At 44.2% G+C, this 72,089-nt stretch overlaps 2 long non-coding RNA genes across 6 annotated transcripts; one reads left to right on the forward strand and one right to left on the reverse strand.

Moving 5' to 3' along the window:
- The first annotated feature begins 3,589 nt into the window (after nt 1-3,589).
- LOC120973805 (uncharacterized) lies at nt 3,590-4,775 on the forward strand. Its single transcript, XR_005769266.3, has 2 exons — nt 3,590-3,817; nt 4,528-4,775. It is a non-coding gene; the product is annotated as an uncharacterized lncRNA (long non-coding RNA).
- Nucleotides 4,776-9,560: 4,785 nt separating this feature from the next.
- Nucleotides 9,561-40,168, reverse strand: LOC120973804 (uncharacterized). 5 transcript variants are annotated; one of them, XR_005769262.3, is made up of 8 exons: nt 38,539-39,787; nt 37,018-37,210; nt 36,694-36,910; nt 14,207-14,355; nt 12,964-13,100; nt 11,014-11,438; nt 10,808-10,908; nt 9,561-10,376 (listed from the first exon to the last, which is right to left on the reverse strand). It is a non-coding gene; the product is annotated as an uncharacterized lncRNA (long non-coding RNA). The 5 variants fall into 5 exon arrangements; XR_006670693.2 differs by having other exon boundaries at nt 14,207-36,910; nt 38,539-40,168; XR_012203432.1 differs by having other exon boundaries at nt 12,964-14,355; nt 38,539-40,103.
- Between the last annotated feature and the right edge of the window lie 31,921 nt (nt 40,169-72,089).

Below are 72,089 nucleotides of genomic sequence, written 5' to 3' on the forward strand. Positions count from 1 at the left end.
TCACACATGATAGCTCATTTCTGAGAACACTTTTTTAAAATAATTACCGTATTACAAGTTTATTATTTTTCCTGCTAACTTGGTCACATATAATGACACAATGAGAAGGTTTTCCAATTTTTTGAATTTTTTATGCCCGTTTGAAAATGCGGCCAAAACGGCGGGAATGACCGTTCCTAGCTAGTGGTTGAATCTTGGAATTTTTTTGGTGTTTCTTTGATTAAATAGATACTTTTGTACCTACAAATGAGTTTTTGAAAAAATAAATAGCAAACTATGAGGCAGCTGCAGTTCAAATTTGACCCGCTTCCAGCTGAAATGGCGAAAATTTGTCTTTTTCACCAGAGGTGGATCAAAAACTTTTTATACCCAACCATTTGGTCAATTGTGCATTAAATATGGCCTAGTATTTTATAAAAATGATTTGGCCCAATTTTGCAACAATTATTTGGTACGTTCTTCACAAAAAAACCTCATTTGGGGCACTCGAAAAATGGAAAATGATTTTTTTCGTCCAAAGAAAATGAAAATTTCCTTAGGCAACATTGTTTGCCATTCCAATATGCACCCATGTGCACAATATGAGATCATTTCAACAAACTATGCCATGAATGTGGCCATAAGATTGATCATTTGGCTTGAAAACCATTGATATCCACACATGATAGCTCGTTTCTGAGAACACTTTTTTAAATGAATTGCCGTATTACAAGTTTATTATTTTTCCTGGTAACTTGGTCACATATAATGACACAATGCGAAGGTTTTCCAATTTTTTGATTTTTTGAAGTTTTTATGCCCGTTTCAAAATGCGGTCAAAACGACGGGCTTGACCGTTCCTAGCTAGTGGTTGAATCTTGGAAAAAAATTTGGTGTTTCTCTGATTAAATAGATACTTTTGTACCTAAAAATGATTTTTGGGAAAAATAAAGAGCAAACTATGAGGTAGCTGCAGTTCAAATTTAACCCGCTTCCAACTGAATCGGTGGAAATTTGTCTTTTTCATGAGAGGTGGATCAAAAAATTTCACACTCAACCATTTGGTCAATTGTATATTAAATATGACATAATATTTTAGAAAATTGATTTGGTCGAATTTTACAACAAATATTTGATAGGTTCTTCACAAAAAAAACCAATTTTGCCACAAGAAAATGATTAAAAATATGTAGAAAGATAAAAAAATGCATGCAAGTCAGTGATCATCAATAAAATGGGGTTAAACTTGAGTGAAAAATTTAGTTGTACCATTTTGCAAAATATTTTGATAGTTGCTTCACAAAATTCCTCTAGTTTTAGTACTTAGAAACTATTTTAAATCACAAAATTTCTGAACCAATCATGGCTCTTCTCACGGTTCACTCCACTGTGGCCGATCTGGACCGTCCGCATCCGAAGGATCCAATGTCTATCATTCACCTCTCCCAACCCAACCCAAACCCTAGCAACAACCCAATCCCCCTCTCCCCGAGCACACACCCGCCGCCTATCTCTCCCCCTCTCCCCGATCCAGATCGACGAGGACGTCTCCCTCCGTCGCCGCCCCACAAACCCAATCCCCAACCCCTAGCCGCTCTCCTGAGTGCGTCGAGCCGCCGCAACTGCTGCTGCCGTGCCATGGCTTCCTGTGTCCCCGGATCCGACCTCCACCAGTCTGCCGTTGCGCCAATCAGGGTGCCACCATCGTGCGGGCCCCGACCCCACACCCCATGGCGGCCGGAGATGATGGCGAGGAAGGGCCGGGTCCCCTGACGAATCCTCCTCCCTCCATCACCTGGCGCGCATGCCTCCCCGCCCACACGCCTCGATCCCATCGAACCAACGCCCAGGCCCAGCGTGCGCCACCGCCATGGACTCCGCCGCGGGGACGGATCTGGGGAAGATCGTGGGCGTGTTCTACCAAGCCGAGGACAGGGAGCACAGCCGATGCCTCCTCGCTCTGCTCGCCACCTTCCTCGCCGTGCTCGACGCCATGCAAGGTCCGCCTCTCTCTCCTCCTCCTGGTCTCTCTCTGTTGCTTGGTTCGATTTTGCTGATGCGGTTTCCTTCCTCCCATCCCTAATGCATGCGCACAGGTGCACTGCCTAGTAGGAGACCACGGCTCCGTCTGCTTCTTCTGTTGCTGTGTGGTCGACGACGACGACTCAGCCGTGCGGTCGGTGCCCTCTGACGCTGCCCGACGCGATGGCTCCCACCAAGAAGGCGGTACGAACCCTAATCGATCCCCACCCGCCGCTCCTCCCATTTCGGCCTGATTCGTTCTCCGGTGGTTATCTCGCCGTGTCTTTCTTTCCGAGAAATCTTCTCACTATTTTTCAATTGATGGATGCGCTCTGCAGAAGAAGAGCGGGAGAGAACATCAACAACAAGTTGCAGCTGGTGATGAAGAGCGGCAAGTACACGCTCAGCTACAAGACCGTCCTCAAGAAGCTGCGCAGCTCCAAGGGTATGGATCTTTTTGTCACTCTTGATTGATTTATCGTTGTGGCTGATCTGCTAGTTCCTTTGTCTGCTGGATCGGAAGGGTAGTACTATAACATACGCTCGGGACTGTGTTAACTCCTGAGATTCGTGATTAGCTTTTGTAGAATGAGGTGGTTAATATCTGTTTTGTTGTTGTCAATTCTTTGTTGTACTTATTTGTGAGATAAGCTGAACTGTGTACATATTTGCTTCACGTGTGTAGTGATACCTGCTGAAGTTTGTAGCGTTGAAACTTTTAGTTCGTAGAATTGGGACTGATGTTTACCTCATTGGCTTGCTTTTGCCGTGCCTTAGAGATGAATACAGCGCCCTAGAACAAGCCTCCTCTTAATTAAGACTTCTGTGAGACCTCTTTAATGTCTAGTGGGCAATGGGAGGTTGAAATATTTCTGTTTGCTGATAGCAGTTTGTACTGTGTTTTTGGTTGTGTGTTAGAAGTTGTCTTGTGTAGTTTGTACCAATCAATTTAGTTTGTAGAGTGTGACACATTGTTGTTCGTACTGATCAAATTTGTTTGTAGAATGGGACTGAAGTTTACCTCACTAGCTTGCTTTGGCTGTGCCTTAGAGATGAATACAGCGCCCTAAAACAAGTCACCTCTTGAATTGATACTTCTACAAGACCTCCTCAATGTCTTGTGGACAGTGGGAGGTTGAATATTGGGCATGCTAAATGTTGTTGTTCTCTGTGTAGATAACATGCTGAATGTTGAATGTTGTTCATGCTCTGAATACGACAAAATGATTGAGCTCTGTTTGATTATGCTCTTCTGAGATTTGCAGGAGTAGTTCATTTTTGGGACATGTGTTAGATAAATAATGTGTGTTAAATCAAGCCTAGCAGAGTACAATAGACACACTAGATTGTTTCTGAACGTGTTAAATCAAAAATATGCATGTGTTACTGTATCCTAGTAATTCTGTTGTGTCACTGTATCCCAGTAAAGCAAGATGCTTGTTATACTCATGTTCCTGATGATATTGGTGTACACTCAATATGGTTGTTTCTTCTAGTTCTGCTACTAGTTGATGTGTACTCCTAGTGTTGTTGTTGCTGTGTAGTAATACAGAAATATTAATGCTCAAATATGATGATGTGGCCTGCAGCGCACTTGCTTTGACGTCAACCCGTCCGCCGTCATCGCCTTTGAGGACAACGAGGACACGGCAGGCGCCGTCGGCCTCAGCGACGGCTTCCACCACTACCACATCGTCGTCACCTACTAGTTCCATGACGGCTTCTGTGTCGTCGAGTCCTTCTGCAGCTTCTGCCGCTGTTCCTTCCACAGTTTAGGTGGGACTCGTCGGATCGGCCTCCTCATTTCCTATTTCAGGTAGTACATCCTTCTTGCTCGAATCTACTATTTGATATGCCTGCACATCTCCCGCTCTGGCGCAGAATTGATGGTTCTTCCTGGATTATGGAATCCTGCAAAAAATTGAATTTTCTAGGGGCAATCTCAGCCTACTTGCCACAAATTCTGCTTGTCCGATTGGCTCTGGCATTAATTACTAGGCCGAGATTTTAGTTTGCTGTCATCGTCGAGTCAAAATTTATATGATCTCTATGGTGAATTACTTCTATGGTGTGTGTCAAAATTTGAAGTAGATCTGAAGTCTGCAGCTCCAGTTTTCCTGGAGGCCACATTATCCTTACTTTTAATGGTCATCTTGTTCAGAGTAGAGTTGAATCCTGTAGACCACATGATACTATTGTGATAATGCAGAGTTGGTGTCCATTTCTCCATGGAGATTTGAGTTTTCTCTTTTTGTTTATTCTGTGTGGTGTTAGTCCGATGGTCTATTGCAAGATGGCTGTATGGATGACTGAACTTTGTTTATTCTGTGAGGGCTTGCTTGGTACCAATTGTTATGTGCTTCATTGTGCAGTGCTGATTTTGCAGCACTGATACGAACTTACAACAGTATTAGATTGTAGTGTTTTCTGCATGTTGTCGTATCACTAGTTCCATGCTGCCTTCACATTTGAGTCTTTTAGTTTTTTTATTTTTATCCTTGATTAGTATCAATTGTTGTATTGTAGACTTAAAATTGTGGTGGTTCCTCCTTTACATAAGCTCAAGTGTGAAGTCGTGAAGTGTGAAGCCGTGAAGTGTGAAGCCGTGAAGTCCAACTCATTGTAGCATATCTGTGTTGTAAAGATTGTAATAGATTTATTTAGTGGTATATTTGATGAATTTTATGTGTTCTTTGTTCTATTTGAACTATTGATTATGTATGTGATTTGAAAACTTGTGAAATGGAAACCTGTCTAGTGGGGCCACTTATGAAGATAATCTATCAAATTTGTACATTTCTGACATGTGGGACCAATTTGAGAGATGAACATGACAAGTTGGACCCATCTGACTAGTGGGACCAGCTTGAATATATAATGGTTGAAAATAGAAAATCAGTAGACTAAAAGGCCATGGCCTAGAAAATAAAAAGGCCGAATCAATGGCCCAAAGCCCATGTAGCTAGCAAAAATTACGAGGAAAAATAAATATTAAAAAGGCTGAATTAATGGGCTCGGCCCATGTAAAACACCGAATTGGACCGGGCTGAATCTTATCCACGTCAGCTTGCCACGCTGGATCCTACGTGGCTTGGGGAGGCTGCTAGTGACCAAAAATTTGGTCAAAGAACCAACGACCTTTTACATATTAGAAAGAAGGTCGTTAATTTCAGTTTACGACCACCAGCTTTTGACCTTCTGTTTATGGTCAAAAAAAGGTAGCAAATGAAAAACAATGACCTTTCAGTGACCAATAGTGGTGGTCACAAGTTGACATATTTCTTGTAGTGATCGGTATTATGAGTTTATGTGTTTTGATGTACCGAAGGTATTTCGGAGTCCCCGCTGAGATCACGGACATGACGAGGAGTCTCAAAATGGTCGAGACATAAAGATTGATATAATGGATGACTATATTCGGACACCGGAAAAGTTCCGAGGTGTATCGGATATTTATCGGAGTACCGGGGGGTTACCGGAACCCTCCCGGGGGGTCAGTGGGCCTTCATGGGCCTTAGTGGAAGAGAGGAGGAGGCGGCCAAGTGGTGGGGCGCGCCCCAAGCCCAATTCGAATTGGGGAGGGGGCCGGCCCCCCTTTCCTTCTCCCCCTCTTCCCTTCCTTCCCCCTCCTAGTTGGACTAGGAAAGGGGGAAACCTACTCCTAGTAGGAGTAGGAATCCCCCCTTGGGGCGCACCTCAAGAGGCCGCCCGGCCCCCTCCTCCACTCCTTTATATACTGGGAGGGGGCACCCCATAGACACACAAGTTGATCTTACCCGTGTGCGGTGCCCCCCTCCACAGATTTCCACCTCGGTCATATTGTCGTGGTGCTTAGGCGAAGCCCTACGTCGGTAACTTCATCATCACCATCAACACGCCGTCGTGCTGACAAAACTCTCCCTCGGCCTCAGCTAGATCTTGAGTTCGAGGGACGTCACCGAGCTGAACGTGTGCAGATCGCGGAGGTGCCGTGCGTTCGGTACTTGATCGGTTGGATCGTGAAGACGTTCGACTACAACAACTGCGTTACTAAATGCTTCCGCTTTCGGTCTACGAGGGTACGTGGACACACTCTCCCCGCTCGTTGCTATGCTTCTCCTAGATAGATCTTGCGTGATCATAGAATTCGAGGAGAGGAAAACAGAACCGTCAAGAAAACGGCGAACGAAAAAGAGGGGCGAATTAAACGACAAATTTTTGTGAAGTGGGGGAGAGGAAAACGAGAAGCAAATGGCAAATAATGTAAATTGCGAGGAGATGAGATTTGTGATTAGGAACCTGGTATGTGTTGAAGATCCTCCCCGGCAACGGCGCCAGAAATTCCTTTTGATGTCTGCTAGGACTACGTCTGTATTTCCCCAAAGAGGAAGGGATGATGCAGCACAGCAGCGGTAGGTATTTCCCTCAGTGATAAAACCAAGGTTATCGAACCAGTAGGAGAACCAAGCAACACAACGTAAACAACACCTGCACACAAATAACAACCACTCGCAACCCGACGTGTTAAAGGGGTTGTCAATCCCTTCCGGGTAACGGCGCCAGAAGTTGGCAAAACGGACGTGAATAAATTGTAGTAGATTGATAGATCGAACGCCAAATAAACACGGCAAGGTATTTTTTGTATTTTTTGTTTAATAGGTCTGAAAGTAAAAGCAAAGGAAAAGTAGATCGCAAAGGCAAATAATATGAGAAAGAGACCCGGGGGCCGTAGGTTTCACTAGTGGCTTCTCTCGAGAAAAATAGCAAACGGTGGGTGAACAAATTACTGTTGGGCAATTGATAGAACTTCAAATAATCATGACGATATCCAGGCAGTGATCATTACATAGGCATCACGTCCAAGATTAGTAGACCGACTCCTGCCTGCATCTACTACTATTACTCCACACATCGACCACTATCCAGCATGCATCTAGTGTATTAAGTTCATGGAGAAGTGGAGTAATGCAATAAGAACGATGACATGATGTAGACAAGATCTATCTATGTAGAGATAGACCCCATCGGTTTATCCTTAGTAGCAATGATACATATGTGTCGGTTCCCCTTCTATCACTGGGATCAAGCACCGTAAGATCGAACCCACTACAAAGCACCTCCTCCCATTGCAAGATAAATAGATCAAGTTGGCCAAACAAAACCCAAATATCAAGAAGAAATATGAGGCTATAAAAGATCATGCATATAAGAAATCAAAGAAACTCAAATAACTGTCATGGATATAAAAAGATAGATCTGATCATAAACTCAAAGTTCATCGGATCCCAACAAACACACCGCAAAAGGAGTTACATCATATGGATCTCCAAGAGACCATTGTATTGAGAATTCAGCGAGAGAGAGGAAGCCATCTAGCTACTAACTATGGACCCGAAGGTCTACAAAGAACTACTCATGGATCATCGGAGAGGCACCAATGGAAGTGGTGAACCCCTCCGTGATGGTGTCTAGATTGGATCTGGTGGTTCTGGACTCTGCGGCGGCTGGAATTGATTTTCGTTGACTCCCCTAGGGTTTCTGGAATATTGGGGTATTTATAGAGCAAAGAGGCGGTCCGGGGGGCACCCGAGGTGGGCACAACGCACCAGGACGCGCCTGGGCCTCCTAGCACGCCCTGGTGGGTTGTGCTCTCATCGGAGCACCCCCAGGCACAGCCTTGGCCCATTGGGTGTCTTCTGGTCCATAAAAATTCTCCGTGAAGTTTCGTTGCATTTGGACTCCGTTTGGTGTTGATTTCCTGCGATGTAAAAAACATGCAGAAAACAGCAACTAGCACTTGGCATTATGTCAATAGATTAGTACCAAAAAATGATATAAAATGACTATAAAATGATTATAAAACATCCAAGATTGATAATATAACAGCATTGAACAATCAAAAATTATAGATACGTTGGAGACGTATCAGCTATTGAATCGGCGCTCTCCTGTCTCCCATTCTCCCTTCAAACCTTTTGTGTCTTTCTCCAACAAAAAAATATGTTGATCTGCATATCTACTACCGCCACAGACATGTACTGAAAACATTCAGATTAAGCTCAAGTTCCACCAATCACTCCTTTTCCTAAAAGCCAAAACGATCTGCTGTTTTAGACTGCTTGCTATAGACAGAGGGGGCAAGCTTCATTTAGTTTAGGCACTTGCAGATAGAATGGGAATCTAGGTAGTGTCCCTATTTTACACTACACTTGCTTTTTTTCAGAATTTCACTACACTTGATTAGCAAGATTGCCCCTCTACACTTTCTCCATCGAGCGGGTAGCTAGATTGCTGCACAAAAGCATCAGAGGGGCAAGAATGTGCAGCGAACCAAAAGTCCTGAATCACTTAGGAAATTTCATTTTGTTATTATTCTCTAGCGCTTTGGATCAAGATCAACTTAGGTTTACTCTTCAGATAGTTCAGACAACTGCCAAGCTGATAACGTTGGGAAGTCATTCGGTTGGTGCCGGAACGTATGCACGTTCTAATTTCATCGTGCAGTCGTATTAAACGGCACCGTCACGGAAGCAGCGTTTTGGCTCCCGCGCTCAGCTGAGCTCTTTATCTGGACCATAGAGTAGTCTCGTGATTTGTGCCACTTTCTAGTTTTGAGATGAAATACGGACCGTGTACGTGGGGAAAATACGACTGTTCGCTCTCTCTCTTCAGTTACTCCGTCTTCTTTCTCATCTTTATTTCTCAAGCATTGATGTGAGAAGCTACCAGTTTCTCGATCAATTCTCTATCTTCTTAGTCCTGTCACCTGTGACTATGAGGCTCTCGTTAATCCTTGCCGCTGGCAGCGAGGGCGGCCGCATGCCATAGCCATGCAAAGCACTCGCGGTTCCGGCTAGCCCCTCCCGAGTTCACACCACAGACGTACTGTTCTATGAGCTCGGCATCCGAGACGGAGAAGACCATGGGGGTCCCCGCCTAACATGCAAGATCCCGAGACGGAGAAGACCATGAGCTCAGCATCACCGTCCAGTTTGATGCTCGGGACTGTTCGATCCCGCGTCGCCGGCGTCGGCCAACGCAAGCAACCAGGCTCAACGACGTCGCGGGCGAACGCATGCAGCAGCGTGCACGAGCAGATAGATAAGGTGCCCTTTTTGGCACCCGGCGGCCGGCGTCGAGCGTGGCGCATCGCTGTCATTAACGCACGCCCTGGTTGGCTGTGCTCTTTGTAAGCATGTGTCTGACGATTCTTTTTACTCCCTCTGTTTCATAATGTAAGACGTTTTTTGACACTACACTAGAGTCAAAAAAACGTCTTACACAGAGGGAGTAATTTCCAACGAGTAATGCTAATCATGATAAGAGCTAATGGAGGATAATCGGTTACTGCTAATTTGTGCCTTCCACTACTGCTGAGATAGTGACATCTTTAATTTGCAGTACTAAACATACAGTTTATTTTCTTAATTAGTGAACCGATGTTACATCTGACAGAAATAAAAGAGGTGCATGCCCATCAGGCTCGTGAATCAATGGGACCTACTGACTGGGTGCAGTGTTGCAGTGACGCTGTTGCTGCCAGGACATAGACTGGTGTGTGCCAGGCTTATATAGACATATTTTAGAATGTAGATTCACTCATTTTGCTTTGTATGTAGTTATTTGTTGAAATTTCTAGAAAGACAAATATTTAGGAACAGAGGGAATAGAAAAGCAAAAATACACATCATATATACACTGACGAGCACGAATCTAGAAGCATACTGGGAGCCTAGATAGAGAGCTCATCTGAGCCCGACCGCCGTTTTGCATATCCGCACGTCACCGTATACTACTGTTGGACGCCGCGTATGTTTCCCTGCTTCCTACCCCGCACTTAATACACCTACCAACGCCTGATTGTTCCATTGGTCCACCTAGCAGGAGCAAGCGAGCTCGTCCACTCTATGGCCACTCTCCAGTAAATGTTCTCTGTATGTTACCTTCAATTTTAGCAAGCTTGCAACCAACAAATAGATTTCTGACACCTGATGCGCTAGATAAAGCACACTTCACAAGTGTCAGATAGTCCAATTCCAGCTTGCCTTCTAGATCAGGAAATTGACCTGTTTTCATACAAGTAGAATCACACCAAGATGAATGAGGAAAGGCGTCGAAAAAAACGAGAGCCGGTGCATTTCTCCAGCTCCAGGCACATCATTGTTAAGCAGTGAAAGCTGGCCAAGAGCATAGACTGCGACCATGTCAGATAGCAAGTAAGCCAACGAAATCAGAAGCCTCAGCCTTAGTTAGTTCTGCACCGCCGGAGGCCACCAGAAAAGAAGATGAAAATCTGTAGCGTGAAGCCTAGGAGCACCAGTAGCTGTAGCTCCCAATCATTCCATAGTTCCATCAGCATCAGCATCTTTAGAATTAACAGTGTGCTTCCCTCGGTCCTGTATATATATGCACGTCAGTATGTATGTCAACTTAACTGAACAATGTCAGATCAGTGTGGTTTATGTTACAGCACCATGGACATTGTTTATATTCTTATTAATCTCTCTCCTATGATCATAATATGGAACCAGATAGTGTTAACATTATGCTCGACTCTGCAACCAAGCATCATACGACAAAACAGTTAAGTAAAGCTAATATGTTTTGCTAGTTTACAAGTACAAGAAGGGTCACAAGTACAAATCTCTATCAAATACCCAAAAAGTACCCAGGATTTCTGTGTATACCAGATGATATAGCGCACCAATATCGCATTAAAGATCAAACAAGAAATTCAGAAATGTAAAAGCATGTTAAGAATGGACATACGAGATTTACATATGCACTTCTATAACAAATTAGCTCACTACTAAAAATTGAGGCACACCTGCCTTAGAAGAATTGTGTTGCACCCTAGCAGATCAGTGCTCCTCTCCTCTGAGCAACAAACTTTGCAAACTTCATTTCAAAGCGTTCCTTTGAGGTCACCTGTATACATATGTATAAAGTACAGATGAAATATATAAATGCAAACAAGCATAATGCGAAGAGATGCTTAATTTCCAAGGATCATATCCATGGTGGGGAACTTACTTCCAAGCATACTCCTGATTCCTTCCTTGTACTTCTAAACAAATGGCATATGTTCCTCTGTGCAACAAAACTTAGAAAACTTCGTTCCAAATATTCCTTCAAGGTCACATGTGTGTGTGTGTGTGTGTGTGTTTGTGTGTGTGTGTGTGTGTGTGAAGTACAGAGGAAAGATATTAATGTAAACAAGTGTATATAAAGGCGAAGAGATGCTTAATTTCGAAGGATCATGTGACCAGGGGTAATCATATCAGAGCGCTGATACATGTTCATGGTTGGCCTGTTATGGATGCAGGAGCGGCGATCGCCATGATGACAAGCTCCAATCTTGAAGTAAAAAATGGACAGTTGACACTGTCTTTCTCTGTACCAAATATCGAAGCCAAGCGTTCCGCCATTGTTTGAAACTAGTCAAGCTGACCACAAGCCTGCAAAGTCAAATGTTTAGTGATGAACATCATCAAAACACATGTTAGCAGTGCTCCAGTATGCATAAGGCTCCCAGTCTTTAAAAGAGTAGTGCCTTGCGTAATCAGCCTTTAAATTAATGTCTAAGTGTTTCATAATTCCTGACCTAAAACTAATTGAACCATGATTTTTTCGAAACCTAAAAGGAGTAAAAGTAGACGTGAAACAGTGATCAAAATGTGTGGTGTTGCAAGAGCTGCTAGTTGATGCAAGAACAGAAGGGCAAACTGTATGTGCCAGATTCTAACCCATGTAATCTCACCAAAGTAAAATGCCTTGCGCACAACTAGCCTTAAACAGGTGCTATACTATTTGACAGACTCTGTGTTTCAGATGTCTTTCCAAGTGGATGAAGCTCTAATAGCATGCCCAACTTTTATTTATTACTCCCTCCGTCACAAAATAAGTGTCTCAAGCTTAATACAACTTTGTACTAAAGTTAGTACAAAGTTGAGACACTTATTTTGGGACAGAGGGAGTATCTTTAACATTACAGATGGCAACCAGTAACTTTAAGGACTTCAATTGAGCATTAAGGTTATTTTCCAAGGAGCAGCAACTAGGGCCTGCAGTACAAAGCATAACAATTTCACATTCTTCCAAGATATAACACTAATGCATACTGAGTCTTATGAACGCACCTACTCAAAACTGTTAATATTAGAACATGCAGGATACAAAATAGATCATATACAGGGTTACAATGTTTTTCCAATGAAGCCATTATCTATATCATACGGGTGTTATTTGACCTAAAATCTGCACTGCGTTCAGATAGTTACCCTGCAACTGCACAAACAAGATAATTTTTAGACTAAGATGCTTAGTGCATCTGTCCCTGCAACTGCAAAAGAGCCCACAAAACCAAAAGGCACAAACAAAGCAGATTTTTCTGTCGCACATGAATACTTCCTTCTCAGGTAGGCCATGCTTATCCATCCAAAAAGAATTCCATTTCGTCCATTTAAAAACCTAATATGCACACCATTTTAGATCATTATAAATTGGGGAAAAAGGTCCAGGAAATATACTACCATCCAGAATACTATGTATGTGGAGCACTTGATATGCATAATTACAGCAAAGCGTTGTTACGGGAGCAGAATTAGTAGGCAGACGAGTTACCGTTGCTCTACAGAATCCAAGTATATATTGGAGTTAGGACTGTACAGGTTAATAAAAGTTAGGACTACGTGTAGAAATGCATGAGCTGCGTGCATATATGGTCCAAGGCTAAGCCTACACTATATCCTTTTCCTGATTCAAATTCATTTCAACTCCAATCAGCCTTATTGATTCAAAGTCCACGTGCTGAATAAGCTCATCGCATGTGCTGCTGCAGCCAACAGCAAGGCAAAAAACAAGGCTTATTACCCATTGACCATATTTGCTGTTGAGCTTCTCTGTATCAGGATATCAGCACCATGAATCCATGATCAAGTAACATGCCAAATTTCGGGAGGGGAGTCGAGAGACAGGACTTACATTCTGAGATTGTGCAGTTTCCATCGTTGTTACTGTCGTGGTCAGACCTCCGTCGGTTGCCGCCGACCTGCCACCGGAGTCGGAAGAGGCGGGGCGGCACGGGCGTGGCAGCGATGGCGTACGTTCAGTAGTTTGTACTAGCGGCAAAATGTTAAGAAATGAACGAACTGAATTATCTGAATCAAGAAAAGAAATGTTGAACCAGTAGTTTCTACTAGCTTCAGAGTTCAGACCATCTTTTACCAGGACAATGACACCTACTACAGACTAATAAATCCAGATGACAATGACACCTACTACAGACTAATAAATCCAGATGACAATGGCACCTACTACTGTTCCCATTCAACACTTTTTACTTTTGTATTTACAGGACTACAACAGTTTCAGACAAGCCCCAGGCTAACAAAACCTATCATGATATCCCTTTTCCAAGCATGATCAGATTAGCACTCCATTAAAGTAAGACTCCAAATATCATGTTCATGTAGTAAGCACTATGGACACCAACATCTGTGCATTGTGCAAAACAGATTAAAGACCACCAGTACATTTCGTGACAAAGAGATCTGTAGGAAGCAGATCAACAATCTAAATCTCAGACTTTTCCAACATAAAAATAACAAGACCAATAATACAGGTCATGTACAAAACCTGAAAACAATACAGCTCACATGCAGAAACTAGATTAATTTAAAATTGTAGGAACCTGAATTTTGTTCACAGGCTAAACCAAACAGAAATCACAATTTTCACAGGTGAGGTTTGAAAGAGATTAATCAACTGATTCGTATATTTAAGTTCCATAGTTTTAACTAGCTTTGAACACACACAAAAAGGTACTGGTGTCCAATTGCACCAAGTAGAGGTACTGAACTATCTGAATCAAGTTTTAGTGTAAAATGTTACTTATAAAATTTGTCCCCACAGTAACCAAAACCAAACAAAAAAGATCATGGTCAAGCAGCAAAGAGTATCTACACAAAAATCTGTACGAACCTGAATTTTCTTCACAGGTTTAATCAAACAAATATCACAATCTTCTATGTTAAGGTTGAAAAGAGATTAATCAACTGCTTTTTTTTAGTTAAGTTGCATAATATTTGCTAGCTTTGAACACATTTTTTTTTTACTGAAGGCAACTGGCACCAAATAGAGGAACTGAATTATCTAAACCAAATAGGACAGTAGTATGAACTAACACTTCTCATATCAAGGTTGAGTGAAAAATGTTACTCCTTACCTGTGAAATTTGTTCACCCAATAACCAACTGGTCCACACCAAAACCGAACCAAAAAGATGATGGCCATGCAGCAAATAATATAATCTCAATTTCTGGAGAACCACCAACAATCCAAGTAAGAATAATCATGGACTAAATTGTACTCCCTCTGTAAACAATATAAGAGCATTTAGATCACTACTTTAGTATTCTAAACGCTCTTATATTAGTTTACAGAGGGAGTACTGTGCAAATGAAGAAGCTGAATCGAGAAGGGATTATATCATCCAAACAATCACGAAGTTCTAGGTTGATGAGTAGTTCAACACCACTTCGAGAAGATCTGACCAGATGATAATAACAGTTGACCATAACGAATCAAATCAGCCATGAACAGAAACCAAACCTCTCCAGCCTTGATTCATCTCTGCAGAACTACTACCCTCCTGCTTCTACTGCAACTAAAGGAGAACATACACACATACCAAAAGCAAGATCAACTGCTACAATAAGAATTAATCAGGACACTGAATCCACCTCCTATTAAATGATGAATGATGAAACTCATGAACTCAAATCAGACCTTCCTCAAACCCCCTTCGACATGATCTCCACATACCAGATTCAGTCCTGCGCAACCAACACATGGAGGCCAACACAAATGAATCGAACAAACCACCGAAAAGGCACTGACCTGACTCAGTTAAAGAGCAAAGGTTTGCCCACGAGACCAAACCTCCTAAATATATCGTGCAATCGACAGGCACAGAAGACCAACACATGGATCAAGGGTACATATAATGGACCGAACCTAGAGAGATATATCGCAAACCATACGATTTAAACAGATTCCAACTCACTACCAGAGTACCAGTGATGGTGCAGAAAACCGTCAGTGACCCAGTTAGGGTGCAGACCGTAGTCAGAAGTAAAGGGAGTTCGCACGGGGGTTTTACCCAGGTTCGGGGCCTCATGATCGAGGTAATACCCTACTCCTGCTTTGTTTTGGGTTGATGTGGGAGCACTCGTGCGAGGGGGTTACAAGTGGAGGATGATGAATGCTATCAGGGTCTGAGCAATGGAACAGATGCCTCGAACTACCCCTAGCCTCGCCTTATAAAGGGGAGAGAGCTAGGGTTGATAGGGGTCCTAACTGACCTCAGTGTGAGAGCTTCTTGGCTTGCACACCAAGGATAAATTTTATCTCCAAGCCTAGACCCCTGGACCAATCGCTGGGTAAGGATGCCGCTAGGCCTCTTGGGCCCTGAAGCCAGCCAAGTCTCGAGCTTCCCGGCGGACGGGCCACCCTCGGTATATTGTACCGTCAGTAGCGGCCGAGCTTGTCTGGAGTTGTGGAGCCTTGCTGCCTTGAGAACGAAATCTAGGCAGGCTCTTTTTCAGTGATGGAGACAGTCTAGCTCTCGGTAGCCCGACCTCAAAATCTATGTACTTGGCTATCGCGCGGCCCCCAGCGACGCATCTCTGTTGCTTCGTAGCTCCTGATTTTGTGGTGCCGCGATCTAGCAGCTTTGCATCTTTCACCTTCACGGCTTCGCAGCCCGCGTCTTTGCAATGATGCGGCTTCACGGCTGGATGGCCTCCAGCGTCGCGTCTTCGCAGCTTCATGGCTGCACGGCCTCCGGTGGCAAGTCTTCTTCAAATCATTTATTGCTAGCCATAGGAACCTAGGCGTCGCTGCCACTGGCTTTGTCACATCCCGTCATCACTGTCAAAAGATAGGGAGATGGCCAGTCGGTTCCGCTTTGACCGCTGCATCATGATGATAATGGCTGGATCTCCGCGCCCACATCCTGCGTAGTGGGAAACCACGAAGGAAATGGGGCACATGTCGACCTACCGAAGCCGTTGCTTGGCTTTCCCGGTGGGATATAAAGAGGGGGGAGAGAGACATTTCCCCACTTCCTCTGTTCCTCTCGCAGATCCCGCTACTACTTCTCCCTCCCCTGTCGGAACCGCCATTGTCGCAAGCTCTTGCTCCTCGAGCCCTCCCTTTCTTTCCTTCTCCACCCAAGCCAGCCGCTGATGGTGCGAGGCGAGGGAGAGCGCGGTCGAGGTCGTGGCCGGACCGTTCCCAAGGCCACCACCGCTGACGAGCGGAAGGACAACGCTTCCGCCAACGAGGACGCGGGCGAGACCACAGGCAAGTGGTTCTCCACTGCGTTGGTTCAAGACGACTTTCTGCTGCCTTGGGAGGTACTTCAATGGAGGACGGCGGGGCCGTGGCCATCCTGGCACCAGCCGGCACAAGCGAGTGTTGCACCAGCAGTTCTTTTGTCGAGGTTTGGCTTTCCCGTTGGACAGCTTTGTGTGCGGGCTTTTGTTCTCCTACGCGTGTCAGTTGCATCATTTGACACCCAACGCCATTCTCCACATCGCCAACTTCATCACCCTTTGCGAATGCTTCCTTGGGACGAACCCGAACTTCGAGTTGTTTTGATACTACTTCATGGTGAAGGTCCAGAAGAATGGCGATGATATCCGCGACCTTGAAGGCGCCAACCTCCAGCTCCGGCTTGAATCGGACTACTTCAAGATTGCTTTGGCGAAGTCAGTCTGCAACTGGCATAAGGGTTGGTTCTATGCTTCGGGGCTCGCAAGAGATCTGCCACCCTTCATCAATGAGCCACCCAAGCGTCTGAGAGATCTTGGAAGCCGATGAAGAAGACATCCAGCAACGCCCGGGGGCTGATCGATCGCGGGCTGACCGGGGAGCAAGTCTTGAAGACGTGGACTCGCGCGGCGAGTCCAGCCACTCGGGCTCACCCCATGTATCTTTACATGGGGCCTTAAGATCCGACTCAAGCAACGACACGAGAGCTCAGCAACGACGAGCTGCGAGCCCGCATCGACACCCTAAGAGATCTAGGGCCAAACAAAATTCCGCTCACTGTCATAATGGAGCCTTTTAGTGCTGCCAGCCCTCAAGTGAGGTAAGGAGCCCGGGGCCGTGTGGCCTTAAGATTCATAGTGGCTTTTCTTTCTCTTCTTCGTCCTGCCTTGACTTGTTGATGTTTGTAGTAGTTCGTGGCTTTCGCCGCCTTGCTATCCGTACCTTTGCTGCTCGGGCAAGCTCTGAGCCCAGCGATGGCAGCACTGCTCGAGCTGGAGCCAGTGAAGGTGACTGCGGCTAGCCGCGCTCCTCCTACAAAGGGGAAGACCGCCGCACCGCCTGAAGAGGAGGAAAATGACGATGGCGGCAACGAGGAGGAAGATGAATCTTTAGAAGGTGAAGAATATGATGATGCCCTTGAAGAACCTTATCTCTATGCATATCTGAGAGTACCCAACCCTACATATGCAAGGGATACATACAAGGTGAAAGCTGAGAACAAATTAAATAAAGATAGTTCATCCAAAATAGATTAACAAATAAGTTGCTCCCGCCAAGCCATATTTAGAACCACCAATAATCCAAGTAAGAATCATAAGGGACTAAATTATACTATGCAAACAAGAAGTAATCAAAAGGGATTATATAATCCAAATAATTAAACTCCAATTCAACACCAAAACATCATCCAAGAAGATCTGACCAAATAAAAGAACCGTTGAACCATAATAAATCAAAATAGCCATTAACAAAAGCAAAACCACTCCAGCCATTGATTCATCTCTACGAAACTACTACCGTCCGTTTCTGTGGCATCCAAAGATGACATACATACATACCAAAATGAGATCATCGAAGTCAAATTAGCCATTAACAAAAACAAAACCTCTCTAACCATTGATTCATCTCTACGTGACTACTACCCTCCGTTTCTCTGGCATCCAAAGAAAACATACATACATATATACCAAAACGAGATCATCGAAGTCTACCAACCCTATAATTCCAATTTTCAAAGAACACCAACAAATCAAAATCAGAATTCATGACAAAGTTAAACCCTGAAGAAAAGAAAAGAAATAGGATAACTATAATCCTAACTCATCATGAAGACACTCCCGTTAAGACGTATAATCCAAGTTTCTAGGCAAAAGGACACAAATGCAAACCAGAATTGTTGAAAACGTAGACGAAGAAGAAATTAAATAGGAGAGATCATACAAACAAAGATTAATAGCAGATAAGTCGCTAATGCTTAAACATATGTGATAATCCAAGTTTCTAGAGAACCTCAAATAATCCAAGTGAGAATCGTCAAGGACTAAAATTTGATAAAAAAAAACAAAGAAGTAATCAAGAGGGGATTAACATCCAAACAGTTAGGAGGTTCGAAGAGTGATCCAAACAACAGTTCAACTAAATAAGACGCAAACAAGAAATCTTTTTTGCAATTTTTGGGTTTTGCAACTTAAAACACAAAGGTGAAAGAAACAATAAAAAGAAACAACAAAGAACAGCCAAAAAGAACAACCCAAAGAAAACAAAAGAACAACGAGAGAGGAATATTTTTTGATTTTCAGAAATATAAAAGGCAAACTCAAGGAAACACAACAGAAATATTTTCGGAATTTTTGTTTTTTTCTCAAAGAAGGCAAACAAGAACACAGAGAGAAGCAAAGATAAAAGATTTTCAAAGTTTCAATGAAGAGTCAATCAATTAAACTTTCAAAGAAAAAGAGCGAGATTTTTTCCTTTTCTTAGAGAACTTCAAAAGAACAAAAGGACAAAGAAATCTTTTGGGGTTTCTTTTAGAAAGCAAACAACAAACAAAAGAAAAATAGGAAGAAAAAAAATCAAAAAGAACACTTCAAGCACTTAACGCTCAATAAGACGCAAACAAGAATTCTTTTTGGAATTTATGGGTTTTGCAACTTAAACACAAAGACGAAAACACGACAAAAAGAAAACAAAGAAAAGCCAAATGGAACAACCAAAAGAAAACAAAAAAACAACGGAAGAGAAATATTTTTGGATTTTCGAAAACATAGAAGGAAAAAAACTTTAAAAACACAATAGAATTTTTTTTTGGAATTTTGGTTTTTTCTCAAAGGCAAACAAGAACGTAAAGCGAAGCAAAGATAAAATATTTTCAAAGTTTCAACAAAGAGGCAATGAAATAAACTTCCAAAGAAAAAGCAAAACGAACGAGGAAATATTTTTGTTGTTTTCTCAAAGAACTTCGAAAGAACAAAAGGACAAAGAAATATTTTAGGGTTTATTTTAAAAGAAAACAACAAAACAAACAAATAAAAGAAAAAATAGGAAGAAAAATAAATCAAAAAGAACACTTTAAACAATTGACACTCAATAAGACACAAACGAGAAATCTTTTGGAGTTTTTGGGTTTTGCAGCTTAAACACAGAAACGAAATAAACGACAAAAAGAAAACAGCAAAGAATGCCAAAAAGAACAACCAAAAGAAAACAAAAGAACATCAAAAGAGAAATATTTTTGGGAATTTTGGAAACATAAAAGGCCAAAAAGAACTTAAAGAAACACAACAGAAATATTTTTGGAACTTTTGTTTTTTCTCAAAGAAGGCAAACAAGAGCGTAAAGAGAAACAAAGATAAAATATTTTCAAAGTTTCAGCAAATAGGCAATCAAATAAACTTTCAAAGAAAAAGCAAAACAAACGAGAAAATATTCATTTTGTTCTCAAAGAACTTCGAAAGAACAAAAGGACAAATAAATCTTTTGGGGTTACTATTAAAAGCAAACAACAAACATCCAAAAGAAAAATAGGAAGAAAAAAACAAAAGAACACCTCAAATAGTTGACACTCAATAAGAGCAAAAGAGAAATCTTTTTGGAATATTTGGGTTTTGCAACTTAAACACAAAGACAAAAGAAATGATGAAAAGAAAACAGCAAAGAAAAGCCAAAAAGAACAACCAAAAGAAAACAAGGAAAACAAACGAACAACGAAAGAGAAATGTTTTTGGATTTTCGTAAAGATAAAAGGCAAAGAAGAACTTAAAGAAACGCAACAAAAATATTTTTAGAATTTTTGTTTTTCTCGAAGAAGGCAAACAAGAATGTAAAGACAAGCAAAGATAAAAAACATTTTTAAAGTTTCAACAAAGAGGCAATAAAATACACTTCCAAAGAAAAAGCAAAACGAACGAGGAAATATCTTTGTTGTTTTCTCAAAGAACATCAAAAGAACAAAAGCACAATGAAATCTTTTGGGGTTTCTAGAAAACAAGAAAGAAACATACAAAAGAAAAAATAGGAAGAAAAAAGAACAAAAAGAACACTTTGAACATTCGAGACTCAATAAGATGCAAACAAGAAATCTTTTTGGAATTTTTGGGTTTTGCAACTTAAACACAAAGACGAAAGAAACAACAAAAAGAAACAGCAAGAAAAGCCAATAAGAACAACCAAAAGCAAACGAAGGAAAACAAAAGAAAAATGAAAGAGAAATATTTTTGGATTTTTTGAAATATAAAAGGCAAAGAACTTAGAGAAACACTACTGAAGTATTTTTGGAATTTTTGGTTTTCTCAAAGAAGGCAAACAATAACGCAAAGAGACAAGCAAAGATACAAGATTTCCAAAGTTTTAACACAGAGGCAATTGGATAAACTTCCAAAGAAAAAGCAGAAAGAATGAAGAAATGTTTTTGTTGTTTTCTCAAAGAACTTCAAAAGAAAAAAGGGAGAAAGAAATGTTTTGTGGTTTCTTGTAAAAGCAAACAAATAAACAAAAGAAACAATAAGAAGGAAAAGAACCATAAAGAACACAAAAGAACGAGATCAAAAACCAAATGAAGCCAAACAAGAAGAACCAGAAATACATTTGGGTTTTCGATCTTTAACAAAACACCTACTTCCTACTACTAGTTTCATTGCCCAGTACTCCTTTGTCAACCTCTTCAGTTGAGACCCTGACTACACCGAAGGTTAGGCGACGTAAGTATCTACTAGCGGCTTCTTTTGGTTCAACATTAACAGGTTTTGCTACTAATTTTTCTTGTACCGAGTGACCACCTTTTACACAACCAGGTACATCTCCATGGATCCTTGGTACTGGATGTATTTTCATATAACTTACGATTCTTCCAGTTTGTCAGCCATTCGACCTCCAGATTCTCATGTTCATGTTCTGATTAGAATCCTCACACTGATGCTCTACTTGGTGTTGGCCCTCGACGTTGTAATTCCCAGGTCCTCTTGGTGCTTATCTGGCTTATCCTTCCCTTTGCTGCCACCGCCGCCAGTCTCTCTGCCTCGGTTACTTTGTTTACCGGCTCTTTTGGAATCATCTTGGTCACTTGTGTGGCTCTAGTCTCTCATCCTTAGTTCGACATGGTCTTCTTGGATCTGTCTCTGGCGGTGTGTCTTTAGGTTGTCAGTTTGTCGGCTTAGCAAACAGGTTAAGTTACATTATCCTCATAGCGAGATTGTGTATCATCGTCCTTCTGATCTTGTTCACTTCGATGTTTGGGGTCCAGGTCCCTTTGCCTCAAAAGGAGGACATCGCTACTATATTATCTTTATAGATGATTTCTCTCGACACACATGGATATATTTTATGCTTTTCTTCTATTGAGGTCTTATCTATCAGTAAGAAGTTTGCCGCCATGCTTCATACCCGGTTTTCCACTCCTATCTATGTCTTCCATGCAAATTTTGCTTGCGAGTTTATCAATCATTTATTGCGCGGATTCCTTGCTGAGCAGGGCGCACTTTCTCAGTTCTCTTGCCGTGGTCCTGATGCTCAGAATTGTTTGCTAAGCATCGTCACCTTCTTGAGGCAGCTTGTGCATTGAAGATCAACGCATCTCTTCCACCTTATTTTTGGGTGGAGGTTGTTTCTGCATCCACCTACCTGATCAACAGTCATCCTTCCTTGCTTTGCAGGGTGATATTCCTCTCGAGTGTCTTTTCGAGTCTTCCTTACTTTTGATGAGCCTCGTCCTTTCTATCCACGTCAATTCTGTCCTTCAGCCTCTGTCATTGAGGATATTTCTTTCCTGGCTTTTGCCGATACTGTATTGCCCTTGTCCATCCATTCCAATGTGTCTTCCTGTACAACTATTGTAGACCCCACGTCATCGTCACCTGGGGCTTCCCAACCTCGTTCGTCCCCTAAGGCTTCCCAGGCGATTCATCCTCATCCTCTTCTTTACTAAACTAGTTGTCCACATCTTGTGAATTCTTCTGATGCGTCATCTTTCGATGAGCTATCTCCCTCGACTACTATGTCTCCTTCTGTTGACAACGCACCTCCTCCAGCTCAACCTACTTATGGCTTCTACGCTCGCCCGCTTCCACTTATTGATTGCTATGGGCATTCTAGCGTTGCTCTTCTCAATACGACTTAACGTGACGCCATGTTCATCCCGAACATCGACATGTGATGGCAGAGGAGATTGCTGCTATTGAACACACCGACGCGTGCGATCTCATTTTCCTTCCTCCCATGCTCATCCCATCACCTGTATATTGTAAGTAGGTCTACAAGATTTAGACTCTAATGATTATCTTGCGTTAGAAAGCTCGTCTTGTGACATGTGGCTTTCAACATGAAGATGGCTATGACTACGATGAGACATTTGCTCATATGGCTCACATGACCACTCTTCGTGCACTTCTCCTGTGATATTTGTTCGCCACTAGTCTGTCTCTCAGCTTGATGTCAAGAATGTCTTTCTTAATGGTGAGTTGCATGAGAAGGTATACATGTAGCCACCACCTAGATATTTTTTCCTGATGGCACGATCTGTCGTCTTTGTCGCTCTCTCTATGCCTTTAGCCTCTCGTGTCCGGTTTGAGTGTTTGTCTCAGCGATGACTGCAACTAGTTTTTGCCAAATGCTTATGATTTGCACTTTATAGCATCTTTCAGCTCAGGGTCAAACTTTGCTTCTATATGTTGATGACATGATCATCACTGCCAACAACTCTGAGTGCATTGCCTTTTTTGAAGGTTTGTCTTAGTGAATAGTTTTTATGTCTAATATTGGTCCTCTTTGTTACTTCCTTGGAATTGAGGTTTATTCTACCTCTGATGGCTTTTTAATTTCCTAAGAGAATTCATTCAGTATCTTCTTGCTCGTGCCGCTCTTAGTGATAGTCAGTATTGACGCTGCCATGGAGCTCAACGTCCACCTTTGTGCTTCTGACAATGAGCCTTTGTTTGATCTGACGCGCTACCGTCATCTTGTTGGGAGTCTTGTATTTAGATGTCACTCGTCCAGACATATCACGTTCTCATTCTAAGTCAGTTTGTCACTACTCCCACTTTAATCCACTTTGAGTCACCCCCCTGCGGTTCTACAATATCTTTGTAGAACTACCTCTCACCGTCTCTCTCTTATTCCTATGCACAAGTTCGCTCGTCCCTTTGTACTTACTGTGTTTTCTTGATGGTTTTCTCATTGCCCGAAAGACAAAGAAACAGACTACGCTTTACAATTTGAGTGCAAAGGCTGAGTTGCAAGCTATACCTCTATTGACAACAGAGGTGACTTGGTTACGATGGTTCCTTGAGGATTTTGATGTTTTTGTCACTAGGCCTACTCCTCCCTTGTCAGACAGTACAAATGCTATCAATATTGCGCACGACCCTGAAAAGCATGAACTCACCGACCATATTGGTGTTGATGTGTCCTATCACTCACGTATTGCCCTCTTCCATTCCAATGTGTCTTCTTGTACTATTGCCGTAGACCCCATGTCATCGTCACCTGCGGCTTCCCCACCTTGTTCATTGCCTAAGACTTCCCCGATGATTCCCCCCAATCCTCTTCTTTACTGCACTAGGGTCCGCATCTTGCAGATTCTTCTAATGTGTCATCTTTCGATGAGCCATCTCCCTCGACTATTATATCTCCTTCTGTTGGCAATGCACCGCCTCTAGCTCAACCTACTTATGGCTTCTGCGCTCGCCCGCTTCCGCATATTGATCGCTATGGGTATTCTAGCGCTGCTCTTCTCAATACGACATACCGTGACGCCATGCTCATCCTGAACGGCGACATGCGATGGCAGAGGAGATTGCTACTCTTGAATGCACCGGCACGTGGGATCTCATTTCCCTTCCTCCCTATGCTCATCCCATCACTTTTGTATCTTGTAGGTGGGTTTACAAGATTTAGACTCTGATGGTTCTCTTGCGTAAGAAAGCTCGTCTTGTGACCCATGGCTTTCAACAGGATCATGGCTATGACTAAGATGAAACATTTGCTCATATGGCCTACATGACCACTCTTCTCACACTTCTCGCTGTGATATTTGCTCGCCACTGATCTGTCTCTCAGCTTGATGTCAAGAATGTCTTTCTTAATCGTGAGTTGCATGAGAAGGTCTACATGTAGCCACCACCTAGATATCTTTTTCCTGATGGCACGATCTGGCGTCTTCGTCGCTATCTCTATGCCTTTAGCCTGTATCGTCCGAATTGAGTTTTCTGTTTCAGCAATGACTGCGACTAGTTTTTGCCAAATGCTCATGATCTACACTGTATATCCATCTTTCAGCTCAAGGTCGAACATTGCTTCTATATGTCGATGACATGACCATCACTGCCAACAACTCTAAGTGCATTTGCCTTTTTTAAGGCTCGTCTTAGTGAATAGTTTTTATGTTTGATATTGGTCCTCTTTGCTACTTCCTTGGAATTCAGGTTTCTTTTGCCTCTGATGGCTTCTTTATTTCCCAAAGATAAGTACATTCAGTATCTTCTTACTTGTGATGCTCTTAGTGATAAGGTCACTGTTGACACCTCCCACTCTCATCCACTTGAGTCACCTCCCCCTGTTCTATGATATCTTTGTGGAACTACCTCTCCCCGTCTCTCTTAATCCTATGCTCAAGTTCACTCGTCCCTTTCTACTTACTGTGTTTTTCTTGATGGTTTTCTCATTCCCCGAAACACAAAGAAACAGACTACACTTTTCCCTTTTGAGTGCAGAGGTTGAGTTGCAAGCTATAACTCTGCTGACAACCAAGGTGACTTGGTTACGACGGTTGCTTGAGGATTTTGGTGTTTTTGTCACTAGACCTACGCCTTCCTTGTCAGGCAGTACAAATGCTATCAGTGTTGCGCATGACCCTGTGAAGCATGAACTCGCCAAGCATATTTGTGTTGATGCGTCCTTCGTGTGCTCCAATGTGCAAGATCAGATAATTGCTCTTTAGTATGTGCCTTTCGATTTACACTTGGTCCGTTTCTTCACAAAGACTCAGACAGAGCATAGCTCACGGCTTCCCTCTCTCTCCAAACCCGGTGTCGTTCATTAACGACCTTGAGGATTTTGGTGTTTCTATCACTACATTACTCTTCTCTTATCACACCATACAGTATATGTGCTATCAGGATTGCACCTCACCATATGAAGCATGAGCTCACCAAGCATATTAATGTTGATGCCTCGTTCGTGCATTCGTGCACTCCAGAGTGCAAAATCATATTTTTACTCTTCAATATGTGCCTTTTGATTTACACTTGGTTCGTTTCTTCATGAAGGCTTAACCGGAGCACAACACGGACTCTCCAAACCCACCCACACGGCCCAATAGTTGTGACACCTCACTCAAGAAGCATGTCATGTCATCCCGAGTAGTAGATCCACGTGCAAAACCCGGATCTGCCCACAACCGCCCGCCGTCGCGGCTAATGCACAAGCGTAGGGTGGATGATGCATTTCTCCTCTCGGTGCCCTCTTCCGGCCTTCCTCGCTCCCCCCATCGTCATCCCCTCACCGCTCAACTCCAGGTCCAAAAGCTAAATGGCGGCGGCGGTCCGCTCCCGACGGCTTTTTCACCCCTCCACCACACCCCCCGTGCATGCTCCGCTCCCTGTCAGTCCGGTTGAGCATCCTTTGTCTAGCTACAAGTTGCTCTGTCGCTGTATCGATCCCACAAACCCGTGTTCCCGCGCCATAGCCGAATGCTCAAGCACCACCTATCGGCGAAGCAAGAGCAGGGGCAGTCGGCACCACAATGTCTAACCAACTGTTCAAGAATTCACCCGATTAATCAGGTAATTGGCCAGTTCATCGCTACTCATCGGGGCCGACTCGAATAACACATATTCATCGAGTTAACTTGCTAGGTCGATTAGACCAACTAATTTGTTGTCAAGCTGATTAATCGCTGCTGGCCTGTTAACTTGTGGGCAAACAAAGCCTAATTATTTGGCCCATAAACCCTCCCACTCCTAAATAGCTAGGGTTTAGAACCCCTCCTGCTCCTCTCATCCCCTCCCGACCTAGATGGCGACTAACCAGGTCCTCGCCGGCGTGCTGCCACTTCCCCTCCTCCCCTGTGTGTCGCCGCTTCCTCTTCTCCCTCTACGCGCCACTACTTCCCCTCCTTCATGACCTACCACCTCCGGCAACCGGCCTGTTCAGATGCCCAGCGCGGAGGCCGTCACCTTCCCTCTGTCTGTCGTCATCGTGTGGCCACCATCTCTCAGAGTTGCAACACAGGCAGAAATTAGCAAAAAATGTTGTTGTATACATGTTTGTTGATGACTTTTGATGCCCACATGGATGATTGTTGTTGTATACATGTTTGTTGATGACTTTTGATGCCCACATGGATGATTGTTGTTGTATACATGTTTGTGATCTATTGAGAAAAGAAAATGGTGCCATTTGCCTCCTATTTGCAATGTAGATTTTCCCTCCATGCAAAATTTGCTTCTATTGAGTTGAAAATTCCACCAATTAGTGGTTGACCGATTAATCCAGTTAATAAACCGATTCAATGATTAATCACTACTCCCAAGCTAAGCGAGAAGTTACCAGTTAACGATTTCCTCAACATTAGTCTAACCCACAGTACGTGTGCACAACGCTACCTGCCACCGGGGCCAAGGGCCACCAAAGGGAACATGGGATGCAACATCAAGTCCGTGGCACAAAACCTGCAACCAGGGGAAGGACGCCAAACCGGATCGAGGAGGAACAGATATTACACAACTTCGACACCTACTTATTTTAGTTTTTATTCATAGCCTTGTGCTTCTTTGTCAACCTCTTCAGTTGAGCCCCTCACTACACTCGAGATTACGCGACTTCAGTGTCTAGTAGCTACTTCTTTTGGTTCTCCGGTTTTGCAGGTTTTACTATTGGACAATTTGTACAAAAGAGAAGACGAGGGAAATATTTTTGGTCTTTTCATTAGTTCAACAATAAAGCACATAAGAGCCAATCAGAAATTCGTTCACTTCAACACTTAAAACGAGAAAATCTTTTTGGAATTTTTAACTTTTGCAACTTAAATAAACGCAAAGACGAAAGAAACAACAAAGAGAAAACAACAGAAAAAGCCAAAAAGAACAGCCAAAAAAACAAAGGAAAACAAAAGAACAACGAAAGAGAAATATTTTTGAATTTTCTGAAATATAAAAGGCAAAGAACTCAGAGAAACACAACAGAAATAATTTTGGATTTTTTGTTTTTTCTCAAATAAGGCAAACAAGAATGCAAAGAGAAGCAAACATAAAAGATTTCCAAAGTTTCAACAAATAGGAAATCAAATAAACATCCAAAGGAAAAGCAAAAAAGAACAAAGAAATATATTATTATTTTCTCAAAGAACTTCAAAAGAACAAAACTACAAAAGGACAAAGCAATCTTTTCGGGTTTCTTTTAAAAGCAAAGAACAAAAAACAAAAGAATCAATAGGAAGCAAAAAAAACACTACAAACACTTAAGACTCAAACGAGAAATCTTTGTGGAATAACAATAGGAAGAAAAAAAACACTACAAACACTTAAGACTCAAACGAGAAATCTTTGTGGAATTTTTGGGTTTTGCAATGTTTTTTTGAACGCCTGCAACTTAACACAAAAACGGAAGAAACACCAAAAAAGAAAACACCAAAAAAATGCCAAGAAGAACAGTCAAAAGAAAACAAAGAAAAAACAAAAGATAAACGAAAGAGAAATATTTTTGGATTTTCTAAAAAATAAAAGGTAAAGAAGAAGTAAGAGAAACACACAGAAATGATTTTGGAATTTTTGGGTTTTTCTCAAAGCAGGCAAAGAGAAGCAAAGGAAAAGGATTTTCAAAGTTTCAACAAAGAGCCAATCAAATAAACATCCAAAGAAAAAGCAAAAAGAACGAGAAAGTATTTTGTGGTTTCCTCAAATAACATCAAAAGGATAATAAGATAAAGAAATCATTTTGGATTTCTTTTAAAAGCAAACAACAAACAAACAAAAGAAAAAAATAGGAAGCAAAAAAACATTTCAAACAACTAAGAATCAATAAGACGCAAACAAGAATCTTTCTAGAATGTTTGGATTTTACAACTTAAACACATAGACGAAAGAAATGAAAAAAGAAACCAGCAAAGAAAAGCCAAAAATAATAACCAACGGAAAACAATGACAACATTTAAGACTAAGACACAAACGAGAAATCTTTTTGGAATGTTTGGGTTTTGCAACTTAAACACAAAGACGAAAGAAACGGCAAAAAGAAAACAGCAGAGAAAAGCCAAAAAGAGCAACCAAAAGAAAACAATGGAAAACAGAAGAACAACAAAAGAGAAATATTTTTGGATTTTCTAAAACATAAAAGGCAAAAAAGATCTCAAAGAAACACTTCAAAAATATTTTTGGATTTTTTTCTTTTCTCAAAGAAGGCAAACAAGAACGCAAAAACAAGCACAGATGAAAGATTTCCGAAGATTCAGCTAAGACGAAATCAAATAAACTTTCAAAGAAAAAGCAAAAGGAACGAAGAAATATCTTTGTTGTTTTCTCAAAGTACTTCAAAAGAACGAAATGAAAAAAGAAATCTTTTTGGGTTTCTTCCAAAAGCAAACAACACACAAACAAAAGAAACAACAGGAAGTAAAAAAAACACTACAAACACTTGAGACTCAATAAGATGCAAATGAAAAATCTTTTTGGAAATTTTGGGTTTTGCAATTTAAACACAAAGACGAAAGAAACAACAAAAAGAAAACAACAAAGAAAAGTCAAAAAGAACAACCAAAAGAAAACAAAAGAACAACGAAAGAGAAATATTTTTGAATTTTTTGAAACATAAAATGCAAATAACTCAGAGAAACACAACATAAATAATTTAGAATATTTGGTTTTTCTCAAAGGCAAGAAAGAACGCAAAGATAAAAGATTTCCAAAGTTTTAACGAAGAGGCAACAAATAAACTTCCAAAGAAAAAGCAAAGAGAACGAAGAAATAAAGAACTTCAAAACACCAAAAGAACAAAAGGAGGGTTTCTTTTAAAAGCAAACAACAAACAAACAAAAAACAATAGGAAGCAAAAAAAACCAAAGGAACACAAAAGAAAGCGATCAAAAACCAAATTAAACTAAACAAAGAAGAACGAGAAATATTTTGGGGTGTTTGATCTTTAACAGAACACCTACTTGCTACTTCTAGTTTCATCGCACAATACTTCTTCGGCAACCTCTTCAGTTGAGACAATGACTACACTAGAGATTAGGCGACTTCCATGTCTACTAGCTGATTCTTTGGGTTCTCCATCAATAGGTTTTGCTACTGATTTTTCTAGTACCGAGTGACCACTTTTACACAACCAAGTACACCTCTATGAATCCTTGGTACTGGACGTATTTTCAAATAGTTTATGATTCTTCGAGTTTGTCAGCTATTCGACCTTCAGATTCTCATGTTCATGTTCTTACTGCTGATGGAACTTCCCTCCAAGTCGACAATCGAGGCACTCTTATTACTTTGTCTTTTCATGTTATTCTTTTGCTCATATTCCTTGGCCCATGCAGCTCATTTCAGGTGGTCGGATTGTCGACTTTGGTTGTACAGTCATTCTTTAGTTTAACTCTTGTTCTTATTAGGATCCTCAGATGGATGCTTTACTTAGTGTTGGCCATCGTCGTTGTAACTCCTAGGCCCTCTAGGAGCTTGACTTGTTTAACCTTCCCTTTGCTGCCACTGTTGCCAGTCCCTCCGCCTCGGTTACTTCGTTTACTGTCTCTTTGTGGCATCATCGTCTTTGTCACTTATGTGGTTATTGTTTCTCATCCTTAGTTCGAAGTGGTCTTCTTGGATCTATCTCTAGCGATGTGTCTTTAGACTGCCAGGTTTGTCAGCTTGGCAAACAGGTTTAATTACTTTATCTTCATAGCGAGACTATGTCTCATCCTTTCTATCTTGTTCATTTTGATGTTTGTGGTCGAGCTCCCTTTGCCTCAAAAGGAGACCATCGCCACTATATTATCTTTATACTACCTACGTCCGAAAATACTTGTCGCAGAAATGGATAAAAATAGATGTATCTAGAACTAAAATATATCTAGATACATCCATTTTCGAACGGAGGGAGCATATGTTTTCTCTCGACACACATGGATATATTGTATGCTTTTCTTGTAGTAAGGTCTTATCCATCAGTAAGAAGTTTGCCCCCATGCTTCATGTCGGGTTTTCCACTCCTAATTGTGTCTTCCATGAAGATTTTGCTTGCGAGTTCATCTATCATTTGTTGTGCGGATTCCTTGCTGAGCAGGGCACACTTTCTCAGTTCTCATGTCGTGGTCCAAATGCTCGGAATGGTTTGCTGATCGTAAGCATCGTCAACTTCTTGAGGCGGCTTGTGCATTGAAGATCAACACCTCTCTTTCACCTCACTTTTGGGTTGAGGTTATTTCTACTTCCACCTACCTCGTCAACAGTCAGCCTTCCTTGCTTTGCAAGGTGACATTCCTCTCGAGTGTCTGTTGATCGTTCTCATGGCTACTGAGCGCTTTGTGTGTTGGGTCCTATCGATCGGCGAATGCGCATTCCTCAGGGTGTGACTTTTGACGAGTCTCGTCCTTTCTATCCATGTCCATCCTCTCCTTCGGCCTCTCCCATTGAGGATATTTCTTTCCTAGTATTTTTCGATATAGCTATCACTCATGTTTTGCCCTCCTAGATCCATTCCAATGTGTCTCCCTGTACCTCATCATCACCTGCGGCTTCCCCACCTCATTCATCCCCTAATACTTCCCCAGTGATTCTCCCGCATCCTCTTCTTTACTACACTAGCCGTCCGCATCTTGTGGATTCTTCTGATGTGTCATCTTTCGATGAGCCATCTCCCTCCACTACTATGTCTCCTTCTGTTGGAAACGCACTACCTCCAGCTCAACCTAGCTTCTGCGCTTGCCCGCTTCCACCTATTGATCACTATGGGTGTTCTGGCGCTGCTCTTCTCAATACAATTTACTGTGATACCATGTTCACCCAAATGGCGGCATGCAATGGCAGAGGAGATTGCTGCTCTTGAACGCACCGGCACGTGGGATCTCATTTCCCTTCCTCCTCATGCTCAAACCATCACTTGTATACTGTAAGTGTGTCTACAAGATTTAGACTCTGATGGTTCCCTTGCCTTACAAAGCTCGTCTTGTGACTTGTGGCTTTCAATAGGAACATGGCTACGACTACGACAAGACATTTTCTCATATGGCCTACATGACCACTCTTCACACAGTTTTCGTTGTGATATTTGCTCGCCACGGGTTTGTCTCTTAGCTTATGTCAAGAATGTCTTTCTTAATGGTGAGTTGCATGAGAAGGTCTGCATGTAGCCACCACATAGATATTTTCCCCTGATGGCATGATCTGCCGTATTTGTCATTCTCTCTATGCCTTTAGCCCTCGTGCACGGTTTGAGGTTTTTGTCTCAGCGATGACTGCAACTAGTTTTTGCCAAATGCTCATCATCCTGCACTTTATATCCATCTTTAAGCTCGTGGTCGAGCTTTGCTCCTATATGTCGATGACATGATCATCACTACGAACAACTTTGAGTGCATTGCCTTTTTGAAGGCTCGTCTTAGTGAATAGATTTAATGTCTGGTCTTGGTCCCTTTCACTACTTGGAACTGAGGTTTCTTCTACCTCTGATGGCTTCTTTATTTCCCAAGAGAAGTACATTTAGGATCTTCTTGCTCGTGCTGCTCTTAGTGATAAGGTCACTGCTGAATCTTGGTCCTCTTCACTACTTCTTTGAGATTGTTCCTTATTTCCTAAGAGAAGTATATCTAAAATCTTCTTGCTCGTGCTGCTCTTACTGATGAGCGCACTTTTGAGACTTCGAGTCAACGTCCACCTTTGTGCCCACCTTTGCTCCCTGCCAGTCTGGATGGGCATTCTTTGCCTTGTTGCGGGCTGCTATGAGTACTGTCTCAATCCCACATCCCGTGTTCCCTTTATGTGCGACACCATAACCGCACGCTCGAGCACCACCAATGGTGAGCAGGAGCTCGGACAGTCGACGCGTACCTGGTTTATGCACGGGACGAGCCGAGGACAGGCGCTACCTAAAGTCAAGGCCAAGGGCGCAGTAGGAGAACCTGGGGTGCTTAATCAAGTGCGTGACCCACAACCCGCAAACAGGAAAAGAACGCCAAGCCGAATCGGTGGGGTACGAAGAGTGCATAGGCACGTGGGATGCTAGATCAAGTCCCTCTGCCGCCACCATCGCCAGTCTCTGCCTTTGTTGCCTTGTCTACCAGTTATTTTCAGGATTGGCATCATCCCCTTGGATCACTTGTTATCTCTCATCCTTAGTTCGACGTGGTCTACTTGGATCCGTCTCCGATGATGTCTCTAATCCACGGTCCAATTACCTTATACTCATAGCAAGACAATGTCGTCATCCTTCCGACCTTGTTCAATATGATCTCAGGGGTCCATCTCCCTTTGCCTTCGGTAGTAACTTCTCTCGACACACCTGATATACTTTATTTCTTCTTGTAGTGAGGTCTTATAAGCCTTTTGCTGCCATGGTTCACACTCAATTCTCTACACCTATTCATGTGTTCTATGATGACTCTGGTGGAATCCTTTTTTAGCAGACTTTGGTTCTCTTATCCTGGTGCTCATGCTAAAAATGGCGTGGTTGAGCACAAGCATCGTCACCTTCTTGAGACGACTCGTCCGTTATGGTCACCGCATCTCTTCCGTCACACTTTTGGGTCGAGTTTGTCTCCACTTCTATCTATCTCATCAACCTTTAGCAATCCACTGCTCTGCAGGGTGACGCTCCTTTCGACCGTCTATTTGATCATTTATTCGGCGCTTCAATTGTTTGGTTGTGTTTGCTACGTCCTTGCCCCTCGTGAACGCACCAAATTGACTTGTCAGTCTATTGAGTGTGTCTTCTTAGGATACAACGATGAGCATAAGGGATATCATTTTGGGATCATGTTCATCGTTGTATGCCTATTTCTCGGGATATGACTTTTGTTGAGTCCATCTTCTTCGGCCTTTTAGGTGGAGTATATCTCTTTCCACAATTTTCCCGACACTCCTACCACTTCTATTGAACCCTTATCCAGTCATCGTACTGCTCCTGCTTCTCTGATTATTGTAGAACCAACGCCATCATCTCCTATAATTTCCTCACCTCACTTATCACATGATACTACACCTTCATCACCGGTGGCTTCCTTGTCTCCATCACCTGAGTTTATCCCGATGATTCCAACTCGTATTCTTCCATCTTTTCCTAATTTCTATACAGGACGTCTACGTGTTGTGGATGCGTCTACCGATGTGCCATCTTCCCCGTCTCAGCCTACTTATGGCTTGCGTCCTCGTCCGCTTTGGCCTATTGACCGCCTAGGTCTTCCAAGCATTGGCGATGTTGTTCTTGAGCCAACTTCTTATTGTGATGTTGTTCATACCAAATGGCACCTTGTGATGGCAGAGGAGACTACTGCTCTTGAGCGCATCGGCGCGTGGGATATTGTATATGTTCCTCCTCGTGTTTGTCCCATCACTTGGTGGGTCTACAAGGTTAGGACTCACTCTGATGGTTCTCTTGGGCGTTACAAAGCTCGAGTTGTGGGTAATGGCTTTCAGCAGGAGCATGGTCCTGATTACAATGAGACTTTTGCTCACCACTGTTTGCACACTTCTTATTGTGGCCTCTGTTCGCCACTGATCTGTTCTAGGCTTGATGTTAAGAATGCATTTCTTAATGGTGAGCTGCTCCTTATGACATGCTTTCTCGTCTTCGTCACTCTCACTATGGCTCTAAGCAAGCCCCTCACACCTGGTTTGAGCGTTTTGCCTCTATGATGGCTACTGCTGGTTTTCATCGAGTGCTCATGATCCGACATTGTTTGTCCTCCTTTCTATTCTTGGTAGGACTCTTCTTCTACATGTTGATGACATGATCATCACTGACGCAGACAGTGAGTATATTGCCTTTGTTAAGGCATGTCTTAGTATGCAGTTTCTTATGTTTTATTTTGGCCCTCTATGCTACTTTCTTGGGATTGAGGTCCCTTCATGCTGAAAAATAATAATTTAGGATCTTCCTACTCACGCTGCTCTTACTAATGAGCGCATGTTGAGACTCCCATGGAGCTCAATGTTCACCTCCCTGCTACTGACGTTGACCTACTGTCTGATCTGGCGCTTTATCGACATTTTGTTGTGAACCTTGTCTATCTGTCTCGCACTCGCCCGAAAGAAGAAACAGACTGCAGTGTAGTGCCCCCCGTTCGAGTGCACCTCCTCCTGCGGCGCCGTCGCTCCACTTTTCTACTCTACCCTCAACTATATGCTCTGCGGCATTGTCGTCGTGGCTAGGATGGTGGCAAACTCGCTAGCACCAATGCCTCTTGCACGATGTTGCTAGAGCCTTCATCCTCTCAAGTGGCATAACACTCCCATGGAGCTCAACATCCACCTTTGTTTGATCTGACACGCTATCATCATCTTGTTGGGAGTCTTGTCTATTTAGATGTCACTCGTCCAGACATTTCATATCACGTTCTCAGTCTAAGTCACTTTGTCTCTACTCTCACTTTTATCCACTTGAGTCACCCCCTGTTCTACGATATCTTCGTGGAAATATGTCTCACCGTCTCTCTTCTTCCTAAACTCAAGTTCGCACGTCCCTTTCTACTTACTGTGTTTTCTTGATGGTTTTCTCATTGCCTAGAAGACAAAGAAACCGATTGCCCTTTTCCCTTCTAGTGCAAAGGCTGAGTTGCAAACTATGGCTCTTTTGACAACAAAGGCATATGATGGTAGCTTAAGGATTTTTTTTCCTATCACTACACCTACTCCTCTGTTGTAGAGTACAGGTGTTGTCACTCACCTACTCCTCTGTTGTCAGAGAGTACAGGTGCTATCAGTATTGTGCACGACCCTGTGCAACATAACTCACCAAATATATTGGTGTCGATGCTTCCTTTGTATGCTCCAATGTGCAGGATCAAATAGTTCCTCTCTCTCTTCAGACTCAGTTTTGTTAATCCACCATTAGCTAGGGAAGGATTTTATTCTCTAGTACTCCCTCCATTAACGATTATAAGATGTTCTAACTTTTTTCTGAATCAGGTGTACATAGACACGTTTTAGTGTGTTTTGTTCACTCATTTCTGTATGTAGTTCATATTAAAATATCCAAAATATCTCATAATAGTGAACAAAGGGGGTATACTTTTATACTTAAAAGAAGGAATTCACCCTCGCCCTTTACGGTCATCCAGCCGGGCATAGCTCCCCCATGTGGCCTCCGCCCCGAACATACCTCCCCCTAAACATGCTCGAGTGCACTCTTGCTCCTTTTCTAGACCACACACCATACTCTAGATTCTCTCGACCGAGATCCTTATTTAGTAGCAGTATGGGACTAAAACATTGCACATTATTTTTGCTTCCCTGGGTCAAATGAGTGGTCGGCACCTCCTTCTGCAATGCCGTCATCCACCATCCCGTTGTACCCCCTGTTGTGGCCTTGTCGTCGCAACAAGGATGGTGGCAACCTCACTTGCGCTGATGTCTCTCGCGTGACGTCACTAGAGCCTTCATCCTCTCAAGTGGCATGAATGGCCGAAGGGGACACTGTCGCCATGGCTGCTGGCATTCCCTTCCTTGGATCGTGAAGTGATTGGGAGTGAGACTAAGGGAAATATGGGAAATGAGACGATTACTAGCGTATTAGGGGAATGAGGCCCAAACAAAACCGCTGAGATGAGTTAGTCCCACTACCAAAATGGTAGGTGTATTCTTCAACAAAGTGGGGACACACTTTTGATGGAAACAAGACCGGGTGGGATATTGTCGTACTCTATCAATCTGAAATAATAATCTGTTTTTTTCTTGGCAAACTTTAACCCCTACTTTCAAATAATAATTTGACCCAAACACTAAACTAGCGTTGACCATAAACTTTTATACATCACACCATATTTTTAGAATCTACTAAGGCGTATGAGAAAAAGGGATAAATCTACACACGTAATTTACATGTAACCGTTATAATTATATCGTTTTAGAAATGCTATAGGTAGGTTTGGCTAAATGTCTAGGCCCGTGTCTACACTCTATAACATCATATGTTTGTAAAAGAAACATTACAAAATACGCAAGCCTATATAGCAGCTAGTCTCCTACAAAGAAACATGCTTTTCTCTTTTGGAATAATAAAAGACCATAACCTTTTTTTTGCAGGGGAAATAACCGTAAACTTAACAGTCAACTAAACAGCAACACAACTAAGGAAATGAAAATATAATAACAATATACATAGAATAAGAATGTGTGAAATAGATAACCATGTCGTAAACATCAGTTGTGGACAAATTTAGGGTGGTTGATAAAACAGAATCATTACCTTTGAAGCAGAATTGAGATTTGGTCATTCCAGAGTTCCAATAATTATGTAGAATGAATCAAAACTGACACATAACTGAGTGTAACTGGTTGGGTGGTGAGCTGATCTAGAGGTGGGGTTGCGACTGCATCAGCTGGAGCCTCGGACTGTCGATTTGGACAAACCGATTTAAATGCAACAGCAGCAGCTCCCACAACGCTAGAGAAATTTTCACTATCTGCAATATCATTAGAAGCATTAATGCTTAGGAATGAGAAGCGGGTTGCACTGAACAAACCTCATCCAAATTTGTGTTTTGTACTGGAAGCAAGTTGTTGAGCTTACATAGTGCTTAAGTTTCACCTCCTAACATACGGCGATGGACTGTTCGCACCTTACTTTGCAACCAGCAATACAAGTGGAGCGACAACGTGCAAACTGATGCCGCCATGGTGCCAAAGGCCCAAGCCATCACTTTTATGTGCAAAATAAATCCTTCAGGAATATGCTAATGGAAAGGATAGCTCCATTTTGTTGCCTGCCGCAATAGCAAGAAAATTTCTGTTGTCACTTTCCAACAGCGCTTGCCAATTACATAAAGAAATGCTCCCTCTGTTCACAAATATAAGATGTTTTGGATATTTCAATATGGACAACATACGGACTGAAATGAGTGAACAAACACACTAAAATGCATCTATATACATCTGAATCAGAGAAAAAGGTAGAACATCTTATATATGTGAACTGAGGGAGTAACATTCTACTAGCACATGCCAATTACATACAGAAATAACATTCACCAAATTCAACTAGTTGCAAGATCACAAAAGAGTGGATGGCTAGTTAATAAATCAAGCTATTACGATTATTCAGAGCCATTATTTTAGGTACTAATTAGCTAGCTGTGTTTTTTTTTCTCCATGATAGAATACACTATCATTTTCCAATCAAGTCGAGGACCTATGGCGTAACAGAAGAAACCTCCAAAGATTAGTCAGACCAAGAAGAGCTGATCAACTTCTCAGGAGGGCAACATTCATCATAAGTGCTGGAACAACTGATGTGTTTTCCCACTATCTTGCCACAAACCGTTCAGGAACAGATAGCTGGCCACCGTATGAGAACCTACTGATAACACATGTCGAAAACCTAACAATTTACCTTCTTCTGACATCACCACCTAAATAGACGAATCAAGTGACATGGTGCAAGCTGAGCCTGTCCATAATGATCTTCAGCCATTCTTTGAACTTCACATTCTACACATTGTTGTATTTCACAACGTGCTATGTTCATAATCTAAAGAAATAATCCATTTCTGGCATTCATCTAACGAGAAGTAGAACTCTTGCTGATTTGCTTTTTCCATTGGCTAGCAACTATAGAAAATTTCTACCTCGTCATTAGCAAATGCTTGATGGTGGTAATCTGTCATCATCATCTTTAAAACAGCACTACAGCAAATTAGCAGCAGCAGATTGTATCTTGAATCAGCTCAATGAACCCGCACCGAAAAATGTAGGGAACTTTGCCATGATTTATGTAGATTGATAGTCCTTTCAAATCACAATTTCCGTATATGTTTCCCTAAAAAAAAAGTGTGTGTGCTCTGTGAACTGAGTACACATTATGATTCTTTGCCTGATGCTAGAAAAAAAAACTATGTTTTGTAACAGGACAGCTGGTCAAATATGCTTTAGTCACAAAATTTATATCTTCCTTGTGAGTTCTAGAGGGGCAAATTAGCAGCTGTAGCAAAGTAGTAGCAGTAGCAGAGCATCACGCGGCAAACAGTGGGAAGCAAGAGCATCACGCGGCAAATAGCTGGGAAGCAACAACATCACGTTGTAGGAGGGTGTCTACCTTGTCCGTGGTGGCGGGCGAGGCGAGCGTTCCGCGGCAGCGAGAGAGCATCCTCCGCCGCGAGCACATGCTCTGTTCTTTTACCGCGTCGCGACCGGCAGGCGGAACCAGCGGCAGGAGGCGCCATGCGCACCGGCGTGAGGAGATGTGGGCGAAGACGCCCTCGGTAGCACGACGACGGGGAATTCGAGGAGGAGCATGACTGGATCCGCCGCCGCCCACCGCCTCGGGCTCGCCTCCTTGTGCATCGCCGTGGCAGTCGTCCAGCTACCTCAGGCTCTCAGCGTGCTCGCGGCGCAGCAGTCTCCGTCGGCAGCTTGGACCTGAGGTCGGATGCCGAGACCCCAGGCGCCCGCCGCGCCGCCGCCTCCCCCTCATCCCCTCCAACTCCCGAACCCGACGATGCCCAGCCGCCGTCGTGCCTGTACTCGCGAGTCGCCGCCGCCGCCTGACTGCTCTCTCGATCTACATCCCCAGGTCTTTAAAGCCGGCGGCGTGCTTGGATCTAAAAGCTTGCTCTGCTTTTTTTTTAGCATCATCCCTTGCTCTGCTAGAGCGGCAAATAGGGTTTTCCTCCTAGACGAACCGGACGAGCGAGGGGGGCAGACCGGGATAGACGTGCGCGGCCCAAGGCCCATTGCATTGCAGCGAGCAAACCGCATATGGGCCGGCCCAAGTAGCTAGGGAACGTTTTTTTTCTTCACGGTTCTTTCTTGTTTTTCCTTTTTTTTTGTTACTAGCACATATGCCCATGCATTGCAACGGGAGAGATTTTTTTGTAAGAAGCATCGGGAGAGATAATTGATGTGTCCATCAAAATGGTCTCCAGAACAGTGGGGCGACAAAGCGGAGAGCTGTGGTGTTCTCGCGGGTCATGTTTGGCCTGTGAGATCTTTATAGTAGTGGGGGTCGGAGTGGCAGCCACTACCCAACTCTTGCGTTTTCTTACTTCAGGTCCGCCTCCTTGTCGATGTTGTGGTGACCTCCTGATTTTTTTTATAAAATATGCGAGTATTTTTTTGAAAAATTTGTTAATTCCAGGAAAAAGGCAAACAAAACTTGAAATAGGAACATTTCTTGAAATTCACAAACATTTTTTTGAAAACAAGACGTTTTTTAAGGCGGAGAAACTGACATTTTTTAATTTGTAAACAATCCTTGAAAATGGAAACTTATTTTGAATTCAGAACCATTTTCAAAAATGTGTTTTTAATCACGAACATTTTGAATTTGTGAACATTTCAATAAGAAGGAATATTTTTCCAATTTCTATTATTTTTTAAAATGAAAATTATTTTAAAATTGTCGAACAATTTTGGAATTTTGTTTTGAAAAAATGCAAACATTTTTTGAATTTCGAACAATTTGGAACGAGAATAAAAATTTAAAGTTTCAAATATTTTTGAAAATGGAACAAATTTAGAAATTCTGAAGATTTAACGGAAACCTGTACAAAAAACGAAATTCTAAAAAAAGAAAAGTAAATTGGAAGGGGAAAAAGAAAAGGAAAAATAGAATAAGAACACAAAAAAGTAAATGGGCCGGCCCAACGGTGGGCGACTTATGCGAAGCTCCAACTATATGCCGCTCCGTGTCACAAATAAGGTTTGCCAGCTACGTGGGCATGACCTAAATGGGTGGCTTCTCTGGGCCTTAGCGCGTGCAGGCCCACATACCAAATTCTGGACAAAACTCTTATTTCTTTTCTTTTCTAGCAGATGGACCACAAAAATTTAGTACCACCTCGGATTTAAAAAAACATTTTCAATGGTGAACGGATGAAAATTGGAGAAACGCACCTTGCTTTATTAGTAGGTATAGAATCCTCCTTGACTGGTTTTCCTTTCCTTTTCCTTCTTGCTTTTATTTTACTTTCATTTGTTTTATAAAAATCAAATTCCTTTCTCTATTTCTTCTTTTCATTTTTTTGTTTCTATTTTCACACTTTTTAAAAAATGATCAAAATTTGGAAAACTGTTTGCTATTCCAAAAATCTCCTGTTTACAAAAAAAATCTAAAATTTGAAATTTTGTTCGTGATTTTAGAAAAATGTTCACTCTTTCAAGAATAATTCGCGTTTCCATTATTTGTTTGAATGTTCACAAGAAGTTCCCATCCTTCGAAACAAATCACAGGTCCAAAAAAATCACTTTTAGAAGAAAAAATGGAGTTTCAAAAAATGCTTGTGTTTCCAAATTTGTTTGAAATTACCAAAAATATTCTAGTATTTCGAAGATGTTCACAAATTCAAAAAGGTTTCGAGATTTCCAAAAATTATTCATGTTTCTAAAAATGTCCGAGTTTTTAAAAATTGTTGCAATTTTAAAAAATTTCGTGCTTAAAAAAACCACTTTTCCAAAAACAAATGCCTTTGTATTTTCAAAATTGTTTAGATCTATCGCTGCTCATAGTTCTGATGTGTTCGTGCTGCCTATCAGACACTAAAGCTCATCAACTCGAGTGGCTACTCACGCGCGTTCACCGGCGGCAGGTCCTATGTTTGATAGGGCTGCAAACGAGTTGAGTTCGAGCGAGTTGGACTTGCCTCAGCTCAACTCATATTAAAATTTGAGCGAGCTCAAACTGAGTGAAGCTCAAGATCGAGTTGTAGAACATGGCTCGTGCTCCACTTGTAACGATCTCGAGCTAGTTTCGAGCTAAATGAGACGGTAAAAATTATAAATCTATGGCGATTATTCCAACTAGATAAGGCACAACATGACATAAGAAAGCACTAATTTTTTTATTCCAATCATGACCATGATAATATAATTTTCTTCAAAGTAGTTTGACTTGTTCTCTCACAACCAAAAGTCTAGTATCAACATAAGATAATGATTCATGGCAGACATATAATTTGGAAAACAAATTATTGGCCAAAGATCATAATAAGTTGCAGCATAATGCAGGCCGGAGATGATCTTGGAGTTGTCGCGGGACTTGAACTAGTTCTCTCCATCATCGTACCAAAGAAGCACAACCAACCTGCATATTAGAATTTATTAGTTTCAAAGATAATACAAACAATGCAACAATTCGAATGAATGTTCATCATATTATATTTATTTTTACTAGTCTGTAGAAAACGAAGGTGCATATGCTGGGAACTTTTGCCAAAAAAATTTGGATATTTAACACATAGTTGACTCTGTGCCATAATTAGGCAAAAATCTTCTCTGCACTTAATTAAGCTTTCATGTTTGCTAGTAAATAAATAGGAAAAAAATCATGGGCATCATATATGGTAACAAATTATCTTATTTCCATTTAATATATGACATGATCATTTAACATAATGATATTATGTCGAGCTATCGAGCTAAAATCGAGCGAGCCAATATTAGCTCAAGATCGGCTCGTTTCTTGGTCGAGCTACATAAAGTGTTCAAACTCAGCTCATTTCTTTTCAAGTCGATCTCGAGCGGCTCATGAGCCTCGAGCTTTTCTTGCAGCCCTAATGTTTAATCCCTCACACGTGCGTACCTTTTTAGCAATTTTCACTCCTCGTACCACCCGCGTACTTTTTTAGCATTTTTCACCCATGTTCCCCCGTGGGATGTCCTATTTCAGATGAGTTATATGATTAGTCCAAAAATTATAGGTATACAAAGGTGGTATAATAAAAACTTGCATTAACCTGTAGATCATTGAGTATGATATGTTTGATTTCTTGCAATATTTTTGTGATAATAAGATGACGATATACGAGTGTATTAGTGAATGATTGTGGTTCAGTATAAATATCGGTGTTAAGGTTTGTGAGTTTCAATACATGAATGTGTTTGCCTTTGACATAGTGAGGAAGTGTCTGCTTAACTAGTTTGAAACCCTCAATAATATTCAGGCCGTGCTCCGCGAGGTTTCTTGGAATACCTAGCGTACCAGAAGGGTGCCCGACAAAGATGTCCCAATTCTCGTGAAGAAAGCCATGTAGTGCTTCATCCAGTGGAGCATCATGACGAGTTACAATAGAGGCCGTTTTAGATAGATTCTCGGGGTGAACCTAAAATTTTACCATTTCATCAGTTGGTTTTAATGACGTCGCTTTTGATCATTTGGCGAGGACAACATCGTCCTTGTCGACGGTTGCTCGTAGCTCAGATAACTCCTCGGCAGCTAAGGCCTCAGATTCTACTTCAGAGCCAAAGTTGCGGTCTTGTCCTCGGCTTTAAGCGATCGGTCCGGATTGCTGTTTATTGTAATCGTCGTTGGGTGATACGTCCATTTTGCATCATGCTTTTATATTGATATTTATTACATTATGGGCTGTTATTACACATTATATCACAATATTTATACCTTTTCTCTCTTATTTTATAAGGTTTACATGAAGAGGGAGAATGTCGGCAGCTGGAATTCTGGACTAGAAAAGGAGCAAATATTAGAGACCTATCATGCACAACTCCAAAAGTCCTAAAACTTCACGTGGAATATATAAAAAATATTGGACGAAGAAAGTACCAGAGGGGGCCACCAGCCAGCCACAAGGGTGGAGAGCCCCCCCCCCCCGGTCCTTGTGGGGCCCCTGGCAGGCCTCTGATGCCCATATTCTGCTATATGGTGTGTTTTGACCTGGAAAAATTAGAAGGAAGCTTTCGGGACGAAGCGCCGCCGTCTCGAGGCGGAATCTGGGCAGAACCAATCTAGGGCTCCGGCGGAGCTGTTCTGCCGTGGAAACATCCCTCTAGGAGGGGGAAATCGAAGCCATCGTCATCACCAACGATCCTATCATCGAGAGAGGGTCAATCTCCATCAACATCTTCACCAGCACCATCTCCTCTCAAACCCTAGTTCATCTCTTGTATTCGATCTTGGTCTCAAAACCTTAGATTGGTACCTGTGAGTTGCTAGTAGTGTTGATTACTCCTTGTAGTTGATGCTAGTTGGTTTATTCGGTGGAAGATCATACATTCAGATCCTTAATGATAATTAATACTCCTTTGATTATGAACATGAATATGCTTGGTTACGTTTGCTCCTTAGGACATGGGAGAAGTCTTGTTATAAGTAATCATGTGAATTTGGTATTCGTTCGATATTTTGTTGAGATGTATGTTGTCTTTCCTCTAGTGGTGTTATGTGAACGTCGACTACATGACACTTCACCATGATTTGGGCCTAGGGGAAGGCATTGGGAAGTAATAAGTAGATGATGGGTTGCTAGAGTGACAGAAGCTTAAACCCTAGTTTATGTGTTGCTTCGTAAGGGGCTGATTTGGATCCATATGTTTCATGCTATGGTTAGGTTTACCTTAATTCTTCTTTCGTAGTTGCGGATGCTTGCGAGAGGGGTTAATCATAAGTGGGAGGCTTGTCCAAGGAAGGGCAGCACCCAAGCACCAGTCCACCCACATATCAAATTATCAAAGTAACGAACGCGGATCATATGAGCATGATGAAAACTAGCTTGACAACAATTCCCATGTGTCCTCGGGAGCGCTTTGCTTTATATAAGAGTTCGTCCAGGCTTGTACTTTGCTACAAAAAGGATTGGGCCACCTTGCTTCACCTTAGTTAATTTCATTACTTGTTACCCGTTATGAAATATCTTATCACACAACTATCTATTACCGATAATTTCAGTGCTTGCAGAGAATACCTTGCTGAAAACCGCTTGTCATTTCATTCTACTCCTCGTTGGGTTCGACGCTCTTACTTATCGAAAGGACTACGATAGATCCCCTATACTTGTGGGTCATCAAGACTCTTTTTTGGCGCCGTTGCCGGGGAGTGAAGCGCCTTTGGTAAGTGGAATTTGGTAAGGAAACATTTATATAGTGTGCTGAAATTTACTGTCACTTGTTACTATGTAAAATAATCCTTTGAGGGGCTTGTTCGGGGTATCTTCACCTCAACCGAAAGAGCAAAGAGTTGCTCCTCAACCTAATGCACCTACTGAAAATATTTATTATGAAATTCCTTCAGGTATGATAGAGAAACTGCTAGCTAATCCTTATGCAGGAGATGGAACATTACATCCCGATATGCACCTAATCTATGTGGATGAAGTTTGTGGATTATTTAAGTTTGCAGGTATGCCCTAGGATGTTTTCAAGAAGAAGGTCTTCCCTTTATATTTGAAGGGAAAGGCACTGACATGGTATAGGCTATGTGATGATATTGGATCATGGAACTACAACCGATTGAAATTGGAATTTCATCAGAAGTTTTATCCTATGCATCTGGTTCATCGTGATCGGAATTATATATATAATTTTTGGCCTCATGAAGGAGAAAGTACCGCTCAAGCTTGGGGATGCTTAAGTCAATGTTATATTCATGCCCCAATCATGAGCTCTCAAAAGAAATTATTATTCAAAACTTTTATGCTCGGCTTTCTCATAATGATCGATCCATGCTCGATACGTCTTGTACTGGTTCTTCTATGAAGAAGGATATTGAATTCAAATGGGATTTATTGGAAAGAATTAAACGCAACTCTGAAGATTGGGAACTCGATGAAGGTAAGGAGTCAGGTATAAACCTCAAGTTTGATTGTGTTAATCTTTTATGGATACCGATGCTTTTCGTAATTTTAGCACTAAATATGGTCTTGACTCTAAGATAGTAGCTTCTTTCTGTTAATCATTTGCTACTCATGTTGATCTCCCTAAGGAGAAGTGGTTTAAATATCATCCTCCCATTGAAGTTAAAGTAGTAGAACCTATTGAAGTTGAAGAAGAAACTATTACTTATAATGTTGATCTATTGTTCCCACTGCTTATATTGAGAAACCACCTTTTCTTGTTAGAATAAAGGATCATGCTAAAGCTTCAACTGTAGTTCGTAAGAGTTATACTAGAACACCAACACCCCCTGGGCAAATTAAAGTTGAACCAAGTATTGCTATGGTTAAAGATCTCTTGATAGATAATATTGATGGGCATGTTATTTATTTCTGTGATGAAGCTGCTAGGATTGCTAAACCTGATATGAAGATAAACATAGACCTGTTGTTGGCATGCCTGTTGTCTCTGTTAAAATAGGAGATCATTGTTATCATGGCTTATGTGATGTGGGTGCTAGTGTGAGTGCAATTCCTTATACCTTGTACCGAGAAATTATGAATGACATTGCACCTGCTGAGATAAAAGATATTGATGTTACTATTAAGTTTGCTAATAGAGATACTATATCACAAATTGGGATTGTTAGAGATGTTGAAGTCTTGTGTGAGAAAATTAAATACTCTACTGATTTTCTTGTTCTTGCTTCCCCACAAGATAATTTTTGTCCCATTATATTTGGTAGGCCTTTCTGAATACTTTTAATGGTAAGATAGACTGCGAGAAACATATTGTTACTATTGGTTTAAGGGATATGTCTCATGATTTTAATTTCTCTAAATTTCGTAGACAACCCCATGATAAAGAATTGCCTAGTAAGGATGAAATTATTGGTCTTTCTTCTATTGTCGTGCCTCCTACTGATCCTTTAGAACAATATTTGCTAGACCATGAAAATGATATGTTCATGAATGAAAGGAGGGAAATAGATGAAATATTCTTTAATCAGGGACCTATTTTGAAACAAAATTTCCCTGTTAAAATCCTTGGGGATCCTCTTCCACCCAATGGTGATCCCGTGTTTGAGCTTAAACAATTACCTAATACTCTGAAATATGCTTATCTTGATGAAAAGAAGATATATCCTGTTATTATTAGTGCTAACCTTTCAGAGCATGAAGAAAAGAAATTATTGAAAACTCTGAAGAAGCACTGTGCCGCTATTGGATATACTCTGGATGATCTTAAGGGCATTAGTCCCACTCTATGTCAGCACAAAATTAAATTAGAGTCTGATGCTAAACCAGTGGTTGATCACCAACGATGATTAAATCCTAAGATGAAGGAAGTGGTAAGAAATGAAATACTAAATCTCCTGGAGGCATGTATAGTTTATCCTATTGCTGATAGTAGATGGGTAAGTCCCGTTCATTGTGTCCCTAAGAAGGGAGGTATTACTGTTGTTCCTAATGATAAGAATGAATTGATTCCACAAAGAATTGTTATAGGTTATAGAATGGTAATTGAGTTTCACAAATTAAATAAAGCTACTAGGAAAGATCATTACCCTCTACCTTTTACTGATCAAATGCTAGGAAGACTATCCAAACATACACATTTTTGCTTTCTATGATGGTTATTCTGGTTTCTCTCAATACATGTGTCAAAAGATGATCAATAGAAGACCATTTTACTTGTCCTTTCGGTACCTTTGCTTATAGACGTATGCCTTTTGGTTTATGCAATGCACCTGCTACCTTTCAAAGATGTATGACTGCTATATTCTCTGATTTTTGTGAAAAGATTGTTGAGGTTTTCATGGATGATTTTTCCGTTTATGGAACTTATTTTGATGATTGCTTAAGCAACCTTGATCGAGTTTTGCAGAGATGTGAAGAAACTAATCTTGTCTTGAATTGGGAGAAGTGCCACTTTATGGTTAATGAAGGTATTGTCTTGGGGCATAAAATTTCTGAAAGAGGTATTGAAGTTGATAAAGCTAAAGTAGATGATATTGAAAAGATGTCGTGTCCTAAAGATATCAAAGGTATAAGAAGTTTCCTTGGTCATGTTGGTTTCTATAGGAGGTTTGTTAAAGACTTCTCTAAAATTTCTAGGCCTCTCACTAATCTCTTGCAAAAAGATGTTCCTTTTGTTTTTGATGATGATTGTGTAGAAGCATTTGAAATACTTAAGAAAGCCTTGGTTTCTGCACCTATTGTTCAGCCACCTAATTGGGATTTACCCTTTGAAATTATGTGTGATGCTAGTGATTATATTGTTGGTGTTGTTCTAGGACAAAGAGTGGATATGAAATTGAATGTTATCCATTATGCTAGTAAAACTCTAGACAGTGCCCAGAGAAAATATGCTACTACCGAATAAGAAATTTTAGCAGTTGTGTTTGCTTGTGATAAGTTCAGATCTTATATTGTTGATTCCAAAGTAACTGTTCACACTGATCATTCTGCTATTCAATATCTTATGGAAAAGAAAGATGCTAAACCTAGACTTATTAGATGGGTTCTCTTGCTACAAGTATTTGATTTGCATATTATTGATAGAAAGGGAGCTGAGAACCCCGTTGCAGACAACTTGTCTAGGTTAGAAAATGTTCTTGATGACCCGCTGCCTATTGATGATAGCTTTCCTGATGAACAATTAGCTGTCATAAATGCTTCTCGTAATACTCCATGGTATGCTGATTATGCTAATTACATTATTGCTAAATTTATACCACCTAGTTTCACATACCAGCAAAAGAAAAAGTTTTTCTATGATTTAAGGCATTACTTTTGGGATGACCCACACCTTTATAAAGGAGTAGATGGTGTTATTAGATGTTGTGTACCCGAGCATGAACAGGGACAAGTCCTACGCAAGTGCCACTCCGAGTCTTACGGAGGACTGATACGTCTCCAACGTATCTATAATTTTTGATTGTTCCATGCTATTATATTATCTGTTTTGGATGTTTTACATGCATTAATATGCTATTTTATATTATTTTTGGGACTAGCCTATTAACCTAGAGCCGAGTGCCAGTTCTTGTTTTTTCCTTGTTTTAGAGTTTCGCAGAAAAGGGATACCAAACGGAGTCCAAACGGAATGAAACTTTCGCGATGATTTTTCTTGGACCAGAAGACATCCAGAGGACTTGGAGTGCATGTCAGAGAAGCCACGAGGCAGCCACAAGGATGGAGGGCGCGCCCAGGGGGTAGGGCACGCCGCCCACCCTTGTGGGCTCCTCATGACTCCACTGACCTATTTCTTCCGCCTATATATATTCTCATATATCCCAAAACCATCAAAGGGAGCCACGAAAACACTTTTCCACCGCCGCAACCTTCTGTACCCGTGAGATCCCATCTAGGGGCCTTTTCCGGCGTCATGCCGGAGGGGGATTCGATCACGGAGGGCTTCTACATCAACACCGTTGCCCTTCTGATGAAGCTTGAGTAGTTTACCACAGACCTACGGGTCCATAGCTAGTAGCTAGATGACTTCTTCTCTCTCTTTGATTCTCAATACCATGTTCTCCTCGATGTTCTTGGAGATCTATTCAATGTAATCCTTTTTTCCGGTGTGTTTGCTGAGATCCGATGAATTGTGGATTTATGATCAGCTTATCTATGAATATTATCTGAATCTTCTCTGAATTCTTATATGCATGATTTGATATCTTTGCATGTCTCTTGGAACTATCGATTTGGTTTGGCCAACTAGATTGGTTTTTCTTGCAATGGGAGAAGTGTGACGCCCTCGATTCAATCGTACTCTAATCATACACGCAAATGTGTACGATCAAGATCAAGGACTCACGGGAAGATATCACAACACAACTCTAGGCACAAATTAAAATAATACAAGCTTTATATTACAAGCCAGGGGCCTCGAGGGCTCGAATACATAAGCTCGAATACACAAGAGTCAGCGGAAGCAACAATATTTGAGTACATACATGATTTAGATAAGTTTGCCTTAAGAAGGCTAACACAAAAGCAACAACGATCGAAAAGGCAAGGCCTCCTGCCTGGGAGCCTCCTAACTACTCCTGGTCGTCGGCGGTCTCCACGTAGTAGTAGGCATCGACGGTGGCATCTGGCTCCTGGGCTCCGACATCTGGTTGCATCAACCGGAAAGAAGAAGAAAGGGGGAAAAGAGGGAGCAAAGCAACCGTGAGTACTCATCCAAAGTACTCGCAAGCAAGGATCTACACTACATATGCAACATTATCAAAGGAAGGCTGTATATGTGGACTGGGCTGCAGAAATGCCAGAATAGAGGGGGAAACCTAGTCCTATTGAAGACTAGCATCTTCTGGAAACCACCATCTTACAGCAACAGGAGGGAGTAGAGTAGCATAAAGTAAAGTAGTAGTAGTGTTATCAACCTCGTCCAGAGATCCTTTCTCGACTCCCTGTGAGAAAGCAATCCCAGAGCCATACTATCCATTTCTCATCACAATCCATTTCTAATCACAAGTATCCAGTTCTAGTTGTATCGATCAGGATACAACTCCAAGTGTCCGTTACCGTAGGACAGGCTATCAATAGATGTTTTCTTCCCTGCAGGGGTGCACCAACTTACCCACCATGCTCGATTAACTCCGGCCGGACACACTTACCTGGGTCATGCCCGGCCTCGGCCAAACAATACGCTGCAACCCGACCTAGGCTTAATAGAGAGGTCAGCACGCCGGACTAAACCTATGCCCCCAGGGGTCATGGGCCATCGCCCCGGGAACTCCTGCACGTTGCGAGGGCGGACGGTGAGCAGACCTAGCTACCTCCTCGAAAAAGGCAGGTGCTTACGCAGTCCAACCCGGCGCGCGCCGCTCAGTCGCTGACGTCTATTAAGCTTCGGTTGATGCATACGACGCAGAACGCCCATACTATGCCCACGTGATGGTTAGTGCTAACAGGCCAGAGGCCCCTCGGATCAAATATCCAAATCGTAGTGGATTAGGAACGCGCGGTAACAAGCAGAGACTCACGAAAGATGTGACCCCGTTGCCCCGTCTTGAGGACTTGCGGCAAGGGCTAGGAATGCCCGGCCACGCTTCGTAATCATCTCACGGGCACCCTCCAGGTCAACCCGTCTCCACATCACTCGCGGGTACCCCTCGGGGTCGACCCACCTTTCCAAGTAACAGTTGTAAAGTCCAAGTATCCGTGTGTCCAAACATCAAGGGGAAAACCCGAGGAATCACCCCCGGTGAATTCCACTCGATGTAATCATCAAGGTGAACGTAAGAGGATCCACCCTCGAGGTTCACACTTGAAGGGTTGCACGGCACAGCCGTATCGGAAGTGGTTAAGGCGGAATCACCCTCGATGACCACGACTGAATAGCTACACTACAGGGTTAACATCAGAAGTGATGATGAGGTCTCACCCTCGGCACTCGATAGTAACCCAGTAGTGCCGAGCAACTAAGGGGAAAGTGATGTGCGGTGCCGGGGCCTGGTCTTTGATCCCGTTGATCGGGTCTTCGATGTTGAAGCAGGGGCAACAAGGACAAGGTGGGGGTCACTGATGGATCACTAACCAACCTATACTAAGCAGTTTAGGATAAGCAGGTAGGTAACAATAAGCAGGTTACAAAAGCAGGCTATGCATCAGAATAGGAGCAAACAATTACAGTAGCAAAATCTAATGCAAGCATGAGAGAAAGGAAATGGGAGATATCGGGATGATCAAAGGGGGGGCTTGCCTGGAAGCTCTGCTCAAAGAGCAAGGGTCGTCGGCGACGTAGTCGATCACAAGGGCAGCATTAGTCTCGGGGTCTACCGGAGAGAAGAGGGGGAAGAAACAATAAATATAGAGCAAACAAGATACATGACAAGCAAAAAGCAACGCTAGGGGTGTTCTAACGCGGTACTACGCGATACCGGCAAAGGGGGGAAACATCCGGGAATGTTTCCCCAGTGTTAGGCATTTTCGGACAAATGAAACAGAGGGGAAAGGTTGCATGTTCGCTATGCTAGGGGCACGTGACAGATGAACGGAGAGCGTATTCGGATTCGTCTCGTCGTTCTGAGCAACTTTCATGTATAAAACTTTTTCATCCGAGTTACGGATTATTTTCTATGATTTTATGAAGTTTAAAAGAATTCCTGAATTTTCTGGATTTTATATTAATTCGAAAATAAAAGGATAAAATGCTATGGGTACACAAAGAGTGTACCCAGTAGTGCGTGTAAGTGTATGACAGGTGGGGATAGGGGCTGAGTCAACAGCCCAGTCAGCAGTCAGAGCTTGACTGTTGACTGGTCAAACTGACCAGTGGGTCCCCATTACCAGTGGGACAATTAGTTAACAAGTTTTATTTATTCAAAAGTCTAATTAGTTAGTGGGCCCGTTATGTCAGGGACCTATTTAACTAACATTTTAATTAAAGTCATTTTAATTAGTGGAGGGGGGGCCGCATGTCATAGGGTTAGAGGGGGGGTAGTTTTAACCAACAGGGCTAGCCACCAGGGCTATGCACGCACGGCAGAACGTCGGCGGGCACGGCGGGCGTGGCGGCCAGTAGAGCTGGTCACGGACGACGGGCGCTGCTTCAGCAGCGAAGGCTGGCGGGGTGAGCAGGTGAGGGAGAGGGGCGCCGGCTGCGGCTGTCGGATGTGGGGTTCCGGCAAACCCTTAAGGTTCGAACACTCGGGTGCGCGCGAAGTCTTTCCCCCCTACCGATCTACGCCCTAGCTCGCTAAGATCTCGCGGACGAATTCGACGAACTCACAACACAGAAAGACACGAGGTATATACTGGTTCGGGCCACCGTTGTGGTGTAATACCCTACTCCAGTGTAGTGGTGGTGGATTGCCTCTTGGGCTGATGCTGAACAGTATAAGGGAAGAACAGCCTCCTAAGGTTGAGGTGTTCTTGTGCCTGGCTAACTTGTATGGGTGAGAGCTGGGTGAATTGCTCGATGCCCCTACTGTGGTGGCTAGCTCTACTTATATAGGCCCTGGTCCTCTTCCCAAATATCGAGCGGGAAGGGAGCCAACAGCGGCGGGCAAATTTGAAGGGGGACAGCTAGTACAAGCTATCCTGACAAAAGCGGTCTTCGCCTGCGAAAAGCTCTGTGGTGACGCCGTCTTGGGCTCCACGATGACCTCCGTCTTGCCGTCCTCCTGGTCTTGGTCTCGTTGCACCAATATAGCAACCTTTGTCTGATGCCTCGGTACTCTTCGCCTGCGCCGGCCTCCTTAGCACCAAAGAGGAAATAAGGACTCTGCGCGTGCTGGCGCCCGCCTTGTGCCGTTCGTCATGGCTCACGTCACGAGAACCTCGTGAGGTTTGCCCCGCCTTGATATCTCCGCTCCTCATGAGCCTGCCTAGCTCGGCCACTCCAGAGGAGGTCTTGCGTCGTCCGCCTCGCGAGGCTCGGACCCTCGCGAGGGTCTTGGATGCCTTGTTGATGAAGATGGGCCGTACGGCCTGCTAGCTTAGCCACGCCGTGGGCCGCAGGCAGGCAAGTCTGGGGACCCCCGTTCCCAGAACACCGACAGTAGCCCCCGGGCCCAAGGTGCGCTCGGGCTTGGCTTCGCGGCGAAGCCAAGGGTCAAGTTCGGAGCACCGCGGGCCCCAAAAGCCTGCGGCCTCGGTTGACGCATGGCGGTTGATTGGACGTGGGCGTCTCCGCTTCGCCACGCTGCCTTTGAATCCGCCTGGTTATGCGGCCCCCGCGGCCTACACAGTTATTCCTCCGTCGCCTGCACCTCGCTTCCCCAATTCCCCTGCTTCCTTGAGGCTCAGCTTCCCTTCTCCGATTTGACCTGCCCTCCTCCTGCTCCGCTGCCATGGCGCCAAAACAGGCGGACAAGGGGAAGAAGTCGATGTCTCCGTCAGCTGCGCCTCCGTCCTTTGCGCCGGCGCTCGGCCGGTCTCGGGTGCTCAACAACGAGGCCATGGACAAGGTGCGCCCCATGCTTGCCTCCAGCTTCAACGAGTGGGGGGAGACGGTGGCTTGGCCTGCGTCTCGCACTCGCATGGCCCGGGCAGCCACCGAGGTCCCAATCTTCATTGATGCCCTCTGGGCTGGCCTGATTCCTCCCTTCTCCGCCTTCCTCAACGTGGTGCGATAGCATTACCAGATCCACATGCTGCATCTTGACCCCCAATCAGTGACTCTTCTTATTGTCTTCGCCTTCGTGTGTGAAGCCATGGCGGGCATCGCTCCTTCGGTGGCCCTCCTCCGTCCCTTCTTCTCATTGCATCTGGCCGACCCTCAGCAATGCTCGGGGTGCGTGAGCTTCCAGGCCGTGGCTGCGACCGCGGGCGCGGGGATTGACTTCGAGCTCCCTTCTGATACGTCTCCAGCGTATCAATAATTTTTTATTCCTCCATGCTATATTATATTCTGTTTTGGACATTATTGGGCTTTATTATTCACTTTTATATTATTTTTGGGACTAACCTATTAACCGGAGGCCCAGCCCAGAATTACTGTTTTTTGCCTATTTCAGAGTTTCGCAGAAAAAGAATATCAAACAGAGTCCAAACGGAATGAAACCTTCGGGAACGTGATTTTCGGAACGAACATGATCCGGAGGACTTGGACCCTACGTCAAGAAACAAAAGAGGAGGCCACGAGGTAGGGGGTCGCGCCTACCCCCCCAGGCGCGCCCTCCACCCTCGTGGGCCCCTTGTTGCTCCACCGACGTACTCCTTCCTCCTATATATACCTACGCACCCCAAACAATCAGATACAGAGCCAAAAACCTAATTCCACCGCCGCAACCTTCTGTACCCACGAGATCCCATCTTGGGGCCTGTTTCGGAGCTCCGCCGGAGGGGGCATCGATCATGGAGGGCTTCTACATCAACACCATAGCCTCTCCGATGATGTGTGAGTAGTTTACCTCAGACCTTCGGGTCCATAGTTATTAGCTAGATGGCTTATTCTCTATTTTTGGATCTCAATACAATGTTCTCCCCTCTCTCGTGGAGATCTATTCGATGTAATCTTCTTTTGCGGTGTGTTTGTTGAGACCGATGAATTGTGGGTTTATGATCAAGTTTATCTATGAACAATATTTGAATATTCTCTGAATTCTTTTATGTATGATTGGTTATCTTTGCAAGTCTCTTCGAATTATCAGTTTGGTTTGGCCTACTAGATTGGTTTTTCTTGCAATGGTAGAAGTGCTTAGCTTTGGGTTCAATCTTGCGGTGTCCTTTCCCAGTGACAATAGGGGCAGCAAGGCACGTATTGTATTGTTGCCATCGAGGATAACAAGATGGTTTTTTATCATATTGCATGAATTTATCCCTCTACATCATGTCATCTTGCTTAAGGCGTTACTCTGTTCTTATGAACTTAATACTCTAGATGCATGCTGGATAGTGGTCGATGTGTGGATTAATAGTAGTAGATGCAGGCAGGAGTCGGTCTACTTGTCTTGGACGTGATGCCTATATACATGATCATATATACCTAGATATTCTCATAACTATGCTCAATTCTGTCAATTGTTCAACAGTAATTTGTTCACCCACCGTAAAATACTTATGCTCTTGAGAGAAGCCACTAGTGAAACCTATGGCCCCCGGTTCTATCTTCATCATATTAATCTTCCAACCCTTAGTTATTTCCGTTGCTTTTTACTTTGCTTTTATTTTACTTTGCATCTTTATCATAAAAATACCAAAAAATTATCCTATCATATCTATCAGATCTCACTCTCGTAAGTGACCGTGTAGGGATTGACAACCCCTTATCGCGTTGGTTGCGAGGATTTATTTGTTTTGTGTAGGTGCGAGGGACTCGCGCGTAGCCTCCTACTGGATTGATACCTTGGTTCTCAAAAACCGAGGGAAATACTTACGCTACTTTGCTGCATCACCCTTTCCTCTTCAAGGGAAACCAACGCAGTGCTCAAGAGGTAGCAAGAAGGATTTCTGGCGCCGTTGCCGGGTAGGTCTACGCAAAAGTCAACATACCAAGTACCCATCACAAACCCTTATCTCCTGCATTACATTATTTGCCATTTGCCTCTCATTTTCCTCTCCCCCACTTCACCCTTGCCGTTTTATTCACCCTCTCTTTTCCGTTTGCCTCTTTTCGCCCGTCTTTCTGTTGCCATGTCTGAATCTGGGGAGGTTATCGCTAATGAAGGCAGTAATAACAACTTGGGAAATTTTGATGCTTTCGATGATCCTCTGGAGGAACCTACCATCTTGCACACTAAAAAGTTTCGAGTTGGCAGTGGCAATATTATTGGGAAAGGAGTTATTCAAGATTTCTTTACTTGTGCCGGCGCTTTGCCCATTATGGGTGTCTCTATTCTTCATAAAACTACAGCCTTGCGGATGCAATATCTTTCCTTGTAGTTGAACTTGAAAGGCAATTTCTTAATATGCATCCTTGCATACAAAGAATTTTCCTAGAATTTTCTAATATTGAGCATTCTTCTGTTAAGCGTGCCGCCACTATCTTTTTGGCTCATGAGTTTAGATTCATAATGAAAGAGGCTAGAGAAATCTTTGCGCATTATAGGGTAGATGCTAGTCATCCTCCCATAGAATCTATCCTTTTTAATCAAGAAGACATGATGCGTTTACAATCTTTGGATCATGTTGCTTATAATGAAAATCTTAGGAAAAAGGTTCCAGCCGATGTTCTAGTTGATAGAATTTCCGAGCTTAATGATGATTTTGCTATTCAGAATAATGGATTGGGATTTTCTCTTGAAAGAAGGCTTGTGACTTTTTGCCAAAAGAATGCTTGTAATGATGAATTGGTTGTGCAATACAAAGGGCCAAGGGAGGAACCCATACCTCCCGAGATTGATCTTGGGGACTTTTGTCCCATTAAATTTAGCCCTTTTGATTATTTTTGCTTGCCTCAAAGAAAACTTGCAGCTGAACGTAGAGAATATGAGAAAAGTTTTCATGACTTACCGTGCCATTATTATGGCAATACCTAGATCTATCCTTGCTTTTATGCCTAGCTAGGGGCGTTAAACGATAGCGCTTGTTGGGAGGCAACCCAATTTTATTTTTAGTTTTTGCTTTTTGCTTCTGTTTAGGAATAAATATTTGATCTAGCCTCTGGTTAGATGTGTTTTTATGTTTTAATTAGTGTTTGCGCCAAGTTAAACCTATAGGATCTTCTTGGATGATAGTTATTTGATGTTGCTGTAATTTCCAGAAACTTTCTGTTCACAAAAATAATTGTTAAAAATCACCAGAACGTGATAAAATATTGATTCCAATTGCTGCTGATCAATAAACAAATTGTCTAGGCCATCCTATTTTGGCTGATTTTTTGGAGTTCCAGAAGTTTGCGTTAGTTACAGATTACTACAGACTGTTCTGTTTTTGACAGATTCTGTTTTTGTGTGTTGTTTGCTTATTTTGATGAATCTATGGCTAGTAAAAGAGTTTATAAACCATAGAGAAGTTGGAATACAGTAGGTTTAACACCAATATAAATAAAGAATGAGTTCATTGCAGTACCTTGAAGTGGTCTTTTGTTTTTCTTTCGCTAACGGAGCTCACGAGATTTTCTGTTAAGTTTTGTGTTGTGAAGTTTTCAAGTTTTGGGTGAAATATTTGATGGATTATGGAACAAGGAGTGGCAAGAGACTAAGCTTGGGGATGCCCATGGCACCCCCAAGATAATCTAAGGACACCGAAAAGCCAAAGCTTGGGGATGCCCCGGAAGGCATCCCCTCTTTCGTCTACTTCCATCGGTAACTTTACTTGGAGCTATATTTTTATTCACCACATGATATGTGTTTTGCTTGGAGCGTCTTGTATTATTTGAGTCTTTATTTGTTAGTTTACCACAATCATCCTTGCTGTACACACCTTTTGAGAGAGACACACATGATTCGGAAATTATTAGAATACTCTATGGATTTCACTTATATCTTTTGAGCTATATAGTTTTGCTCTAGTGCTTCACTTATATCTTTTAGAGCACGGTGGTGGATTTGTTTTATAGAAAATATTGATCTCTCATGCTTCACTTATATTATTTTGAGAGTCTTAAAATAGCATGGCAATTTGCTTTAATTAATATCATGAGAAATTTTATGCTTTATAATTGTTTTGAGATATAAAGGTGGCAATATCATAGTTGTGCTAGTTGAGTAATTGTGGAATTGAAAAATACATGTGTTGGAGTTTGTGATTCCCGTAGCATGCACGTATGGTGAACCGTTATGTAACGAAGTCGGAGCATGAAGTATTTGTTGATTGTCTTCCTTTGTGTGGCGGTCGGGATCGCGCGATGGTTAACTCCTACCAACCCTTCCCCTAGGAGCATGTGTAGTAGTACTTTGCTTCGAGGGCTAATAAATTTTTGCAATAAGTATATGAGTTCTTTATGACTAATGTGAGTTCATGGATTATACACACACTTACCTTCCGCAATTTTCTAGCCTCTTCGGTACCGCACATTGCCCTTTCTCACTTTGAGAGTTGGTGCAAACTTCGCCGGTGCATCCAAACCCCGTGATATGATACGCTCTATCACACATAAACCTCCTTATATCTTCCTCAAAACAGCGACCATACCTACCTATCATGGCATTTCCATAGCCATTCCGAGATATATTGCCATGCAACTTTCCACCGTTTCATTTATCATGACATACTCCATTATTGTCATGTTGCTTTGCATGATCATGTAGTTGACATTGTATATGTGGCAAAGTCACCGTTCATAATTCTTTCATACATGTCGCTCTTGATTCATTGCATATCCCGGTACACCGCCGGAGGCATTCATATAGAGTCATACTTTGTTCTAAGTATTGAGTTGTAATTCATGAGTTGTAAGTAAAATAAAAGTGTGATGATCATCATTATTAGAGCATTGTCCCAAGTGAGGAAAGGATGATAGAGACTATGATTCCCCCACAAGTCGGGATGAGACTCCGGACTAAATAAAAAAAAGAGGCCAAAAAAAGAGAAAAGGCCCAAATAAAAAAATAAAAAAAAATGAGAGAAAAAGAGAGAAGGGACAATGTTACTATCCTTTTACCACACTTGTGCTTCAAAGTAGCACCGTGATCTTCATAATAGAGAGTCTCTCATTTTGTCACTTTCATATAATAGTGGGAAATTTCATTATAGAACTTGGCTTGTATATTCCAATGATGGGCTTCCTCAAAATGCCAGAGGTCTTCGTGAGCAAGCAAGTTGGATGCACACCCACTTAATTTCTTTTTGAGCTTTCATACACTTATAGCTCTAGTGCATCCGTTGCATGGCAATCCCTACTCCTCGCATTAACATCAATTGATGGGCATCTCCATAGCCCGTTGATTAGCCTCGTTGATGTGAGACTTTCTCCTTTTTTGTCTTCCCACATAACCCCTACCATTATACCTTATTCCACCATAGTGCTATATCCATGGCTTGCGCTCATGTATTGCGTAAGAGTTGAAAAAGCTGAAGCGCGTTAAAAGTATGAACCAATTGCTTGGCTAAACCGGGGTCGTACATAATATGAATACTTTGTGTGGGGAAGATGGAGCATAGCCAGACTATATGATTTTGTAGGGATAACTTGCTTTGGCTATGTTATTTTGATAAGACATAATTGCTTAGTTAGTATGTTTGAAATATTATTGTTTTTATGTCAATATTAAACTTTTACCTTGAATCATATCAAATCTGAACATTCATGCCACAATGAGAAGAATTACATTGAAATTATGCCAAGTAGCATTTCGCATCAAAAATTCTGTTTTTATCATTTACCAACTCGAGGACGAGCAGGAATTAAGCTTGGGGATGCTTGATACTCTCCAGCGTATCAATAATTTTTTATTCCTCCATGCTATATTATATTCTGTTTTGGACATTATTGGGCTTTATTATTCACTTTTATATTATTTTTGGGACTAACCTATTAACCGGAGGCCCAGCCCAGAATTACTGTTTTTTTGCCTATTTCAGAGTTTCGCAGAAAAAGAATATCAAACAGAGTCCAAACGGAATGAAACCTTCGGGAACGTGATTTTCGGAACGAACATGATCCGGAGGACTTGCACCCTACGTCAAGAAACAAAAGAGGAGGCCACGAGGTAGGGGGTCGCGCCTACCCCCCCAGGCGCGCCCTCCACCCTCGTGGGCCCCTTGTTGCTCCACCGACGTACTCCTTCCTCCTATATATACCTACGCACCCCAAACAATCAGATACAGAGCCAAAAACCTAATTCCACCGCCGCAACCTTCTGTACCCACGAGATCCCGTCTTGGGGCCTGTTTCGGAGCTCCGCCGGAGGGGGCATCGATCATGGAGGGCTTCTACATCAACACCATAGCCTCTCCGATAATGTGTGAGTAGTTTACCTCAGACCTTCGGGTCCATAGTTATTAGCTAGATGGCTTATTCTCTCTTTTTGGATCTCAATACAATGTTCTCCCCTCTCTCGTGGAGATCTATTCGATGTAATCTTCTTTTGCGGTGTGTTTGTTGAGACCGATGAATTGTGGGTTTATGATCAAGTTTATCTATGAACAATATTTGAATATTCTCTGAATTCTTTTATGTATGATTGGTTATCTTTGCAAGTCTCTTCGAATTATCAGTTTGGTTTGGCCTACTAGATTGGTTTTTCTTGCAATGGGAGAAGTGCTTAGCTTTGGGTTCAATCTTGCGGTGTCCTTTCCCAATGACAGTAGGGGCAACAAGGCACGTATTGTATTGTTGCCATCGAGGATAACAAGATGGGTTTTTTATCATATTGCATGAATTTATCCCTCTACATCATGTCATCTTGCTTATGGCGTTACTCTGTTCTTATGAACTTAATACTCTAGATGCATGCTGGATAGCGGTCGATGTGTGGAGTAATAGTAGTAGATGCAGGCAGGAGTCGGTCTACTTTTCTTGGACGTGATGCCTATATACATGATCATACCTAGATATTCTCATAACTATGCTCAATTCTGTCAATTGTTCAACAGTAATTTGTTCACCCACCGTAAAATACTTATGCTCTTGAAAGAAGCCACTAGTGAAACCTATGGCCCCCGGGTCTATCTTCATCATATTAATCTTCCAACACTTAGTTATTTCCGTTGCTTTTTTACTTTGCTTTTATTTTACTTTGCATCTTTATCATAAAAATACCAAAAATATTATCCTATCATATCTATCAGATCTCACTCTTGTAAGTGACCGTCTAGGGATTGACAACCCCTTATCGCGTTGGTTGCGAGGATTTATTTGTTTTGTGTAGGTGCGAGGGACTCGCGCGTAGCCTCCTACTGGATTGATACCTTGGTTCTCAAAAACTGAGGGAAATACTTACGCTACTTTGCTGCATCACCCTTTCCTCTTCTAGGGAAAACCAACACAGTGCTCAAGAGGTAGCACCTTCATCCATGAGCGAGTTTCGTACGCGATGGGTGTTTGTCGGAGGGGCGTTCCTGGTCTTCCTACCGCCCTTGGAGCTGGGTCGGTCGGAGGGGCGTCTCCGCCTCCGCGGCGCGTTGAGCCCGCAGTTTGGCCATCCTTCCCCCATGGTCTGGCGTGGAGCTTGGCGGGCGTGCCCAAGGCCCCTCCTTCGCTTATGGACAGCGGCTGGCTGGCTTCGATCTTCGGTTCCTCTTCGAGCAGTGAACCTCATCCGGCTTGGGCTTCTCGCGAGGACGGGCTAGTGTCGGGTGCGGCGCCAGCCCCCAGCCCCCTGCCGGGGGGTGGCGCACCGCTTGGCGCCCCGCCCGCAGCCCCTGAGGTGGAGGACGAGGAGGGCCGAGCATTCGAGCTCGAGTGCAGGCGAAGGGTGGTTCGTCACGAGCTCTTCCAGGAGGCGATGGGCGCGATGAGCCGACATGGTGAAGAGCTCGAGGGTGTCGGCTCGTGCCTTGAGGCCGAAGGTCTCCGGCTAATGGAGGAGCGGCGCAAGCTGAGGGTGGCCATCAACCTCGGTCGCTACCAGCGCGACCTTGAGAATGCGAAGGCCGAGGCGTCCCTCAAGATCGCCCATGAAGCCCGCTCGCGAGCCTTGGAAGCGGCTCGCGAGGCTGACCACCGTTGCGAGGCTGCGGAGGAACGCGCGTGGGAGCTCCAGGCCTGGAGCGCATCCCTCGAGCAGCAGGTGGAGGCGCGCAGGGCTGCTCTTGCATCGCTGAGGGGGACGCCCGTGGAGGACGAGGAGGTCCGGAAGCGCAGTGAGACGCTGGCCCTGGAGGCTGTAGAGCGCAGCCTTGAGCTCGAGCGACTAGAGACGAGGGAACGTCAAGTCGCTCAAGCAGAAGATGCCGTCGGGGCTCGCAAGGCCGGAGTTGAGGAGGAGGTGAACCGCCAGGTGGCCGAGGTTTGCGCGGACCTGGAGGGTAGGTACGACCTGAAGCTGAAGCTCGCGGGCGTGGAGGATGAGGGCAGGGCCGCTGCCCTCAGGCCCAGGTTGGACGAGGCTGAGAGGCGTGCGGAAGCCACGGCCGCCGCCCTGGTTACTGCAGGCGGACTTGGCCTCCGCCCGCGCCGAGCTGCGTTCCCTCTGGAGGCGGGTTGATGACGCAGAGGCCGCCGCGAGGCAAAACATGGAGGAAGTGCTCCAGCGATGAATGCTGGAGCGCGAGCATGCCCCTATGCTTCAGGATCTCCGGAACAGGGCCAATATCGCCCTGGGCCGTATTTGCGACATGGAGGCCCGACCCCTCACTCGAATGATTATGCCAGCCACCTGACCTTCTTCACCGAGGTGGTGACGCTCCTGGAGGCTCGATCTGCCAGAGCTCGCCAGCTTGTGGAGGAAAGGGGGCGTGGCCTGCTCGAGCGCGCTTTCTCCTGTGTCTTCAGCCACCTCCTGAATGCCGACCCCAACTCTGATTTCGACGCCTCCATCGCCCCCCTACCCATGGCTGTCCGGGGCGACCTAGCGCGTTGGGTTGAGGACAATGTGGACGCGTTGGTCAGGGCCTTCACTTCGGAGGATGACGCGGTGGTGGTCGTCGCAGATGAAGGCGACGTGGTTGACGACGGTGACGGGGGCGTCGCCGATGGCGGCGACGATGCCGATGAAGACGACGATGACGCGAGCGACGCATCCGTGGGTGACGCAGCAAGCGACATTTCTGGCTGATCCCTTGTTCTCCTGTCATTTCATCCTGCGCACAAACTCGGGCGTGGCCCTTGGAAAACTTGTAAGAGCATTTTGGGAGGGGAGCCCCTCATGTAAGCAAATTGCAGTTTTTACTTTCCTATGCGATGTGAGTTTGTGTCCTCGTGAACTTGTGAATCCGGATGCGAGTTCTCTGTCGTGATTTACCTTTGCCAGCGCCAGCTTTGAGCTGGGTCACGACGCGTCGAGTTCCTGAGAACCCTGCGGAGCTCGTCACCCCGTCAGAGGGGGTCCCACAAGTGGTGAGCACCAGCTGTAGTGCTTGCGCGCACTTGGCGTGCGCGCTTCGTGCGGTCCCGCTCGTGAGGAGCTCGTGAGGGGAAGGCGACGGACTTGAGTCCCAGGCAAACGAGATCCAGAAGGCAAGAAATTGTTCAAACGAGAAAAAGGCTCCCCCCACGCACATCGATAAAAAGTCAGCTCCAACTCAAATCCAGATCCAGAAAGCAAGGCTACAAAGAGAGAGATCCAAAGCAAAAGGCCGCGTCCGACACCTAGTCTAGTCTTCTGGTCTTCAAGTCTTCTCACCAGCGCGGAGCCAAGTGCTGCCACTAGGCATGGGAGGGAGCCCCAGGGCCTAAGGCTGGCACCCCTGAGACTCCGGGGCATGTATAGCCCCAACTCATTATTACGTGGGAGTGTCACGGGCGGCGAGCTTCACAAGCACTGGGCCTTCTTCACAGGTACCGGCCTTGCTTCATATCACCAGACGAGGGCCCCGCCTTGCGCCACCCTCGACCTCCTCTGAGCCGACCGGTCACCAGGACGACACAAAGGAGGGAAAGAGGACGCCAGCGCTTCCCTCGGCGACCACAGGTCCTCTGCCGGGGGAAGGGTTGTCGAGGCCTCCCCGACAGAGGGCCTACCTCCGGGTGTTGCCAGGCGTCACGCGCCGCGGGGAGGAGACTTGCTCCTGGCTCCCTCCCGGCGGCCCCCAGCGTGTCTCCCTTGTTGGAACGGGTGCCGCCGTGCCAGGGTCGTCGATCGACGCTGCAACCTGAGTCATCTGCAGCCCATGGTTAGCATAAGCTTGTTCCTAAGAGATTAGCGGTACCCTGTAGTTGTCGTTGCCGGCGTGACTGTCGTGGTTCTCCGTTGGTTCTTGGAAGGCTTCGGCTTCTAGCGCCCCCTCTCCCCAATCTTCTCCAATGAACGAGCTAGGGTCGTCCTCTGGGGTGTACCCTTGGTCCATCATGTGGGGCACGTAAGCTTCCGGGGCCGTCACCCCGAACACCTCGCCGTGGTGCCCCACCCTCCACGTTGCTCGGCCCATAGTGGTGCCCTGGGGATGACAGCACGGCATCCGGCTAGAACCATGGAGGGCGACGCTCGCGCCCGTGCTTGTCGCGGGCAGCATGGGGGAGTCGGAGCCCCCTACGCCGCCGTCCGTGCTGATGTTGATGAAGCCCCCGGGCGTAGTTGATGGCGCGCGGATGTGGTGAGGTTCGCCGCGTGGCCCTGCAATGGCCTGAGGAGGAAGTCGATAGCAGAAGGGTGGTGTTCCCGACGCCGCTGCATCCAGCAGCTCGGCAACACGCTCCAGCAGTGTATCCCGGCCGCTTTCCATCAGCCTACACCGCAGCAGTTCCCTCACCACAGTGAGCGCTGCCCGCATGTTTGCTTGCTCCCGCCGTGAGTGCGGCGCCGTTGCCGCGGCATGGCTCGCTGCTCTTGCAGCGGCTGTACTTGCCGTGGGGTGAGGGTGGACGACGCCTGGCCGTGCTGCCCGCGCCTGGCGGAATTTGGCGGCGCTCATGCCGCCTGGAGTGCGGGATCGAGATCTTCATGGGCAGGCGGCGCTGCCCGGGCTGGCCAGGCTGCCCAGCGGTCAGAGCCGGCCCTTGAGTCGCCGGACATCGTGGCTGGGGAGCGTCGGCGAGCTGGTTGGTGGGGGAGAAGCTCCGGCGCACCCCTACCTGGCGTGCCAAATGTCGGATGTGGGGTTCCGGCAAACCCTTAAGGTTCGAACACTTGGGTGCGCGCGAAGTCTTTCCCTCCTACCGATCTACGCCCTAGCTCGCTAAGATCTCGCGGATGAATTCGACGAACTCGCAACACAGAAAGACACGAGGTTTATACTGGTTCGGGCCACCGTTGTGGTGTAATACCCTACTCCAGTGTGGTGGTGGTGGATTGCCTCTTGGGCTGATGATGAACAGTACAAGGGAAGAACAGCCTCCTGAGGTTGAGGTGTTCTTGTGCCTGGCTAACTTGTATGGGTGAGAGCTGGGTGAATTGTTCGATGCCCCTACTGTGGTGGCTAGCTCTACTTATATAGGCCCTGGTCCTCTTCCCAAATATCGAGCGGGAAGGGAGCCAACAACGGCGGGCAAATTTGAAGGGGGATAGCTAGTACAAGCTATCCTGACAAAAGCGGTCTTCGCCTGCGAAAAACTCTGTGGTGACGCCGTCTTGGGCTCCACGATGACCTCCGTCTTGCCGTCCTCCTGGTCTTGGTCTCGTTGCACCAATATAGCAACCTTTGTCTGATGCCTCGGTACTCTTCGCCTGCGCCGGCCTCCTTAGCACCAAAGAGGAAATAAGGACTCTGCGCGCTGGCGCCCGCCTGGTGCCCGCCTGGTGCCGTTCGTCATGGCTCACGTCATGAGAGCCTCGTGAGGTTTGCCCCGCCTTGATATCTCCGCTCCTCGTGAGCCTGCCTGGCTCGGCCACTCCAGAGGAGGTCTTGCGTCGTCCACCTCGCGAGGCTCGGACCCTCACGAGGGTCTTGGATGCCTTGTTGATGAAGATGGGTCGTACGGCTTGCTAGCTTAGCCACACCGTGGGCCGCAGGCAGGCAACTGGGGACCCCCGTTCCCAGAACACCGACAGCGGCGACGACAAGCGCACGAGACGGCAGCGGCGATGTGCGGTGCTGTGAGCGGGAGCGGTGGGGCATGGGTGTGCGCAGGAGAGACAGGGCGCGGCAGGAGCGCGACAACGGGCTCACCAAGCGACGGGTGGGCTGGAACGCACGACCAAGGCGAGGGTGGCAGCATCGCACACAACGGCAGGCAAGCAGCGGTTACTAGGGGAAGCAGAGGGGAGAGGGGGCTGGACGGGGGGGGGGTGCTTACAGAGGAGCTGTAGGGGACGACAGTGGGCTCGGGAAGGCTGGTCGGGGATGAGGTCGAGGACGACGTCCGTTGAGGAGGTGGAGGACGAGGCGGCGACGTGGTGGTCCGGTGAGGTGGCGACGGTCGACGCGGCGCAGACGACGGCGAGCTGCGACGCGGCGACGTGGGCGCCGGCTGCCGTCGGGGAAGAGGCGAGGTCGAGGGTCGCGACGGGGCGGCGGGCTCGGGTGCCCCGATCCAGATCGGGGGGGGGGGGTGAGAGGAAGAGGTGGGGGATCGAGGGGATCGTGCGGGGGGGGGGGAGTGGTGGTGTCGGTGGGCTCTAGGGTTCCAGGGGGTGGGAGGTTATGCAGGCGCGGCTGGGCCGGCCGGGGTGGGCTGGCCGGTTGAGTTGGGATGGGCCGAGGCCCATGGGGAGCTGGGGGTCTTCTTTTCTCTCCTTGCCTTTTCTTTTCTTTTACTGACATTTAAAACAACCACTATTTGCAATTAAATAAGCCATCAAATGACTTTGCAAAATTATGGAGCTTTGGCATTTAATTATATTGCAGTCTTTTGTACTGACACAAAAAGTTTGGGAGACATAGGGGTTCATTTGAATTTTTTTATAATAGAAAAAGTGATTAAATGGGCTGAATTGGTATTGTTTTAATTGCTATAGCCCATTTAGCATTATGGTGATGTAGTTTTCCTTAACAATTATTTGTTATGGATTAGTTGCTAAATGGTGGACTATTTTGCAACCATATGAGTGAAACTTTAAATTTCACTTGCAAATTAAATTTGAATTTGAATTTGATTTTCAAACAAGCGGAAACTTGCATAGTAATCACGATGACATGGCCACCATTAGGGGGAGATTACTATAGCAAGATTCTCGGGGCGTTACAAATCTCCTCCACTACAAGAAATCTCGTCCTGAGATTTAAGTGCGGAAGTAAAGAGTAACTTCGGGAGAACTGACCCTTATAGGGTTAATTATCTGGTGAACAATTCAGGGAAAGTGGCAGATGTACCTCTCGAGTTGAAACTTAAGAAAACATTGAGAGCAAAATTTGAAGGTACAATAGGAAGTTTCAAGCGAATGGAGAAACGATCGATACCTGAACAGAGTGTGAGAAGGGGGTTTCAGAGCATCGGGAATTAGATCATCTCTCGGACGGTGGCTTGTGAGAACACACAAAGCCAAGAGCAAATGATACTTCGGAATAAAGGATATATAGGAGAGTCAGGTTCCGATCCTGTGGAACTGTGGGTTATGGGCCCACCATGTGGCTTAAAAGTAGAAAGGGTGCCGATAGCAAGGCATGTCAGATGATAGACTGTCAGTTATGTTGTCAACAACGTTGGTACCAAGGGCGAGGGACGGAGAGAACTATTTGCCTGCTCGTTGAACGAGGCGGACCAATAGGCAAAGTTCTCATCCATCGGTGGTTACCGGAAGGTCAACAACAATAATAACAAGGTCTTACTGACAAATTGTACACCGAGGTGTTTTCATAAGCAGGGAACTATTACTGCTTATATCATAGATCACAAGACAGGTTAAACAAAACAATAGAAAGGAAAATGTGATTATACCCTAGTATCAGGAGTATATCTTTCCCATCCATGACAGGACAACAAGTAGATAACCAATTAGGTAAAGGGGCGAGGGAATTCATGATGTTACCCATACAACGGTGTTTGGATAATTGATCAAGAAACATTTAGCCTAATGCTTCCAATGTTCTTGTTGATGTTTGAGTACCACAATCATGCTTCGGGATAGCATCGACAAGGCCATCAGGGAAAGGTCAGACTTCGGAAACACAAGGTTCCTTCGGGAATTTTTAGAACATCTCATAAATTTTACCAGGAAAAAGAAGAGGATGTGGCCAACGGGTTCAACAACAATCCATCGACACGTCACAAAGGATGTATTTCCAAAATTTATATGAACAAGTTTGTTTGGGGGGTGGGGGGGGGGGGAGACAAGAATGTTGTCGATGATAACACAAATCATCGAGGGGCAAGGATGGTATTTCTCACCATGAATTCGACTGATATCTTGGAAGAGCTCAGAATGTTGATGATGATCACGCCACAATTGTCGAGAGATTTCACAAAGATGTAATCGATCGGCGACGACATCAAGTCAAAGGAAAGATAAAGCGAAAGGTTATTGGAACCACGGGTATGACACAACTCGAAATCAAGCTTGTTGTTCAAGGCGAAACGATATGACGAGGAATATCGACGTAAGCTTAGCTCATCATGAAAATTGTGCTCCGGGAAGGACCAGGTAGCACAGTTAAAATTTAGCACGATAATGATATACCGATCAGGCAAGGAATGACTTGAAGGATCATTAAGCTCGTAAGCAATGAAAATCACTTAGAGTTATAGAATCAGAGTGTGGAATCGATTCACTTATCGGTGTCCTCGAGTGATTAATAACTCAGATCCCGGGGAAATCTGAAATCGGTGAGAAGCAATACTAGATGAAGACTCATAGGAAGCAACACAGATGTTTGATATTCTCGAGATACCAGAGGGTAATACTCGAAGGTAGAGTAGAATAGATGCTTGACAGGTGAAATGGTCTGCAGAAGACAAGTACTTTAACTTGTCCGAGAAATGGGATCAAAGGGCAACAATCATGGTCAGAACCACAGTTGTAAAGGAACAAACATAGATACCAGATGAACTTATATCAAGGGGATTATTATTATCACAAGAAGCTTCCATGATAAGTTCCACATCGGGTCCATGGGCATGAACACAAAGGTTCAAGGTAGACTCCCACTTCTTCAATGCATAACCTTCCAGTCACTTCTCGCTTTTCGATGAAGTTGTAGTGTTGAAATTATATCTGGTAAAACACCATAAGAGTATGACTCGGGAAAACTCTCGGGTTCACACGGATTAGAGGAGGCATAGGTCCAACCCATCGGGGCATGTTAGGAACATATATCACCAACTTCAAAACTAGTTAATACCAGCTCGAAAACAGGGCATGGTTGACAAAAGGAGATGATACAATTTACCAAAGGATTTATGTATCCGAGGAAAGTCCCATAAGGTTATTGCATATGAAGGATGTTGTCGGATAAAATCCAGCAAGGGGTCTAGCGGTTCACGACAGAGTTGATGTGATTATTAGTAATCAATCAGATGAAGAAGGGGATGCAAAGGCATCAGCTTATAGAAACGTCTAAATGACTCGATGCTTGGGTACAAAGGAATTATGATTTCAAGACGAAGGATCAGAAGCAGAGGCTCTGATCAAAAGATGAGTAAGTTGAATAGACTTAGGGGTGCACCTGATCAAATCTGGATTGGGCAAGAACCAACTCATATTTGGAAGGATGTCTGAGCCGGAAAGAAAATATCCAAGGATTAATTGATGATTGCGAGTATTCGCACACACTGCTAGACATATGGAATTAATCCTAATGCAAGCAGGCAAGGAGAATCAAGAGCAATAGGCTGCAGAGGATTTTGAAAGATCAGATAACATTTTTAGGTATTTTGGAAAGCCTATGAACAAATGGGGACGAACAAACGCCAGTTAAGTGAATTATCCATAGTGCGAAAAGAAGCTGCAAAGCAAAAGACATAAAGGATTCTCGGAACAACGAATAGTATTGGGGTAACTTGTAATCATCAAGAGCAATTGGGAATGATTGTATGAATGACACACGTAAGCCGTTATCCATATGAATATAACGGTGGTAGGGAATTGCAAAGGCGGAGGTCACAAGGGTCTCAGGAAAACATCGGAGAGTAACTGCAGAATTTTTCTGGTGCAACAAGCGATCATTGGTAATGTCGGGTCTCTCCGGGAGGAAGTGTGTCCGAGAACCTAAGTGTCAGCGTTAGTAAATCCATTTAAACCCGAATAGAAGAGAGATCAGAGTCCCAGAATATAGACGAGGAATAAAAGATCCTAATACCACCCAATGGCGACGTGGGCCCGTAAGCCACACAGCCAAGTTAGTAAATTAGTTTTTGGACGACTAGAATCAACTTCGGCCAAGGAGTTGGAAAGGGGGCTACCTACAGGCAGTCGGCTCTGATACCAACTTGTGACGCCCTCGATTCAATCGTACTCTAATCATACACGCAAATGTGTACGATCAAGATCAAGGACTCACGGGAAGATTTCACAACACAACTTTAGACACAAATTAAAATAATACAAGCTTTATATTACAAGCCAGGGGCCTCGAGGGCTCGAATACATAAGCTCGAATACACAAGAGTCCGCGGAAGCAACAATATTTGAGTACATACATGAGTTAGACAAGTTTGCCTTAAGAAGGCTAACACAAAAGCAACAACGATCGAAAAGGCAAGTCCTCCTGCCTGGGAGCCTCCTAACTACTCCTGGTCGTCAGCGGTCTCCATGTAGTAGTAGGCATCGACAGTGGCATCTGGCTCCTAGGTTCTGACATCTGGTTGCATCAACCGGAAAGAAGAAGAAAGGGGGAAAACGGGGAGCAAAGCAACCGTGAGTACTCATCCAAAGTACTCGCAAGCAAGGATCTACACTACATATGCAACATTATCAAAGGAAGGCTGTATATGTGGACTGGGCTGCAGAAATGCCAGAATAGAGGGGGAAACCTAGTCCTATCAAAGACTAGCATCTTCTGGAAACCACCATCTTGCAGCAACAGGAGGGAGTAGAGTAGCATAAAGTAAAGTAGTAGTAGTGTTATCAACCTCGGCTAGAGATCCTTTCTTGACTCCCTGCGAGAAAGCAATCCCAGAGCCATACTATCCATTTCTCATCACAATCCATTTCTCATCACAAGTATCCAATTCTAGTTGTATCGATCAGGATACAACTCCAAGTGTCCGTTACCGTAGGAAAGGCTATCGATAGATGTTTTCTTCCCTGCAGGGGTGCACCGACTTACCCACCACGCTCGATTAACTCCGGCCGAACACACTTTCCTGGGTCATGCCCGGCCTCGGCCAGACAATACGCCGCAACCCGACCTAGGCTTAATAGAGAGGTCAGCACGCCGGACTAAACCTATGCGCCCAGGGGTCATGGGCCATCGCCCCGGGAACTCTTGCACGTTGCGAGGGCGGCCGGTGAGCAGACCTAGCTACCTCCTTGAAAAAGGCAGGTGCTTACGCAGTCTAACCCGGCGCGCGCCGCTCAGTCGCTGACGTCTATTAAGCTTCGGCTGATGCATACGACGCAGAACGCCCATACTATGCCCACGTGATGGTTAGTGCTATCAGGCCAGAGGCCCCTCGGATCAAATATACAAATCATAGTGGATTAGGAACGCGCGGTAACAAGTAGAGACTCACGAAAGATGTGACCCTGTTGCCCCGTCTCGAGGACTTGCGGCAAGGGCTAGGAATGCCCGGCCACGCCTCGTAATTATCTCACGGGCACCCTCCAGGTCAACCCGTCTCCACATCACTCGCGGGTACCCCTCGGGGTCGACCCGCCTTTCCAAGTAACAGTTGTAAAATCCAAGTATCCGTGTGTCCAAACATCAAGGGGAAAACCCGAGGAATCACCCCCGGTGAGTTCCACACGATGTAATCATCAAGGTGAACGTAAGAGGATCCACCCTCGAGGTTCAAACTTGCGGAGTTGCACGACAGAGCCGTATCGGAAGTGGTTAAGGCGGAATCACCCTCGATGACCACAACTGAATAGCTACACTACAGGGTTAACATCAGAAGTGATGATGAGGTCTCACCCTCGGCACTCGATAGTAACCCAGTAGTGCCGAGCAACTAAGGGGAAAGTGATGTGCGGTGCCGGGGCCTGGTCTTCGATCCCGTTGATTGGGTCTTCGATGTTGAAGCAGGGGCAACAAGGACAATGTGGGGGTCACTGATGGATCACTAACCAACCTATACTGAGCAGTTTAGGATAAGCAGGTAGGTAACAATAAGCAGGTTACAAAAGCAGGCTATGCAGCAGAATAGGAGCAAACAATTACAATAGCAAAATCTAATGTAAGCATGAGAGAAAGGAAATGGGCGATATCGGGATTATCAAAGGGGGGGGGGCTTGCCTGGAAGCTCTGCTGAAAGAGAAGAAGGGTCGTCGGCGACGTAGTCGATCACAAGGGCAGGATCAGTCTCGGGGTCTACTGGAGAGAAGAGGGGGAAGAAACAATAAATACAGAGCAAACAAGATACATGACAAGCAAAAAGCAACGTTAGGGGTGCTCTAACGCGGTACTACGCGATACCGGCAAAGGGGGAAAACATCCGGGAATGTTTCCCCAGTGTTAGGCATTTTCGGACAGATGAAACGGAGGGGAAAGGTTGCATCTTTGCTATGCTAGGGGCACATGACAAATGAACGGAGAGCGTATTCGGATTCGTCTCGTCGTTTTGAGCAAATTTCATGTATAAAACTTTTTCATCCGAGTTACGGATTATTTTCTATGATTTTCTGAAGTTTAAAAGAATTCCTGAATTTTCTGGATTTTATATTAATTCGAAAATAAAAGGATAAAATGCTATGGGTACACAGAGAGTGTACCCAGTTGTGCGTGTAAGTGTATGACAGGTGGGGATAGGGGCTGAGTCAACATCCCAGTCAGCAGACGAAGCTTGACTGTTGACTGGTCAAACTAACCAGTGGGTCCCCATTACCAGTGGGACAATTAGTTAACAAGTTTTATTTATTTAAAAGTCTAATTAGTTAGTGGGCCCGTTATGTCAGGGACCTATTTAACTAACAGTTTAATTAAAGTCATTTTAATTAGTGGAGGGGGGCCGCATGTCATAGGGTTAGAGGGGGGTTTAGTTTTAACCAACAGGGCCCGCCACCAGGGCTATGCGCGCACGGCAGAACGCCGGCGGGCTCGGCGGGCGTGGCGGCCGGCAGAGCTGGTCGCG

This window comes from Aegilops tauschii, chromosome 2 (genome assembly GCF_002575655.3).
Source record: "Aegilops tauschii subsp. strangulata cultivar AL8/78 chromosome 2, Aet v6.0, whole genome shotgun sequence".
In the NCBI taxonomy this organism is placed as follows: Eukaryota; Viridiplantae; Streptophyta; class Magnoliopsida; order Poales; family Poaceae; genus Aegilops; species Aegilops tauschii.